The sequence below is a fragment of the Panthera uncia genome, chromosome D2, assembly GCF_023721935.1.
Source record: "Panthera uncia isolate 11264 chromosome D2, Puncia_PCG_1.0, whole genome shotgun sequence".
Lineage (NCBI taxonomy): Eukaryota > Metazoa > Chordata > Mammalia > Carnivora > Felidae > Panthera > Panthera uncia.
In genome coordinates, this window is record NC_064818.1 from 51939704 (window position 1) to 52011792 (window position 72089).

A 72089-nucleotide genomic window follows, 5' to 3' on the forward strand; every position below is an offset into this window, starting at 1 on the left:
TTTCAAGGGGAAATTAAACACATGATCCTGAGAATTCTTCGTACTTGCAGCCCACCAATAGATGCTCCGCATTAAATCATTTCCAAGAGAGAAAAAAGGTCACCCTCAACAGTATGGAATCAGGAAGCTGACTACTTTTCACATGGAGAAACCAAGACATTAACCCTTCAGTTCATGGATACCAAAGTATCCATTCCTTTCTTCCCATACTGATTACTAGTGCTCTGCTCTCCAGGGGGGAAACGTTAAAGCTGCTTTTGAAGTCCCTCTAACATAGCCAGACACCCTCAAAAGAGTGATTCTGAGAATGGAACAAGAACTTCCAGCTGCAAACAAGCAGCTCCTTGAGGGCAGGGACCTGCCAGGAGGACCCAGAGGTGGCAGGAGTACCCAGAGCTTAACAATCCCTCAGGGCACATTCATTCAATGAGTTCAGCACATCAGAGATGTGAGGAAGAAAATACGGTCTCAAATTAAAGGTGCTTTATTTCAGCAATGTATTGGTACTCTTGTTTCCTCTGCCTTTGGTTCAGAATGAGGCCACATTTGTGTTAGGGCTCAGACCATAACAATTCTGTAGCTCCGCATGGTGACGGATGGAACTAGTCTGACCATGGTATTCATTTCCCAATGTGCACAAATAGTGAATCGTTATATTGTGCACCTGAAACTAATACAATGCCATATGGCAATTATACTTTAATAAAAGAAAAACATAATGATTCCAAAGTTTTAGTCTTTTTTTTTTTTAATTTTTTTTTTCAACGTTTTTTATTTATTTTTGGGACAGAGAGAGACAGAGCATGAACGGGGGAGGGGCAGAGAGAGAGGGAGACACAGAATCGGAAACAGGCTCCAGGCTCCGGGCCATCAGCCCAGAGCCTGACGCGGGGCTCGAACTCACGGACCGCGAGATCGTGACCTGGCTGAAGTCGGACGCTTAACCGACTGCGCCACCCAGGCGCCCCACCAAAGTTTTAGTCTTGATCAAGGGTCCATCCTAGTCTTACTGGTGTGCTCATCCCACCACTAAGAGCAAGAGCTCCAGGAGTACATAGTCCAAAGTGGTCAACCTATTAATTGTTAATTAGCTAATATTGCCTCACTGAAGAAAAAAACAGAAAGTCTGGTCATTCTACTAAAGGGCTCTGCCATCTGCTGTTGGAACAGATTTACATTGGTGCAAAAGAAAGGAAGTTGTATAGAATGAGTCTTTTTTTTTTTTTTTAAAGATATAGTGGTCTTCACTACCAAGACAGACAGCCATTGACAATCCTGAGAGATTTTTAGGGACTGTGGGGAGATGGTGTCTCTCTCTCTCTGGGACAATGCCCACCCTTGGAACATCTGCACCAAACAAGTCAGTGATTGCAGTGTTATATCCCTTGCTGGTTTACACATACATACATACATACATACATACATACACACACACACATACACACACACACACAGCCAGTTTGTCCCTAAGGCATGTCTATGGTACCTGGGTGGCCAGATCAGCAGGTCCAGCTGTCTTGACTAGTCTTTCCCCTGCAGAACCTGGAAACCCTGAGTCTGAGTTCAAGAAGGTAACAGCTGAGCAGACCATCAAGGATAGAAAGGAAAAGAGGAGAAAGGCATACTAGGAAAGCAAACAGTATCTCCAAAGACAGAGTTGGTTTTTTTGTTTTTTGTTTTCCCTCAGGTTTCTAGCAAATTTAATGCACAGCTCTCAAAATGCAATCGCATTTTGCAAGGGCAAGGAGAATAAAATAAAAATGAAGTCAGGGAAGAGGGCCATGGGCACACACAGGGAGGGGCAAGAAGTACACAAGTTAGGAGCTGGAGCAGAGGGATGCCTTTTTGGGGGCAGTACACCTCATCCAGCCCATAGTCTTCCTCAGGGAAGTCCCCCACTGTCACAACTGATGGCTTGATGAAGGCACTGTACCTGGCCAGAATTCACAGTAGCACTTTCCATTCACACTGTCATCTCTTTCCTCTACGTGTTCATCATAGTGGGTGCCAGTTTGGTAGCTAGGTTTGAAATCTGTGAGTCCTATGTACATGATTGTGCCATGGCAGGGGGCTGCTTAGGCACCTGCACCTCACAGGGGCTGCCCACGGGGAGTCTGGGCCTTCTCCTTGGTGAGGAGCTGGGTGGTCTCGGCCTCAAGGAACCTTCATTTGTCTGGACACAGAATTCATACAAGGGTAGGGAGGTAGGAGATGTCATAGAAAGGAAGGGCCATTTTGGGGCTCTTCAGTTGCAAGGGTGGGTGGAATAGAGAAGTGTCAAGATTTAAAGAAGCATTCATTCTTTCCTTGGAATGCAAAGATACCTTAAAAGGTGCTATTTGTACCACATTTTAGACTTGGGGCAAAAACTAGAACCTACCGCCATCATTTCAGCATCCTGAAAATCAGTGGTGGTTCCAGGGAGGCCATAAAGAACTACAACAGCATATTGGGATTAGACAGTCTTCCCAACATTTGGGGTAACATTGCCCATGTCGGTCTATCGCATAACATGGACTAATTAGCTCTATGATAGAAATAGGTTAAAGGTGTTAAAGACCCTTGAGAAGATATCCAAGTCAGTCTAGGACAATCAGAGAAATAATCCTGGTCATGAGAGTGGACTCTTCAAAATCCTACCAATCTAGATTGGTAAGGAGTATATTCATTTGTTGATCTGGCCAAAGAGAGTGTGATTAGCCATGATTGGCTTAGACCAATCCTTTCATTGGTCCTCTTCCCTGGCTGTAAAGTAGAACTACCTAGGGAGTTTTAAAATAAATTCCCAATGTCTAGACCCCACACCAGTGATTCTAGACCCAACTGGGCTTACGGAGCAACGAGTGGAAAGGCCTGGAGAACAGGGTAAGTTTATGGGGATATTCACAGTTCTACATGCCTGGAACACCGAATAGGGAAATGAGGCATCAGGTGACATACTGGGGCCACCACTGTTCAGTGGACATGGAGGTAGTGGTGTAGAGTTTAATTCGCTGTCTCCAAGTCTAAAATATGGTAGATGTCCCTGTAGCCATATCACAGCAGAGGCTATTAAACAAGGGAGTCTTAAAGAATCTTTGAGAAAGGATACAATGGTTATTCTGGCAGACATTATGTATTCACCAAATCTTATCTCCCTTTTCTTCTGCTAAAGGAACATGTGATTGAATTCTGACCAATGGAATGTGGGCAGAAGGGCTACATGCCACATCCAGGCCTAGCCTTGAAGAAACCTTGCTTGAGAACCTCCCCATGTGCACTCTCTCCCTCTCCCTTCGTCTGCTGGTGGGAGGCAGAGTCCAGTGGAGGAGTCCAAGGTCCTGGGGAAGGTGGGATATGTATAAGCAGTCAACCTGCATATGTTAAGTCACTGAACTTCAGGGAATGTTTGTTATGGCTAGCTTACCCTGACTTATACAGCAGTCCTAGATCAAACAAGTTAACTTATTCACAAGCATAATGTCAAGCATAATGTCAAGAACATAGCAAATGTTTAGTAACAGCTATTTGTTATTATGTGATATTTACCCTACTTTAGGTACGTAGACTTTCCCTTCCCATTTTTCTAATGCTATTTCTTCCCTTTGAGCCAGTGACCAAGGCATATCTGGATGTCTATTTCTGCTCTGTCTTTAAGCCTGATCAAAATGTCAGTGCAATACTTCTTTCTGGACTTCGCTTTACTAATAGCATTTCCTTGCAAAAACTATGAGGATAGAGGAGATGCTTCTGTTGACATGATAATGGTTCTGAAATGAGTCAGAGGCATGAGGCAGTCCAATTGGCACCATTCATCACCGCTCCGTTCTGCTTTCCCTGCCTTTCCGTATGAAGGCTGCCGGGCTGAGAGTTCAATTAGTTTGAGGGCTAACCTGGAGAAGCAGCACAATCTGGTCCACTGGAGAAAACAGTCCATAAAAACTGTTCCTGCTGAGTTCTCACAAAACTTCCAGATTGTGATTAGAAACTGGAGAACCAGATGGGTGGCAAAAGGAATTCTGACAACTTCAAGGAATTCAGGGTACTAAGTCAATAGTTGTGTGACTAGGTGGCCACTTAGCATGATTTGAGGAGCTCCAGGGGTTCCTCCTGTGGCCCCCAGACATCTCCTCCATTGCGTCAGCAATGCCTGACCAGTGGTTCATAACAACCTTTCACAAACATGTTACTTTGCACGATCTCTTTAATGCTCCCAATTCTCCTGCAAGTTAGGGGTATAAGTATGGACCCCAAGGCTCCACAAAATCAAGAGATTTGCACAAGATCACACAGCTAGTAAAGGGCAGAAAGGGGACACTTCAAATGCTCAGTGGCTTCAGAGTTCTTTCGACCCCACCACAACTGCCTCTGACATTATTAAAGCTTCGCTTCTTTGGGTTCAGTGCATCTCCTAAGGAATTTCTCATTCAAATGAAATCTCACCCGAATCTTAGTGTATAAGTGGAGTGGTTCTGGTCAAAGTGTATTTATGAGAACGAGAGACAGGAAGAGGGAAAGCTCAGGGAAGTAGATGCAAAGCCCAAGAAGTACAGTCTAAAAGCCACTGGGTTAAAGCATCTGTCCCCTATTCTGATACAAATGGCCTTGGAGGAACCACTTAGTGTCACTCATACACTGTATCCCATCAGATAACTTCCTACTGGCTGACACAGTGAGATAAAACAGCAAACCCAGGATGAAGGGACCTGTCAGTGTATGGCAAGGAGAGAAGGAGAGAAGGCAACCAATAAAGGATGAAAACCAACTTCAGGTTTACTCTGCCTGTGGAGGGAATCGACTTCTGCTGCTGCTAGTAGATTATTGTGCTTCTTAAACACTGATGTTTAAAGCTAATGCTTTAAAGTACTATATTTATCGAGTGCTCTGAGAATCAGGATTTTAGGGGCCAGAGAGAGTGATGGAAACCAGCCACCAAGCTCTCCAAATTCCTGGGAGCAGGACAATGCAAGAGAAGAGGGTGTGGGCAGCTGGCCTGTGACTGGGATTGGTGAGAGAAGAGCCTGGGTGGGTCCTGATGCGTTGGGAGATACTAATTGAGGGGCTTCCCTCGTTCTCTTTCTCTCATCTCCATGTCTTCCCTCTGCTTTACTCAGTTCACGTTCATCGAGATCCTCCTTGGCCAGCACCACAAAGTGTTAGAGGATTTACAATTCCTGCCAAGGATCCATTTCTTGATTCTTTTTAAATGCCCCTTTTGAGGAACAATGGTGTTTCCCACATTCACTCCTGCAAAAATTTGTCTTTACTAAAAAAGGATCAATTAACTTTATCATTTTCCTGGACTCAAATCCTAGCTCTGCTGTTGGCTGGCTCTACAACCTATTTATTTCACCTCTCTAGCCTGTTTCCTTACTTGAAAAATGGGCATAACAACACCTACCTCAGAGAGTTGTAATGAGAAATAAATGATATAACAAAATATAAATAAACAGTTCTTAGCACAATGCTCTATACTCACACAGGGCCCAGTGAAAGGGATCAGAGTATGTCACCCAAAAAATGCCATTTTGAAATAAGGTTTGTTTTGAGCTGAAAGCATTTAGCCTTTGCCCTTTCACTTCTTGTCTAAAAGCAAAACACACATTTCACTTTGTAAATGTAATGTAAATTTTCATTTGGGAACATGCCTTTCTCTCCAGTACCAGGAAAAGAACTACTGAGACAATTCTTATCACCTGAGAGAAACTTATCTGCATAACAAACCTTACTAAACCAAGTCTTATTTACCATACATTTCCTAGACCCTTCTCATAATTTACCCACATTCCAGAAGCCCCAAGCCCCTCTTCCTTTGTCTCCCCTTTCTCCCCCAACAGTATCACCCTTTGTTAAGATGACACACAAGTCCCAAATTCTTACACCTCCTTAAGTCACATTTGTTTGTGAACTCTTGTGCACAAGTGTGTAATTAAATCCTGTTTTTAAAAATCTCTTGTCAGTCTGCCTTTCATCAGCTTAATTTGCAGGACTCAGGTACAGAACATAAGAAAGTAGAGGAGAAAGTTTTTCCTTCCCTACAGAGGCATAAAACCTTTTTCTTCTTGTACTTTTTTTTTTCTTGTTTCACATTATAGTCAATGTTCCCTGGTTTACCCTAGAAACCATTTCTCAGAAGCCTTCGCCATTTGGGGGAGGATTCAGAGGCAAAGGAGAGAAGACATTTCCCAGATCTTTGGGAGCAGAAGGACTACAGTGAGATACTCTCTACTACTGAGCCATCTGACATCCACAGGGAATCTGGGGACCTTGAGGAAGCTGCCAGCGTGGGCTGAAATAGAGATGGGGCCTTTCAGGTTTAGTTTAAATTTTCCTGACACTTTAGTCAGGACTCGGTGCTGCTATCGCTGCTCCGGCAACCTGATTGTCCCCTGACACAGCCTTCTCCCACACTGTGCTTCCTCTTGTTTAATTCTCGTGTCCTCCTCTAGACTACATGATGCTCAAAGGTAGCAGCTCTGTGGGGCTTGCCCTGTGCTGAATGTCCGGTGCTGTGCTGTGCCTCACATGGAAAACACACTTAGCACACATGTGTTGAATGAGTGAACTTAGACAACATGCTGAGTAAGAAATAAGATTCATTTGTTTAGAGTAAAAAAAAACAAAAACAAAAAACAATCCAGCAATCTAATCTGAGTGGCACGATTATAGTCAAATGTCAGCCAATGGGCACTCCACTTAAGCAAGGCTTGTGTCCGTCACAACTCACTTCGGTGTTGGGCCCGAAAAATGACAAAAGGGAAAGTGAGTGTTGTTTTCCTGGAAAAACCTTAACAATCATCTCAGGGTGCTGATGCTGTCATTTGAGAGCCCTTCTGAAATCTGGCTGCTCTTCAGGCTGAGGATGGAAGGAAATGCCACCTCTGGATTGTGTTTCTTCAAGGTTCTGTGATTTACCCTCAGACTAGAATGAAGGCACTGTAACAGAGGTCTGGGCTTGAGGGTATAGTCTGGGTTGGGAAGGCAGCCTTTCCACTCTGTTCTCCTCCCTGGGTCAGGCCTGGTTTCTCCCTTCAGTCATTCTGACAGGTTCAGGAGGGATGCTCTCATAAGGGTACCTGGGATAGTGGGAGACATCAGAATAATAATAGTTTGCTATGTGCTAAGCACCTTCTTACAGTATCTCATTTCCTCTTCATAGCAATCCTGTGACAGGAGTACTGGTATCTCCATTTTACAGGTGAGAAAAGGATAAGAAAGTTCCAAAATTTTCCCAAGGTTACTCAGCTGGTAAATGGCAGAGCCAGGGGTGAAGCCATAACCACCACACTAGACCACACTACTGGTTTGGGATGACCCAAGGCTTCCCCTACGTGTCCCCAAAGAGCCTCCCGCGCCAGCGCTGAATCATCCTCAGTCGTGTCCATGCCTCGAATGCCGTATACTCTACAGACATCTTACACAACACTTGCCTCACATAGACAAGGCCTCCAGAACTGCCCATAATTTCATATACATCAAAAATAAGGAATCACATGATAAACATTTTGGAAATAGACAGAAGTCAGTGTGAAGCCAAACTATGTGGCCCTGGACAGGTCATTTAGCCTCTGTGAGCTGTGCTTCCTCTTCTGCAGGGTGAGGATGACAATGCCTTGTATGCAGGGCAGGTAAGATGATCAGCTGGCCCAGCAAGTATTGGCTCTTCCATCTTCCTCAGTCCACCTCAGGAACAGTACAGACAGTGACGCACGTGTGGCCAGGAGAGGGGCTGGTGCAGGAGCCTGATGCTTTCCTGCTGCTGATGCTCCTCCCTGCCCCAGACCAGCGGGGCACTAATCCTATGGTCATAACCATTCCTTTGCCATTTTCTGGGGTTAAATTCCAAGCTTCTTGGATCATCATTCCTATGCAAACTTAATGGGTGTAACACAGGCCGTAAGTCACGGGCAGCAACGGAAAGCTCTTAATTCTTCCAGAATGAGAATTCAAAGCCAAACAAAACAGGACCTTTCTAAATGGATAAGGCAAAAGCAACAAGCTTGAAATCCAACATCACGAAGTTCAAGTTTCCAAAGCCCGAGCAGTCTGGTTGTATGTTTCTCCTTTAATTTCAGAATCTTAAACCAAAATCATCAGACAAAAAAGCACTTAGTGGCCTCCTTGAAAAGGTAGAGAAGTGTCTCTTTTAAGAAAAAAATGTCTAATAACTTTTGTGGCAGTGATTCAGGCATGAAGAAGAAGAAGAAGAAGAAGAAGAAGAAGAAGAAGAAGAAGGAGAAAAAGAAGAAGAAGGAGAAGAAGAGAGAATAATCATGTTTTCAACTTTATATTTCAATAAACAAGTCCTCCCTAGAGGCAGTGTTTTCCCTTAGTACCACCCCAAATCATATTTCTGGCTCAGTTACGTTCACTTTGCCCATGACTTAGAATCATGCTCATTATATTCACTAACAACCCTCTGTTTTTTCGCTATTCAAGTCTAGCTGGTAGCAAGGGCAGCCTACCATGATGCCCTTCCCCTGTTTTTGGTGTTTGGCTCTGAAAAATTCCAATATATTTATAGAGAAAATGCTAAATAGCTAAAATCCTAGTTTATCAAAAATATTCTTGATATTTTTGATAAAATATTCTGATAAAATATTTTGATAAAAATATTCCTTCCATATACTTTTATTTTAAATTGAGGTACAGTTGACCTATATTACATTAACTTCTGGTATTCAACATAATGATGAGATCTTTGTATGTAGTTTTGCAAAATGATCACCACAATAAATCTAGTTAACACCCATCACCATATAGAGCTACAAAAAATTTTTTGTTTCTTGTGACGAGAACAAGATCAAATATGCAATATGGCATTGTTAGCTACAGTCAATATAGTCCATAAAGAATGCTTTTGTATTTTGATTTAAACTTTGCCATGTGCATTTTGGTTAACTGAAGGATATGCATCTGCCAGACATGAAGTGAGGAAAACAAAGTCTTTTCAAGCCCCTGTTTTGACAAGGTATTTTTCCTGCCTGAGGAGAGAAATTTGGAAGTTATAGAATGTCAGTGCTAGAAAGATGGAGAAACTGAGGCCTGAGGAAATGAGGAAACGAAATGCCTGTCCAAGGCCACACAGCCTCTCCTCAGTTCTTGCCAGAGGGTATCTGTCAGTTTGTTTTGGATTCTGTATGTAGAGCATTCAGTGTCCCTGAGTTAATGGATTATTGATTAATGTTCAGAAAAATGCACAAAGAAGTTTTTTATGTTCCCACTATGAGAACTCCTTTTATTCCTTCTCAGTGGGAACGCTAGGAGCTTTGGGGCAGGACAATTCTTCGTTGTGTGTGGAGGTTCCAAGAGTTTCAGGATGTTGGCATCTCCCGTCCAACAGTTGCAGCCAGGGTGAAGCAAGAGGCAACTAGGCCAATGTTTTCACTCCTCAGGGCACCAAATAGCTAGGAGTAACTTACTACTGTCCATGCAAGAAGCTGCTCAATGCTCTCCCTGCCTTTCTGATAATCTTCCCTCCAGGAGGGTTTCTGACAGAGGCAGTTCACATGTACGGGATCCTTAGAGATCATCCAGACCAAGCACTTCCTTTGAAAACCAGAGCCGGGATGTCAAGAGCTATGCACAAGGTCATACAGCTCATCCCAGACAGAACCAGATCCTGGCCTCTTCTCTTTCTACCACGGCTTAGAGACAAACTTCCCAAATGCCACATCTTTGGCCAGGATCAGCCCCGGGTACACACCCAGAGGAGCACAGGGGCTGAATACCCATCACCTCACAGGGGTTCTGCACTCCCACAGTCCCTGCCTGCTCTTGTGAGTACAGTGAGACAACCCTTGTTCCAGGAAACCATGCTGAAGCAAGAAGTGCTTCACAGCTTCACAGCAACAGTGCTGTGGAGTGATCAAGAGTGTGGAATGTCTCAGTTTTAGGCCAGATGGATTTCTTATTGTATGTGGGTGAGCTGCCTAGCCTCTGTGCCCCAGTTTCCCCATTGGGCAATAGTTCCAAGGCACCTACAACAGCACCTGGCACATTATAAACAGGTGCCAGTGTTATTTGTCAGCAACATCACCACCACCATCATTTTCTTCTTCTTCATCAATTACATCAACTTTCCTCCCTGAAAATTTAACCAAGGAAAGAAAGCAGGGCCAGTTTCTGCCACCAGCATGAGTCAGGGGGTCTCTTTCTTTGGGGCTGCAAGCAATGGTCTCCAGTCCATGCCTAATTCAGTTTCTACTCAACTTTGAAGACAGTTATGAAAATGTATAAACTTGGCATACTTAACTGTGGTAATAAAAATTAAACAAAACTGAGTTCATTTTTTAAGAGGAAAAAGTAAGTACAAGCCCACACATCTAAACTACATTTTCTCCTTTACAAGCCCATTTTAGCGGTTTCTCCTAGGTAATGATCATTCAATCAAGGGAATAGAAAGATAAATAAAACTGAAGATCGCACCTTCAAGGAGGATTTTTTTAAGCAGTACAACTTGCTGCCTTTCATCCCATTCACCCGGGCTTCACTCTGTGACGGGTTTGGAATCTTGGTAAACTGAATAGGGCCAGGGCGAAAATCCTACTGGATTCACTGACCCTCCTACTCCCTTCCTTGCAGATCACCACTCCGAATAGCTTCCCCAGGCTTCCACAGTGTTCTCAGATCCCTTAGAGTTCAGTCAGTTGCTTCCTATTGAGGAGCCATTGGAAGGGTACAGTAAGTATGTCTTTTTATCTTCTGTATTCTGATGGTTTGACATCTGGGGACTTCCTGACCCTGGAGGGACTGCCCCTGCAAGGTTAACCAATTCCTAGAGGTAGTAAACGACACATCTGTAAGAATATCTTTCATCTGCAAACCAACTAATGCAGAATCCATCTCCCCAACCATCTCCTCTATTGGGCTCTCTTACTCTGAGCCACTATCCACCTGCCCTAATCATCCCAGAAACAGGTACCAGATAATCAGGGACAGCAACTATGTCCCAAAGCCCACTGAGATTATTCAGACTAGCACAATAAAGGCTCTTGTCTACATTTTCCTTCACTCCTTCTGCCTCCTGACTGACCCCAGTGCTTCCCCATGTAGCCTCCCTACATAGTGTGCCACACCTCCTACTTTACACTCCAAGGTTGGTACAGCAACTTCTGTGAGTACAGCAACTCTTTCCTTCATGGTAGTCATTTCCATGCTTGCCTGTTTTACCAGACCTGATTCAAACAAATCTTGGCTACCCTTACAATAAAGGGAAATAAAATGGAAAAAGATTCCGAGACAAGAGCCAGTTGGGGAGGAAGGGTAGTAAACATGACTAGAACAGCATAATGACCTCTCACACTTGTAAAAGACTAGAGTTGATGAAATGCTGTCATAGACACAATTTAATCCAGCCAGTGGCAAAAGCCTGTGAAGTCAACATTAATCTCATTTCACACAAAGATACTGAGACAGAGAGAGGTTGCATGACTTAACCGTGATCCCACAGCCAGTAGGTGGCAATGTCAGAATTTGAACTCAGATCTATCAGTTTCTACAATTCTATTGCTGCCTCTCAAAGAAGCAGAGAGAATAAGAATGGAGAATGAGCTTTCTACCATCTTACAGTCTGGGTAATCATTCCATTTGCTGAGAACAGAGACTTGTATGTCTTTGCATTCCCCAACACCTTGTGCATAATATTCAGAAGTATACATTGAACTAATAAATGAAGAGCAATTGAAAGGGGGCAGTAAACAGTTCCAAGCACCTTAGGAACCCACTGACCCTCCCTCTCTTATCCTTGGTTCTGACACACCAATGTAGCATTGGTATTGACAAAGGTGATTTTAAGATACTTCCTACAGAAGACACTGGAGCTTCTGTCAGAAGAATTTTAAAAGAAGTAGTTCAAAAAACAAGAACAACAACAACAACAAAAAACGACCCACTCTTTTTGTATAATTTTGGAGACTTAGAGGCCAAAGAAGCTGTTCTGGCATGGCTTGTATCTGGGCTTGTTTTTTCTTAAGCAACTGACTACTTAGGAAACTCACTTCCGGGACTAAAAAGTTTAGTTTAAGTTTCTCAAAATGCCTAAATTCTGACTACTCTTCATCACAGATTGCTGGCCCTAAGATTAACTACTGGTTTCCTTTGTTTTACCGAATAGATGTAACCTGTCAACTTTAGCTATAATATGAGATCTATTTTTCCATGGACTTCTATCCTAAAATGGGAGATGCATTCATGTGCTAACATAGCACATTTTATTTACAACCAATGGCAGATGGTTACTCTTCTTTGAGTACCCACGGGGTCACTATTCAGTTTTCCTGAATAGTTTGGCCCTACTGTGTGCCTAAAAACTTCAATTTCGGAATTAGACAAATATGGGTTGAGTTCCATTTAATAGTAGCTGCGTGACTTTGGGCAAATGACTTAACCCATTTGATCTTACATTTCCTTATCTGTAAGATGGGGTAATAATAGTATTAATGCAAATCTGTTGAGAAGAATTAATATATAATTCAAATATATATAATACAGTTATATAGAATATTATTATATAAGTTATATGTAACTTAAAATATGTAATATTTGTTGCTGGGCATTAATATTGGAGAGATGTTTTATCTATATGCCATAATAGATAAAAGCCAGGTGGGGAGGAAGGGTAGAATTCAACTTAGTAAACATGACTAGAGCAGCATAATAGACCCTCACACTTGTGAAAGACTAGAGTTGAAATGCTTTCATAGACACAATTTCATCCAGCCATTGGCAAAAGCCTGTGAAGCAACATTAATCTCATTTCACACAAAGATACTGAGACAGAGAGAGGTTGCGTGATTTAACCATGATCCCACAGCGAGTAGGTGGCATATATATATTATACTATATAATCAGTATTCAGTGTGGTAGCAAGAGTTAGCACCTTTTCTTTTTTAAGTTTATTTACTTATTTTGAGAGAGCGCATGCTAGCAGAGGAGGGACAGAGAGAGAGGGAGAGAGAGAGAATCTCAAGCAGGCTCTGTGTCCAGCGAGGAGCCTGACACAGAACTCTATCTCCCCACCATTAGATCATGACCTGAGCCATTATCAAGAGTTGGATGCTTAACTGACTGAGCCACTCAGGCTCCCGAGTACCTTTGATTCTTCCGCTCTTGGCTAGGCCCTGTGGGCCTTTGCTGTCTGGGCTGTGGATGCAGTGTTAATGACTTCTGCTCAGAATTCCCTCCTTAGCCATCCTTTTCACCAACTGGTAGTTATGTCCCTGCTTTCTATCTAACTCCTGTTTTTCCCCCTTGGACAAAAGCGAGAGGCTGTGTTCTAGCTCCATGTCCCTGTAGCACTTTCACTGTTAATTCAACAGGTATTTCTTAAGCATTGTTTCATTTTTCATGTTGCTGCATTAACAAACCACCCAAAACTGACTAGCTTAAAATCATTTGATTTGCTCACAGCTCTTTGATCTGGTGTAGGCTCAACTGGGAGTTTCTTCTGTTGGCCTTGCCAGCAGTCACTCTTGTGGTTGCATTCATCTGGCAGATCCGTTGGGAGCTGAACTCAGCCTAGATGCTGGAGTGGCTGGGTCTCCTTCTCTATGGAGACTCAGGGTTTCTAACTCTACGTGACCTCTTCACAAGGAGCCTGACTTACATGGCACCTCAGCACTCCTAAAAGTGCAAAAGCAGAAGCTGCCAGTTCTTAAGACTCTGGCCAGGAACTGGCATCGATTGTGTCACTTCTGCAGATTTTGTTGGACAGTCCTGCTCCCAGAAGAGAGGGCACAAGGGCATGAATACTGGGAGGCCTGGTTCATTGAGGGCCATTAATGCAACAGACTATGGAAACCACATTCTCTGTGCCTAACATTGTGTTAGGATCATTGGGAAAACGTCAGACCAGATTCCTGTCTCCACGGGCCTGCATCCTAGGGCAGTGGTTATCAAAACTTAAGAGTGAATCGGAATCACTTGGAAGCTTTGTGAAAACACAAATTTCTGGGCCCCACCCCAGAGTTTCTGTTTCCATTTGTCTGGGGTGGGGCCCGAGATTCTGTATCTCTAATAAGTTCTCAGGTGATACCAATGCTGCTGGTCTGGGAACACTTTAAGAACCACAGTCCTGGGAACCAGAATACATCCCCAGAGATTTTAATTCAGTTAGTCTGGGGTAAGGCCCAGGCACCTGTATTTTTTTTTAAACATTTCCCAGATGATCCTAATATGCAGCCAGGATTAAAAACCACTGCTTGAGAGCCTATTCTGTCTCCCTCTCTTTTATCTTACAAGTTTCCTTGAGCTAGTCACATGTTGATTTATCTTTATGACCCCACCTGAATATTTCACATCTTCAAAACCAAGGTTCTCAAATTTTGCTGCACTTTAGAATTTCATGTGACCTTTAAAAGTCTCAATGTCCAGGTCATACACCAGACCAATTAAATAAGAACCTCTAGGGATGTGACCCCAGCATTAAGTATTTTTAAGAATTCTCAAAGTGAATGGGGCACCTGGGTGGCTCAGTCGGTTGAGCGTCCAACTTCGGCTCAGGTCATGATCTCATGGTTTGTGAGTTTGAGCCCTGCGTCGGGCTCTGTGCTGACAGCTCAGAGCCTGGAGCCTGCTTCAGATTCTGTGTCTCCCTCTCTCTCTGCCCCTAACCCACTCTCATTCTGTCTTTGTCTCTCTCAAAAATAAATAAACATTAAAAAAAAAAAAAAAGAATTCTCAAAGTAGAGGTGCCTGTGTGGCTCATTTGGTTGAGCATCTGACTCTTGATTTCAACTCAGGTCATGATCTTGTGATCCGTGGGATCGAGCCCCGTGTTGGGCTCTGCACGGACCATGTGGAGTCTGCGTGGTATTCTCTTTCCTTCTCTCTCTGCCCCTCCCCTATTTACACTCTCTCTCTCTCTCTCTCTCTCTCTCTGAAAATAAATAAACATTAAAAAAAATTCTCCAAGTGATTGCAAAGTGCAACAAAGTTTGAGAATGGGTGCTTTAAAATACCCTTATTGATATTGTCACAGTACACATTTCTCAGTTAAAAAATGATCCTTCCCACAGTAATTTTCAGTGTCTTCCTTTGAACATTAAAAAAAAAAAAATGAAGAGTATATTTTAAACTAGAATTTTACCCTCTCCTCTGTCATTCCCACTTACATCTGCATTCATGCCTCAATTGCATAATTATCCTTTAGGGAGACCAGATTTTGCCACATTTGCCATTAATTTTTTTTTTTTTTTTTTTTACCGAAGACAGTGAGGAACTTTTGGTGAAGAAGGGGTTAATGTGATAGCCCGGTTGCATGCTGGGAACTGTAGTCCGGGAGAAGCACCTAGCCAATGAGGCACTATGGGCCTCCAAAGCAGCATCCAGTGTCTCACATCCCACTGATCCTTTGGGGACGCAGCAACATCGTGGGTATCAGAGTCAGATCCCAGTGCCACTCCTCACCAGCTGCAGGACCCGGGGCAAGCTACCTCACCTCCTGGCCCTAAGTTTCCTTATCTGTAAGTAGAGAGGAAATAACAACACTAATAAAGATCTAACCCATTGGATTGTTATGAGGATTAAATGAATTAATATACATAAAGGGCTTTGAACAGCAGATGGCACACAATATGCATTCTGTTAAGTGTCAGCTCTCATTATTCTTGCCTTCCATCTCCCCTTTTGGCCCAAGATGGACTGCAGGAATCGAAAATGCCCCAATTCCACAGTCAGGACACAAGAGTTTAGCTGTCTTTTGAGAAATTATCCCTGTTTGTCTGAATTGTCCTCTGGTCATTCTCTTAAAAATCATGAGTTCGGCTGGGGTGATAAGCTGGGGCCAAGGGAAATGATATTAGCAGACAGATACTGGCACACGTCCCATCCGTAGTGAGTATTCCTGGGTTTTGCCTACCCAGCAGCCATCCTCTCTGCTCCTGGTAGTAGTACCAAAGTTTCCTTTGGGGTGCCACCCCCCTGCCACTGTGTCCACTCTTGGTGGGGGTGGGACTGCTGCCAATGTGTCCTGTTTTCCTGTGGCAAGTGGGTAGGTACCTGACCCCAGATCAGCCCACCGGGCTCTCTCCTTCAGGGAGGAACATGGGGATAAGAACTGGTTAGAGTGCATGCACCTGAGGACCTTGTCCCTTACCTCCTTCTACCTAGACTCCGAAGCTCCCTCAAGTTTCTCCATTCTGAAGTCTGCTTGGACAGCCCTTCCTTGGATTCTGCCAGTCACTCTATCACCATGGCAATAAGGGCCTTTTATGCTAAGGTTGGCAGAGTCAATGTCTGACACTTTCTCCAAAGAGTCCTAAGTGACACACTCCTTCTAAGCAATCTTCAAAATCTGGTCCTCTGCTCACTGCCCTCGCCTACTTCTCATCTACTTTCTGGCAGAACTGTCAGTAGCTGAATGCCTTCTTTGTGACATGCCTTCCACGTGCATTGTCACTAATCTTAATATCAACAATGCAAAGATGGTATTCTTGCTACTTTATCAACGTAGAAAGTGAGGCAAAGAGAAGCTAAGCAACTTGCCCAAGGTCACACAGCTAGTGAATAACAGAAATGGCATTCTAACTGGTCTATTTACTGCCCTCAATCAGTAAGTGGAATTGATTGAAATTGAGATCAACATTTCACAGACTCCTGGGGCGGTGAAGATCTTACGCACTCTCTAATGAAGCATTTTCATTTTCTTTCTTTCTTTTTTTTTCTTTTTTCTTTTTGGTCATAGACTGTAAGAAACATTTTACATCACAACCGTGCGCACGCACGAACTGACACCATTTGCGTGTGTGAGTGTTTGTAAAAGGAGGCAGGGCCAAGCTGCATCTTTCAAGGCTCATAATAATGATTTGTTTACTTGCATAATGCGTGTTTCCTAGGCCACACCAGCCGGATGGGAGAGCTGGAATCAGAACCAGCACAGGCTGTTCCTCTCTCACTCTGCTTTCATCAGCTCTCCCAGAATCTCCAGCTCCCCCACAAAGCCCCTGTCCAGTTTCTGAGGATGCCCAGGGAACGTCGCACACATGCTCCCAAACACACACCAGATCCTCATTTCCCTTCTCCTGTGCTCTGGCTCCTGCTGGGATCATCCGCCAACTCCTCTGTGGGGCTGTCACTGCTGCTGGGTCACTAGTGTTGAGCTGCTCCTGGTGGAAAGCCCGGTGACTTTGGTGATATCTGAGTTACGCACTTGCATGGGGACGCTGTTGGTCTTGTATCTCCAGTGCCACAGCGCTGTGTGCAGTTCCTCACAGCACCCACCTGCAATGCCGCGATGCCCACTAAACTAGGGAGAACCCCCTCTGTGACAGGGATCCCAAGCAGATTCCTCTTACCCCTTCTAACTTACACACGTTCAAGGGCAGGAGGCTGAAAACAATCTTTGTCCCGTGTTTAGAAGCACCTTCTTTTTCTCCAGCTCTGGACCTTGTCCTTGGACTGAGTTTCGATGTCGTAGTCTCACCCAAATTGGTGAGTTCTTTCTTTCCCAGGAGGATCCTTGGTTGCTTTATGCAAATAGACTCTTGGCAAGGCCACAGTCTGTCATCCTGCCCAGAAGTGCCTGCTTCCTAGAGTGAATACAGACTTAAGATAAACCCATTTTTATTTGAGAGCTTTGCTTCCCAGGTATCAGGAGTCACATGTTCAGAGTTCAAGTCCTGTTGCAGCAACGATGATGATGATGACAAATCTTTCCCATGTATCCCATACTAAACACTTTGGATACATTACTGGATTTAATTCTGCCGACAATTCTGTGTGATGTATATTATTATTCTCATTTTACAGAGGAGAAAACTATAGCTTAGAAAGCTTAAATTGTAGCCTGTAGTCACATGGCTGGCAAAACGCAGAGCCAGCCCTGGACCCACTCAGCTACTCCTCCAGGCTGGGCCTGGCATCGAGCCTTCCTCAGCCTGGCCTCCCAGACCCCCTGGGCCTCCTTCCAGCTCTGCTTTCATCCTTTCTAGGCCAATCTCCCAGGGTCCCCACCACAATCCACAGGTGGCTTATCAAACCTTATCTAAAGGTGTCTGAGTTTGTGGAAACTCCTAAGCCTCCATCCTCTCGATTCCCACAACTCTCTGAGCCCAACCAGGGCTTCCTGGAGAAGGGGGAAGTGTCATCAGCAATAAGAGCCCCCTTGCCAGGCCCCTTAAGACTTTAACATGGTAAACTGCTCTCCCTAGCCCCCTCCTCAGATCCAATCCTTCAGTCAGGACTTTGTCTTTCCTAAAAGGCCATTAGCAATCTACATGACAGGGTTAACATTTTGCCTGATCTTAGTGGGTTAGTGGGTGTTTTCATTGAATAGGGAATTCAAGTCTGGGCTTTAAATGCCATAGAAAAAGAAAAAGTTACTGTCTTTTCAGAATGCCCATTGTAATTTGTCCTTAGAGTCCCCACTCCCCTCCCCATGGTCCTTTTTCCACTTGAGCTGACAAACTTAGCCACCAGATACATATAGCAGCAAAGTGAAGTTATGGATATGATTTCTTTCCCTCATCCATTTGCCCTTCTGGCTTACTCAAGTCAAAAATAAAAGACTGCTCACACTTTCTTTGACCATGTCTAAAGAGTACAAAGCCAAGGTCTGATCAAGCAATCTTGATAATTTGATACATTTGAAGGGGAAACACAGGGTGCGAATGATCCTGTTTAACCTCATTGATCACTTTAACCAGGTATCTGTGATGGTGTCACCCCACACAGAGTGGTGGCTCTGCTCCTAACCGTCCGAATGACCTCTCAGTAACTCAGTTTCCTCATCTATAACATTTTGGAGATCGAATCTGAGAACTCCAAGGTTCCTGAAAGTTCTCCGGGTCTTTATTTTATAATTACAAAATGCATCATTTACAAGTCAGATAAGTTAGGGGATGGGTGGTAAGAATAAAAACAATCCTCTATAAAATTTTTACCACATAATTATTTTTATGGAGCAAATTTCCACTGTGCACTTGAAGCAGGATGCAATTTACAAAAATCTGGCTTGCAGCCAACTTTTAAGTGACACTTTTACCATTTCAAGTAGGGCTTGCCCGTGGGTCACAGTCTAAAAACACTCTCATATACTCCCTCCCTCCCTCCCTCCCTCCCTACAGAGACTTTGACAGTGAAACATTAGTAGAATCTATTCTAAAATCATTACTTATCTTGGATTGAGGTGTTTTTTTTTTCCTTTTCTATAAAAATGCAACATATTTATATACCCTCAAAAACTGGCTGAATGATAATAATCTACTGGTCCTTTTGAAGCACAAACCAGATTAAATCACTCCTAAAACACTGGAGGGGTGTCCGTTGCTCCCTGGGGGGAGGCCAGGCCCTTGTGTCTGTTTGCCCCACCTAGAATGCTCCCACTCTCTCTTTCATTCCCCCTTACCTAGGAACTCAGTTTAATCATTACTTCTTCAGGGAACTGTCCCCAGACTCCCTTGATGAGATCAGATCCCTCTATTGTAACTCTGAGATGTGATGTGACATTTCTTTGGATGAGCATGTCCTGACCATGAATAGTTTCTCTGCTCCGTTGTCGCTCTAGAAGGCTTACTTTTTGCACACTGTGTGCACAACGCTGTCCAGGCACTGGGTTCACTGCAGGGTGCCTCCCTTCATGAAGCTTACAGTCTTCTGGGTAAACAGACAGAAATCAGCTACAAGAATGAACATGCCTTTGCTGCTCCGCCCCCCCCCACCCGCCTCCAGAGTTTATAGAGATTAAACAAGTGATAGGCATGAGCATGGGGCATGTGATGCGAGGGAAAGGGGGGATGGGTAAACTGACAATGCATCAAGCTCCCGTAGAGGTTGAGTTTATGTCATAATCACACCTTTGCTCAAATGTTCCTAAGAACATGTCTCCGCTAAGAAGCTGAGCAGGAGACAGGATTGCAGGCTGACATCCCCTGGCCAGCTGTGCCAGCTCTAGGGATGGCCGACTTCAGCATGGTAAGAGGACCCACAGTTTATTTTCCAACGTGTCCTCCAAGCTAAGGGTCTTCCCACCCTCTTGGACTATACCGCCCTATCCCAATGTCAAGGACTGTTGTGGGTTTTTTTTCTTCTTTAAATTAATTTCCTATTCCAAGGGTACATTCTCTTTTCCATCAAATGTGACAGTAACGTAGCCTACCGTTTTGATTTAATGTTCATAATATTTATGGAACACCTTGGCGACCATCCTCATTTCACAGGCAGGGGATCAGATGCAGGGATAACATCAGCTAGTTTGTGGCAGAACTGGGACCTCAACGCCAGGTCTCCGGCTCTTAGTCCAGTGCTTCCCCCACCCTGTCTGAGCCTCCTGGGCTAAACCAGGATCTTTTCAGGGCCCTGAGAAGCCAAAGTTGGCTGCCTCCTGCTGGCAGGGAGCTCTTTCAGGCTTCTGGTTCCACTACTAACGCAGGGGGAGTGAGAAATGAGGAAAGTGGATTATGCACAGAGGCAGTCCACACTGCCATCTCCACACCTCATTGGGGAAGGAGAGGATGGCTTACATATGGGGGGAGGGAGGTATTATGATAACCAATAATTCATAACTGTTGATAAGTGTCAGAAAAGTATTTACTCACATTCATTCCCTGAAAGTCACATTCTCCATGTGTTCTCATTTGTCTTTCAACGATGGCATCAGTCAGGTAGATTCAGCAAAAACTACCAAGGTTTTAGCCAAATGCTGCAGAGGGAGAGAGTTTCATTTAACTTCATTTTTCCAGCCAGGGCTGGCTCCAAAGCGAGTTTTTGGTTTGCTACATGCAAAGCAAATTCCCAGAGGTTTCTGAGACTGCCGAGATCTGATACAAGATGACTGCTCCCACCCACCCACCCACTAATAAGACAGAAAGCCATCCTATTTTTGGTAACAATTAAAGAGCCTCCCCGTGCAAGCGGAACGCTGTTTATTTTCTGTTACATCACTTCACTTTGCCTTTGAAGGCTGGTCTGTGCTCAGTGTTCTCGTGGTGATGCAAGTCGGCTCTCTCCTCCAGCCGTTGGGTCCCTCCCATCACACAGCACCTCACAGGTCTCTTCCCGGAGCAGCGCATTGCTGGAGCGAAGAGCAGCTCACGAATCAGCTGCAGGTCCCCGGTTTGAAAAGCAGAGATACAGAGAGGCAAAGGAAAAGGGTGGACTCCTGTGTGACCTGGTCTCAGAGCAAGACAATCACCAGCTGAATTCCAGAAGCCCTGTTCATGTTTGGGGATATTTTTTCGACTGCATGGAATCAGAGAGAAGCCAAAGGATGGGAAATGCCTGCATCCCCCTGAAAAGAATCGCTTATTTCCTATGTCTCTTATCTGCGCTTTTGCTGACTGAGGGGAAGAAACCAGCGAAGCCAAAATGCCCTGCCGTGTGTACTTGTACCAAAGATAATGCTTTATGTGAGAATGCCAGATCTATTCCACGCACCGTTCCTCCTGATGTTATCTCATTGTAAGGCCCGTAAGCATTTTGATATCTAATTTACGATTTAAAAATTCCAGCCGATGTATTTGGGGCTTTTTGTATGTATCGGTAGGAGGGCATGGAGAGAGAAATTCCTCTTGCGTGCTTGGCCATTTGACAATGCTAACATTTTGCTGCATTTAGAAATTTTGATTTTTATTAGCTGCTATGGAACCTGCTTAGAGACCCCCCAACCCCTGAACATTATTGTGGGAAACCTGTAGCCGATTCATCTCTCCTACTTCATCTGGGAAGGAACAGTATCGTACTTCATAAAATAGTGTCAAAATAGTGACTGTTTTGCTAAACCGGATTAACATAAGGTTTGTTCTGTGTGTGTGTGTGTGTGTCTCTTTGTGTCTGTCTGTCTGTTTGTTTTTTGTTTGTTTTCTTTCAGATCCTTTGTGAGATCTGGTTTTACTGAAATCTCAGAAGGGAGTTTTTTATTCACACCATCGCTGCAGCTCTTGTGAGAAATATTTATATCATGACTATTTTTAATATAGCATATATTTGGATAAGCCCTCTAGTAAAGCGATCTCAATATTAATTTTGTCAAATGTGACTGTGTTTCTGGAAAGAAAAAGAATATCAGTAAAGTAAGAGGTAGCTGGGTTTGTTTGTGACTTGACATGGGCAGTGCAGGTTGTTTCTTGCAAGGGTAAATTTGCTAACCTGTAATGCTGTCTACTTTCATGGCTATTTATGAAGTTGTTGGAATGTTTGCAACAATGATCCCAATTCCATGCCACTATTTTACTTTCATTTTTGACTTGGGAACTTTGCTTATTTCGCCCTGGAGTTTTTGAATTAGTCCATACAGAACCCTGCGTAACATATGCGCTCAAGATGTTGTCTCCCAGGGATCTGGGGCCGGCTGCTACCCTGTATGATTTACCATGTGGGGAAAAACAAATCCGGGTTCCTTCGAGGTAACTCCTTAATATATTAACTCTTGTGAGATTGTTTTCTAATCTCCTGTAATTTATAACTTACAAGGAGGGAAGGAAAATATTAATATAGGATAGTGCAAAGGATTAGTCTTTGCTGTATGTTTTGAGTTAGCCACGAGGGAACCACATATTCAGTCTATGTCTCAAAACAGTCAAAAAACAATATTCGACTAAGAAATCAGATTTCTCCACAGGCACAATGTCACATGTATAATTTGTTTGGACGTGTAATGTTGGGGCCATTGGAATGCTCGTCCTTAGAGCAGGACCACGTGAGGGTCAAGAGGTCCCCTGGTACTCAGGTATCAGGCAACAGACTAGGGTTGTAGTGACATGGGTCCAGGAGGAAATTTAGCCAATTGTCAATCAACTGAGTTTTGGCTATCTGAACTGCATGATTCAAGACCCAAATTTTTTGCTTGCTTGTTTTTTGTTTTCTTGCCTTAATTGGCCATCTTGGCTGTTTTAAGTTATATATAGAGAGACAAACAGCATGATTTGAAATTGGAGAGACCTGTGTAAATCTAACCCCACTATTCATTAGAAACTAGACATGGAATCTTGTGCAAATGACTAAATCTCTCTGAGCCTCAGTCTCCTCATCTGTAAAATGGAGGTGATAATGCATTGAAGGAGTGTTACCAGAGATAATCAAGATTTAAGTAGATAAAATGCTTGGCATCAGGTATGAAAAATTGTTTACACATTTTACAAAAGGTGGAGGTTTAATTTTTTACATAAAGCTATAAAGCTAAAAAAAAAAAAACCTCGGTTAAATCTGTTAATATATTGCTTTATCTATATGAAATCCCAAAACTGGTTTGTCTATGTCATTGATTCACAAACCCCATCAGGTGTTATGACATTATGTAACAATGTTGGCTAATGTCTTTCTACCAGCTAATGTCTTTGAGTGATACACAATTGAGTAGAATATTCTTAAGGGATTTACCTGATTGATGGCTAGTGGTGTGATTAGGGGAAGTGTTTACACATCAAACAGACCCAAAAAAGAGTCAGGCAAAGAGCACATGAAGAGGCAAAGTCTCCAGTGCTGGAATCCTTCCATAGCGTAAGAATTGGTTGTATCTGAAAACGCGATACATTGTGCTTCTGTTGTCCACTTGTTAAATAAATAAATGGCTCATTTAAAAAGCATCCTTTTGATGAGCTGAGGCACCTCCTTCCCCCCAGGATAGTTAAATAGATCAGTCCTTAAAACTCAAGAAGGGTCAGTCAACACATACTAATATTCCAACACTAAATAGACATTAGCTGTGACACAGAAAACCTGGATAGAGCAACCCCATCAGTCAGAACACCCCTACTTTGTTTTTGCTGGAGGACCAGCCTCACAGGCACAGATGCCGGACAGTGTTATAGGAATAGTTACCGGCTGCTGCGGGGTAATGTGATTCCACGTATTTAGAATCACAGAGGGAAGCCAAGGAACTGGTTTTTAAATAGCCCACACCGAGTGTGTGCCATGCCCCTGTGTCCCATGCTCTGAGTTCCTATGGAACATTCCAGCCCTTATTTCTAAAAGCAGTTCAGGTTTCAGAAATAACAAAAGGGCGAGTGATTCTTGCCCGGTATGTCCTTACTTAACTCACATTGGGTAACCTCAACATGGCAGACTTGTGCCAGGGCAGAGCTTATGCAAAAATGTCAGGTGTCAAAGTTTGTCTCTGATCTCAGGACCCTGTTTCCTAAAGATTTTGCTCCCTATTCTTCCTGCCCAATGTTCTCTGCTTCCTGCTCCTCAGGAAAGGGTCTAATAAGCTGATTTTCACTGAGCAGGAAATAAATTCTAAGGCTCCAAATACGAATTGTGCCATAATCATAACATTGATGGGACTAGATGGTTCACAGACAGGAAGAGTTCTCCTATGGGGTAGGGCCATCCAGTGCCCTGAAAAACCCATGTGGGCTGCCAACTCCCCGTGGAACATGAAGACAAAGGGGCCTGAATTTGCCTTTGCATGACTTTTGCCATCAAACGAGGCCGGATCACACCAGCCATTGCTTGTGTTTTGCAATGAATTCTAAAGCATTTGTGACTGTGGACTAACCTGTCATATCCTGTGAAGATGCAAACTTCAGACTCAGTTCTGCTTGATTGACACACAAACACAGTTGGTTTCTTGCTCTGTTTTTGAAAAGGGAAAAGAAATGACCCATTCCCATCATCCACGCTAACAATCTGATAATTTTGTTATGGGTTTTTCAGACCTTCTGCAGAAGCATGATGAGAAGTACTTTTTGAAATGTCAGCTCCAGGTAGTGAGGGAAACGGACGCAGTGCCTCCTTAAGTTGCATACCGTGTTTTGGGGGAAAAGATCCTGGTAGGCCATGGCTGGCAATGTGCATTGGAGAGCAAGAACAGCAAAAGCCCAGACTCTGTAGAGAGGAGAGAAAGAATAGAATTATCACCAAAAAAAAAAAAAAAAGAAAGAAAATCATCAAATTAGTTGTACAAAACATTTTTAAAATGTCTTATTTACGGTTTTTAAGCAGCAACAATAACAAAACTTTGCCTAAGAAAATGCAATTTCATTCATGTTTTCCATAGGGCCAGTCATGAAGCATAACCAAGGAGAATGATTATTCACTTGGGTTTGATTTTAGCGGTGGAGAACAGTGCTTGGAGTGAATGCAATCTACAGAAATGTGTTTTCACACATTAAAGCCCTGTTCTTCTCAATTACAGACTGAAATCCCCAATGATAAAGGCTCATTCCAGAAGTAAAATTCTAACTGAAGAGTATAAAATGTGGCCACATTTCCATTCATTTATAAAATGTTTAATAAACTAAATCCCTCCAATTCTTATGAGAGTGCTATATGCAGGGAATAAATTACAGGGTTGATTTTAGTATCCTGCTATATATATAAGAATTCAGTGTGGTCAGAAAAAAATTCTACTTATTCCAATGAGATTTGATCTTGTTTGAAGCAATAGAATTGATCCTTGTGGGGGAGAAGATATCAAAAAAATCACTATTTCTTTTCTTAATCCACAATCGGCACACAAGTACATAGTCCATAAGAAGTAAAAAAACTAAATAAGGAAAAAGCAAATACCATGAACAAGGTAAATAATAAATCCATCCTTATTAAGTTTTTATTGTTTAGTCCTTCAAAATATTCTTTGTCTGGGAAAATATATCCATGGCCTATCTCTTCTTTGCAGTGATCAGCCCCCTTTCATCCTTAGGTTACAAGATTAAGAAAAATGTAGCACTCTTTTTTTTAATTTTTTTTAATGATTATTTGTTTTTGAGAAAGAGAGGGAGAGAGAGAGAGAGCACAAGCAGGGGAGGGGCAGAGAGAGAGGGAGACACAGAATCCGAAGCAGGCACCAGGCTCTGAGCTGTCAGCACAGAGCCTGACACTGGGCTGAAACTCACCAGCCATGAGATCGTGACCTGGCTGGGCGCTTAATGACTGAGCCACCCGGGCACCCCATATGTAGCACTCTTTGATGAGTACTCAAGCCAGACCTAAAAGCTAAGAGGGCTTCTAGAGGAATTATTTGCTGGCTGTGAATGAGCCTGTTTTGGTTTATGCCCAGCTGATGCCCCTCCCCCCAACAATAGACCAAGAAGTAAAAATTTCAGCCAGCTAACTAGGTTGTTCTGTCTACAACTTGCCTAAGGACCATAGATCTGATTTTGAGCTTTTTAATTAATTAATTGTCGTGACTGCAAGCTGACACTGTACAACCAATGTTTTCTCTGAAAGTGTATTTCATCCTTTCAATTATTCAAGCAAGAAACTTAGGAGTTACCTGCCCCTTATCCCTCACTATCCACTTCCAACCAGACAAGTCCTCTCTCAAACAGGATGAGAACCTGCCACCTCTTCTTCACCTCAGGGCCATGGCCCTGAATGAGGCTGCAATTCACCCCTCAGGCCACTGTGGGAGTTTGTGCACTGGGTGCCTGTTTAACCCTCCTCCATTAGTGTTACTTTCCTGAAACACAGATCTCATCAAGTCACATTTGTGCTTGGAAATGTTTAATGTTTCCCTAGAAACAGAGAAAGACTGAACATCTGAATTGGTATTAATAGAATTTGGCTATTGGTCCAGGGTCATCTCTCATAATATTGACACCACACATACACACACACACACACACACAAACACACACACACACACACACACACACACACACACATTCTCTCTCCCTTGGCTCCATTTATACCAGACTGAAGTACCTCATTCCCTGACCTCTATTTTCTCAAGCTCTATAGATTTTACAGATGTCTCTCGTTCTTCCTGTCACTTACTAGAGTTCTTTGTGCTTGTATCTGCCCCATGTCTCTGGACATCATGGAGGGTTATCAATAGCCAAGGTCCTACAAAAGAGCCCAGATGTTGTAAGTCTGGACTAAGCATGTTATTTGTTGGATTCAATCCATATTTCCACAGATTTTATGCTTAATACTCTTGCTTTCCTATCAGTAGATAGTCACATCCTTTTTCATGTTCGGTGTACCCTATCAGATTTCACATGAGCTAATTGTGTGGAGAGCTAGAAAGTGAACTGAACCAAAAAAGAAAAAAAAGTGAAGAGATTTTCTTCAGCCTCAGAATAAAGGTGTTGTTCACCGACTCAGTTCCCTCCTTTTTTAAAAAAAATTTTTTTAATGTTTATTTATTTTTGAGAGAGACAGAGACAGAGCACGAGCGGGGGAGGAGCAGAGAGAGAGGGAGACACAGAATCTGAAACAGGCTCCAGGCTCTGAGCTGTCAGCACAGAGCCCAACGCGGAGCTTGAACTCACAAACTGCGAGATCATAACCTGAGCTGAGGCCAAAGCTCAACCAACTGAGCCACCCAGGTACCCTCTCAGTTCCCTCCTGCATACTGGCACCTTAAGTTGGGAATCGTCCCCCTTCCCTAGGAACCAAGGACTATTCCTACAAAGAGAGTAATGGTTGGGTGATATTCTCTCAAGCCAAAGAGAAGCTCCCCAATCTGTCCTAGGGACCCAGGTTGACCTAGAAAGTGTGGGATAGAACACAATGTGGGGAGCCCCTGGCTCTGAGGTTCAGGTTACTGGAGGACTTCTACCCTCCTCCCTCCTGAAGACCTAGATATAGACTAAATTTGAGTGGGTCAGGCAGAGAGTCTAGTCAAGAAACTACCTTGCTTTTGGGACCAGAACAAAATAGTGGAAGGCAGACTGCGAGGCACGGCCACATCCTCTTCCCCAGGAGAGGCCAGGGCCAGTAGAAGTTTACCTGGAGACCCCGTCCTCCCTGTTCCCTGCCTCTTCACTTTCTTTATGCTTCCCCCCCCCCCCCCCCCCAGCCCGTCTCTTCACACCTACTCCTGGGCTGTCCCAATCCTCTCTTCTGTGTCAGGTGTGTTATTTGTACATAAAAATTATACTTTAAAAAAAAAAAAGAAAGGAAAAAAGCATGGTGTTATGATGTTAAACTTCACCAGAGATTTCCAGTATACCAGAACGTAAAAGGCAAAGCTTTCAAAGCCTTTCCTGAGATGCACTGCCTGAGTCTCTTCTGTCCCACTTGGACTTCTACTAGGCCTTTGACATGTAAGAAATCAAATATTTCTCCCAGGTTCTCTATTGATTCTGGAGGTCAACTAGCTTCTCTCTTATGAAGGGTAAAATTCCCCCATTATCCTGTCCAACAAGACATCCAAAGGGAAATGTTGCTTAAGCTTAAAGAGTATGAAGATGAAAAAAAAAATTCATTAACATAGGGTAATTTCCTTTTTGACTTATTTATATTTGCTTAGCTAAAAGTATTTATTCATTGCATCGTGGCAAGCAGTAACAAAATGAAAGCAAAAAGCTTCCCATTTCATAAACACATTTTTGGATTCTGCTATGCAACAGGCATAGCATTGGACTTTGTTAGGGACACAGAGATGAGTGTCACCTCCCTCCCTGACCTGATATGGCAGCTCTCAGTTAACAGAGATCCCTAATAAGGTAAATTATAATTGCCTGATTTTGAATGTATCATAATGTAGTCTCTTTTTTAAACAATTTTATCGTAAACTAGTCTTTAAAAAAATTTTTTTAATGTTTATTTATTTTTGAGAGAGAGAGAGAGAGAGAGACAGTACATGAGCAGGGGAGGGGCAGAGAGAGAGGGAGACACAGAATCGGAAGCAGGCTCCAGGCTCCGAGCTGTCAGCACAGAGCCTGATGCAGGACATGAACTCACGAACCATGAGATGACCTGACCCATGAGATCAGGACCTGAGCCAAAGTTGGATGCTCAACTGACTGAGCCACCCGGGTGCCCCTATTGTAAGCCAGTCTTGATTGGCTTTCTCATTTTGTTCAAAATGATATCCAGTTGATTGGTGATGATGGTGACTTGTGCCAACTGTTGAGATATAGGCTACAGAATGATTGAAGGGGCTTTGTGGTGACAGCTGTGATATCCAAATGGCTAACCCTGGAGAGCTGGCAATGTGGCAAGTAGCAAAGAACACAGGTTTTATGGTGAAATAAACATGGGTTCGGTTTCCACTCTGTTGCTTAGTAGTTCTATGAGTTGGAGCAAGTTTTATCAAGCCTCATTATCTGCATCTGCAAAATGGGGACTAATCATAGATTGCACAGGATTACAGTAAAGATTAAATGAAGCAATAAAGCAAAAAAATTTTCATTCAAAAATGAAAAATAAAGTACTTGGCACTGTGCCTGTAAGTCAATATTAAATGTTAGCTTTTATTATAGTTTTTGAAAATCACTTTAGTATATATGGGGCTGAAGCGAGCACTGAAAATCACTTTAATTTGACTGACCACAACATTAGATTAGCATCCGATTGTATGGGCTGGGTTTGCTTAGGATCCTAGATTCAAAATTGTGTTGTTCTACGCGTAGGTCTCCATCAGAACCTGCTAAGAAATCTTTCCTTCAAATACTTCTGACAGAAAACATGAACTATTTACCTTTCTTGGGGTCAGGGACAGAGAGGAAGCAGAATGCTGTCACTTCCTCCTCATGAAAAAAATGCACCACATTTTGTAAAACATGATTTTGTTCAAAATAATGAACACTGACCAGTATTCAGATGAGTGGTTCTGTGACAGGATAGAAAGAAGTCTGCGCTAGAAGACATTTGTTTCAATCCAGTTCAGCCATTAATGAGCTTTCTGAACTTGGGTTGGTCACAAAATGTCCATGGGCCTCAGATTTTATATGTAGAGAATACCAGAGATAGACCAATTATGGTTCTCAAACTCAACTGCCAGCGGGGGTTGGGTGGTAGCATAAATAAAGGAATCAGCTGGGTATAAGACCTTAGGGCCTGGTAGTGACTGGGGTAAACCAGAGAAGACATGCCTTGCCTAAAAATGACATCCTCTGCTCCAACTGATTATTGCTGATGAGAATATGGTACATGAACATGGGGTCATATTTTCCTTATTTTCAGGAAAAGGCAAAAATCTGGAAGCAGATTTTTTTTTAATTTTTTTTAATGTTTATTTATTTTTGAGACAGAGAGAGACAGAGCATGAATGGGGGAGGGGCAGAGAGAGAGGGAGACACAGAATCAGAAGCAGGCTCCAGGCTTTGAGCCATCAGCCCAGAGCCTGACGCGGGGCTCAAACTCACGAACCGTGAGATCGTGACCTGAGCTGAAGTAGGACGCTCAACCGACTGAGCCGCCCAGGCGCCCCTGGAAGCAGATTTTTTTAAAGGATAAACACCAAATAAAATGTAAGTTGACATTTTGAAACCTTTACATTCAATTAACTAAGGCGTCTTCCTGGCTTAAAACAATTCTATTGTATTCTGTTCTATTCTACAAATAGAGTTACTTTAAATTATAATATAGAAAGTGGTCTTGTTAAAGAAATGGACAAAATTTATTGTATCAGTTCTAACAAACCAGTAAATTGGATTGTTAAATGAAAGAGCCTCATAATATGGAATTGACTATTATAGAATCATTATTAAAATAATAATGTAGTTCTCAATTTCTCATGGTGGCTGATGATAAAACAATATTTCACTATCCCTCCCATGGGCAGGGACTAGAAAGGAATTGTGCCTGTTTGCATGGCGAGATGGCAAGTGTTTGCCTGTGTCAGGTGTGATTAAAAAGCAACGAACCTTTAAAAAAAATAAACAGACAAGAATTTGTATGTACAAATAACTCTGGAGTTGCAGCGAATTCCTGTGGAAGGTCATAGATTCCTCCCTTCTATGCTTCCATGGCAAAGCATTTCTAGGTCCTTCTCTGAGAATTGTCTTTGCTGCCACTTTACAAGCCATGCAGTAAAACCAGGCAGTCTTTTTAGGGGGTTTTTGTCATTTTTGAATCGCCTGATGCTAAGCACTTTATAGATCTCTCTCTCTCTCTCTCTCTCTCTCTCTCTCTCTCTCTCTCTTTCTCTCTTTTCTTTAACTTCATCATCACAATAACCCTATGAGGGCGTATGATTACCTCCATTCCACAGAGGAAGCACTGAGTCCTAGAAGGGTTTTAGGTAACCTCCTCAATGTCTCACCCTTCCTAAGTGGCACATCTGGGGTTTAAACCCATGTCCTCACTTTTAATTACTTTCGTCTACTTCCTCTTGAACATGAATCACCGGGCTTGACTTTGCACAGTTCTGTTCCCAAAATCCAACCCCCTCTCAAAGGGTCAACCTTTGCCATTAATGAGGGTATTCAGGGGAATGTGTCCTGATTCCTGGACACAATTAATGAGAAGGAGTTTCAAAAGCCCTTTGAAAGAGTGGCAGCATTACTGGCAAGAACATCTCGTTTCCCTAGGATTCAACTCTCATTTGTATGTGTAAGCTCTGGTCTCCTTACTTGAAAAAAAGAGAGAGAGGAAAAAAATAGTAAATGAAAAAGGACTTATATACTTTAAAGTTATGCCTTAGACCAGCATTTTCTAAACCTGTGTCCTGTGGAACAACTGTCCTGAAAGAAATGCGTCTGTGCTCAAATAAATTTGGGAAACTGCACTTTTTACCCCCACCTTGACTATTCACAGGCACTTGGGCTTAGAAAAGCCTCTGGAATTATTTCATGTCATTTCACTTTTCTTAACATCTCACAGGATATTGGGAATCTATGCCTTTGGTATGCATATTATTTATTAGATTAATTATTTGTACCCCACCTTCTTTTAGAAAGCCTTGCTAGCAGTGCTTAGGCAGATACAAAGAATTCCATCTTGGAGGATACATGAAACCATTTGTCTCCATATAAGGCCTAACTCAGACCATCTTGTTAGTGTGGATTCATCGGGTGTGAGATCTGGGAGGACGCCTCCCTGCCACACTGTCCACCTGGTCAAGCAGCTTGGCACACACAGCTTCTCTGGCACCTCCCAGTGGGTGCTCCATCTTCCTGAAGAAGTAGATTACCACTTGCAGCATGTTAAAGGAAAAATGCCCCTGAACTTAAATCTACACTCTCACCGTTTTTGTCTGGAGCAGGTTCCATCACAGCTATTTCCCAAATGGCTAATCCAACATTTCTGTGGGTATGTTCCGTGGAATATTCGTTTTACATAAAGCTCAGTGATAAAAGGGTCCCATGATCAATAAAATTGGGAAATTGCATATTTCATTCCCTTTTGAAGAGTCTCTGTTTAAGGATAGAAAGATCCGTGTAATTAAGATTATCTTCAATTATCTTCACTTACTCACTTTTCCCAGACTTATTTGGATTTTTGTTGTTGTTGTTGTTCACGTACAATCTCTCAACCCTATAAAGCCTCATATTTCAGGGAATATACTCAGGGAACAACTGGGCAAGGCTGTTCCAGATTCGTAGCAGATAAGTGGGCAGATCTGATGGGATTAAAAAGAGGAAGCATGGCCTTGCCTACGACCATTACCAGTCTAAGCACAGAATCCCAGCTCTGCCAGTTACAGGCTTCAAATTACTTTACCTCTCTCACTTTGGTTTTTCTTTATATTTTAAGAGGAGAATATAAAACCTAAATTAAGTGTTCATTTTAAGATTAAAATGAGTTAATAGATGGCAAGCTGCTGAAGATGAGGCTTGTCACAGAATAGGCTTAAAATTTAAGTCCCTTCTCCTTGGTGCTTCAAGACCAGGGCAATACACGCTGAATTTACACACAACATCAGGAGGATGGGCTGTTGACTAGTAATGCCAACTCCTAGAAAGGAAAAGTTTGACTATCCTGGGATGAGAGGTAATAGACTATAAAAGCAATGAGGTAGATCCATGCTCTAATCTTTGCTAGTATGCATGCCAAGAATATTCCCAAGGGAATCCCTGCAACTCTAACACCTACATTCTAACCCTGGCCCTGCCACTGATAAAAGATGTATGTGACCTTAGGTAAATCACTTAACTTATGGAGACCTGTTTTCTCACCTTAAAAAAGAGGAATTGGGGGCACCTGGGTGGCTCAGTTGGTTAAGTATCCAACTTCTGCTCAGGTCATGATCTCACAGTTCGTGAGTTCAAGCCCTGCATCGGACTTTCTGCTGTCAACACAGTGCCCACTTTGGATCCTCTGTCTCCCTCTCTGTGCCTCTCCCCCCTCTCAAAAATAAATAAACATTAAAAAAAAAAAGGAGGACGTAAACTACATATCTCTCTGGAGTGCCCCTCACCTCCCGCCAGATTTACATGAAGCTAAAGTAGGGTTGTTTCCTATCAATCCAGATGAAGAGGTGGTGGTCTACTTAAGTGTCAGCTGAATTGCACTGAAAATGTTTTGCAGGGATGAGAGACCAAAAAAAACCCCAAAACCAAAAAACCGTGACATAATGTGCTCATGTGTGATGCTTCCCATTTTAATGCTTTCCTGTCTTAAAAACATATTTTTAAATATTCAAGTGTAAATTATTCACATGGCACATGCACTTAGAATATGTGCATTTAACTAAGGTGAATCATCAGCCTATCATTAATTATCATTCAACCAGCCCTATTCTTTTAGATAAAGGAGAATATTAGTAACTGAAGGGGCTGAATCATTTAAGCACAGTGAGCTCTAAACAAGTTGGCAAGCTTTCCAGCTATGCCCTTAAATCTTCTAGCAGCTTATAGCCTGTGTGGCTTGATCTCTCATTTACCTATATATGCATATATAACACATGTTGCATATGTGCCTGGAATTGTGCATTTTTGTGTCACACACACTACCCATGGCTGGTTAATTCCTTGGACGATGCCCATAACAGTTCTCTTGGACAGGTGACAATCTCACTAGACCTCAGTTTCCCTAGCAGTAAAACTAAGGTTCTTCACTATATCTAACGGCTCTTCCAGATCTGATGTTTTATGTCTATGCTCTTTGATTATTCTCTGGCAGAAGCATTGGAGACATGCTCACGTACATTCTCTCAGGTAATTCTTAGAATCTTCCGGGAAGTCTTTTGGTTATCATAATTCTGATCTTGACAGATGATGAAACAGATTCACCTACTTTATGTATCGTGTACATCATAAGTGACAATTACAAGCTTCGAAACCAGATTCTCTAGTCTATATCTGATTAATGCCATCTCCAAGTGAAAGTACTGGCTGATCACTCTTTTCTTCTTCATGCAGAGTAGTCCTTACTGAGGGGAGATTATATGGGAGAGCCCTCCTAAATCATCTCCATCGTCCTCCCCCCCCGCCCCCGCCCCAAATAGCCAGAAGAATCTGCTCTGGCCTAGAAGACACAACGCAGGCCACTCGTGTGTGAATGACAATTCTAATGGTAATCGAGATATCACAAGTGACTAGAGGGAATTTGAAGTAGTAGGTATCATTAGAGTCAGGGGATGCTGGCACATGGCCAGATCAGCAGTCTGGTTGGAGACTAGGGGAGATTTTCTCAGCAGGATTACTCCTCCTATTCAGCTATCTGCAGCTCCCCATGCAGAGCCCAGTCCTACTCTTCCATGAATGAAGCCCACAATGCTACAAGCATAGATTCATATATATTTGAAGCTGGAAACAACCTAAAATACCTTGTCTTGCCCCCTCATTTGACAACACAGCCAGGAGAAGTCTCAAGGCCACACGGAGTATTTATGGTTAATTCTGGGAATTAAGAGCCAGTCTTCCTGATTCCCTCTTCACTGTGCTCCTCCTGCGGTCCCTGGAGAGGTGAGGAACCAGGGCAGGAAACCACTTCAGCGGCGCATTAGTCTTGGCATCAACACATGTGCCCGCCCAGTCCTTTTGCTCTTGTGGACTTCCATCTCCAGCCTCTTGGCTGGACGTTGGGCAGCCTGAAACTTGACCTTCTTCCAGGGTAGCTAGATCCTAATTCTCTGATCTTCTGCTCATTTCTTTACTTCTCTGTTGTTACCTCGGTTTCCCTCAGGACTCTGAGCTCCGCGCTGACCCTGTCACCCACCTTTTTGTTCCTTTGAATTAAATGCTCTGGTCCTAGCTTTTGAATTCAACCAGGAACCCCCTAACAATTTTATGGCCTTGGTGTTAATTTATTGCTTGCGAAGACATGCGACCCCCACACACACCCCCTCCTGCCATCTAAGCAGTTGGATGTAGGCACCAGAGGGAGGAACTGGAGCTTGAGGCTAGCAGATACTTTTCAGATACCATCCTCTGTTCCCACTGCGATATTAACAATAAAATCATGAAAGCTTTTTTAAAAAACCTATCATTGATAGGGAATTTTAAGAATATTATTCTAAATGCTTGAGGCAATCAAATATGCAATTTGAAAAGATTATTACTGGGGGGTGGGAGGCAGGGGAGGGTGGGTGATGGGTATTGAGGAGGGCACCTTTTGGGATGAGCACTGGGTGTTGTATGGAAACCAACTTGACAATAAAGTTCATATATTGAAAAAATAAATAAATAAAGTGCTCTTCTCCAAGGTCAGAGCATTCTTGATGGTGATGTGATATGTGTTATCAATAAAAAGTATATATTTCATTTTAAAAAAAAGATTATTACCTATCAAAACTTACTGGATGCTTTACTCAGAAGTAAAGTCATATTTCTAAATAGTTTCATTTTAAATCAGAAAGAATAAACATATATGAATTGAACACTAAGCTAAATATCCTAAGGAAAACAAGAGAAAATAAATAATAATTAGACAAAATAATAAACTAGAAAGCAATTGGAATAATAAATAAATCCAACATTTGATTCTTGGGAAATCAATAACATAGCAGACCTTTGAAGGAAGCAACACTCACAAATGGAGAGAGCATTAATTATTCAATAAAAGGTTTTGAGTAAGTTTGGGTAAGTATTTAGGAAAGAATCAAGGCAGTATCTCACCTCATATTATACATAAAAGTAAGTCCCAAATGGATCAAGGAGTCAAATGTTTAAAAAAAAATTTTTTAAGGGAGTAGATGTAGGTAATAGTTCATTGATCTTTATGTAGGAAAGAACATTTTAAGAATAAAAGCAAAGAAAGAATATGTACCATATGTATGCATATCAATATCTTTGGGTAGTATGATTATGTAATCTTTAGTTTTTCCTTTAAGCATTTCTGTGTTTTGCAGAATTTCTACAATGAGCATATAGTGTTCATAAGCAGAATACACCAAACTGCATTCAAAAGTTTTAAAGTCTTTACTTGAAAAAAAAATACAAGTTTAAAAGGTTTTAATATCACTTTGAGACTACTCACATTAATTAGTTCCTTAAAAAGGGGATTATTGTTTCATTGTATTTCTTAAATCCTTATGAGCCGAACAGTGTTGTTACGGTTGTCTGCCAGAATGTAGCTATTAAGTCATTATGTGACCCTATACTGACAGGCTACCAGGTGTGTCAATACCAGGGCACTGGACAAGGAGTCTTGGGCCTCATGACCTTAAGCAAAGCTTTTCACAGCCCTCTGATCCTCAGTTTCCTCTTGTCAAACAGATATTAATATCTCCTCTACCACTTTCACAGAGTTTTTCCAAAGACCAAATAAGATAATCCAGCAAGAATCTATGAAATATAGGCTATTATGAAGGCAACAACCATCATTTAAAGAATGAGCTATTGCCTGCCTGGAATTAACAGTTGGTATGTACAGTCTTGCTAAATCTCCTTCTTGTAAGGAAACATACACTCCCTTGGTTGCAGAGAGGAAATAAAGTCCTCCTCATTCCTCCTACAGTCCCCTTTCTTACTGAATTCATGAGGGTGATGACTAAGAGATATAAGTGCATTACCTTTGGGGGCAAGGTCAGATCGGTCAACACACATCCCTGTGTGCACCTCTACCAAAACTCTAGGGGGAAATGCCTGATGTTTTCCTTCCCTAAGAATAGAGGAAGTGGCAGAGACCTCACAGGTTCCCATAGGACCAGAGGTGAAGAGCAAATTCTAGACTATCTCCACACCAACCCACAGGATGGCTGCTTGGCAAGCCTATGGGGTCTAGATCTCTGATTTGTGCCTCAGAGTATCAAGTTCATTCAGATGGTACATTGGTCCCCACCAACCCTTCTATGATGCTGCTTTTGTGAGCATGGTTGTCAAATCTGAGTCATATTATTGCAGAGTCTTACTACATGTAGTTATGGGGACAGGACCATCCACAGCACCTCTATGTCCCAGAGCCATTGCTCCAACTAGACTTGCTACAAGGAGCGAACTGCTCTCTCAGCCACCACAGGTAAAGAGGGGGTAGTGTAAGTGACCTGGAAGGGAAGCGTACCATATGCAGCCCAGGCTGCATATGTAAGAGTCACCTAAGGAGCTTTTAAACATCCTCACGACCAGGCCACACCCCAAGTGTAGAATTTAACTAGAACCCCTCAGGGTAAGAACCAGTTACCACCATATTTTTAAAGCTTCTCAGGTCTTTCCAAGTGCAACCAAGATTAAGAAGCTGTGGCTTAGGATCTAACACAGACCTAGGCATCTCCCCTGCTTCAACATTCACACAACCTTCCCTTTGCAAGGCCTCCTCCACATTCTGCTCTCTCGTAAGTGTGCCTGGCTCATACTTTGCCTGCCAGGGAGCTAACTCAACCCTGAGGCATCCTTTCTCCTTCAGCTCCTCTGCTGGCTGGCTCCATCTCTGTTTGCTGATTCCAAATACCCAGGAAGGGACTTATCTTTAGCCTAATTTGCCTTTTGAACCAGGGTATTTGGCCCTTGGGAGGCTGACTGACCCCAGGATCAGCTATTCTGGATAAAGACATGAGTCCTAGCCCTAGTAATCTGTGGAAAGGGACAGAGTTTGTGCTCTATAAAACATGCCGCCTTGATCTGCTCTAGGTCTGTCATGTGTGAAGATGGTATGGAGTAGCACAGTTTCCTTTTAACAGGGACTGTGGGATTCTTTAACAACTGGCCCAATGGCAAATCATAATATTGAAATCAAACATATTTCAAGAAATTCATAAAAATTAAGGATCAGAGTTTCACCCTCTTTATAGAACATGATTTTTAGTCTTTTAAGTATACATAGAATAATAAAATGGATAGCCTATTCAACTATATTTATAATGTATGTATAATTTTATACATCTTTGTCTACAGAATCCTTGTCCATAGAAAACCACAATTGAATTTAGAATTGAAAGACTAAGATACTCATTATTATCTTAACCAGAGTGATTATTTTTTAGTTTTTATTAAGAAACTTTTTTTATTGAAATGTAATATACATAATGAAAAGGGTACATATACTAAGTGTTTATCTCGATGACTTTTTAAGAATGTTTTTCAGAGAAGTTTTAGGTTCACGGCAAAATTCAAGAGAAGGCACAGAGATTTCCCATATACCACCTACCCTCAGACATGCATACCCTCCCCCATTACCAATATCCCCCGCCACAGTGGGACATTTGTTACAATTGATAAACCTACATTAATACCCAGGGTCCCTAGTTTACATAATGGCTCACTTCTGATGTTGTAGATTCTAGGGTTTTGACAAATGTATGATAATATGTACCCATCATTCTGGTACCATACAGAGTATTTTCACAGCCCTAAAATTCCTCTGTGCTCTACCTGTTCATTCCTGCTTCCACAACACTGTGGTTTTTTATAAAGTGAATATCTTTGTAATCAGCATCCAGGTCAAGAAACTAAGCACTATCATTACCCCCAAAGACGCCCCTTGAGCTCCCTTCCAGTTACCACCCATCTCCAATGGTAACCACTATCTCGATTTCTGGCAGTATAGCGAGTTTTGATGGGGTTTGTGGGTTGTTTTTGTTTTTGTTTTGTTTTGGTTTTGTTTTGGTTTTGGTTTTGGTTTTTTTGTTTTTTGTTTTTTTTTTATTATGTTCTGGCTTCTTTCTCTCAACTTAGGTTGGTGAGATTCATTCATATTTTTACATGTAGCTTCCGTTTTAGCCAGAGATTTTAATCCTTGAAATATCTAGTTCAACAAGCATTATTTAACCAGGAACTGTGCTCAGGGCTGGGGACACAAAAGTAAATAAGGGTAAGCCCCTGCTCTAAGGAACATTCAATCTAGTAATGTAGTAATGACAAGAATTTAATGTAAATTGAATTCTTTTGTTTAACAAATATTTATTCAGTGTCCACTATGGGATGGGCAGTATTACAGGTGCTAGGGATAAGCAATGGACACGCAGATACAAATTCTACTGGGAATCCTCTGTTTTATTTCCCTGACATGCGTGGGCAAGTTCTGCCCACTAATATCTATTTCCTGCTCTGTTTTGCATCTAATTTCAACATAAGGGGAACTAGTGCTGAAAGCTCTTTCTTCTGGTGACTTAGAGTGTACAGTTTTGAAGTGGCTGCCCCAACCATGGGGCAGTTTGTAAAGCAGTGAGCATGGGAGGTATTTCTCAGTATCTATTTTTGCCTTATTCTATTCTGTCCATCACTGATACTGCCTATTCAGAATGAAACAAAGCTCTGGAACATAAGGAAGGCTTTGGATGTTACTTGGAGCAAAGCTGAGCAATCTTGTTTTTCACAACTGTGAAGTAAGAAGAGACAAGTGCCAGAGTTATGACTGGAATCATAAACCTTTGAATTTGTTGTAATAACTACAAGCATCTAATAAGTATCATTATTCATTAGTGTTGACTTTTCAGAGCCTAGTCAATGACTTAAGTATAAAGCTATGATGTTGGAAGAGGAGAGAAAGAGAATCCAACATCACTCCAGGATTGATAGCTTAAGATGAAATGGAACAGAGCATCTAGTTTTATTTATTTGGTTCATGTTTCCTCCCCTTTTTATGGAAAATGTCAAGCACATATAAAAGTAGAGATAATAGTAAACTTCATTTCCATGTATCTATGTTTTACCTTCAAAGATTCTCAGTCATGATCAATTCATCTCCAACTCACTGCTTTCCCCTCCCCTGATTATTCTGAAGCAATCCCAGATGTCAAATAAAATTTTCAAAAATGTTCAGGAAGTAAGATCTCTTAGTATTAATCTCCTTAGAGGTGAAATCACCAAGCTGGTTAGTGCCAATTATTTTTAATCCTTAGACTTCAAAAGTAAGTCAAAAAGATTCCTAACAGAGAATATTGGACTTTACATAGTGCAGTTAAATGGGATGTATGAGATTTGAATTATCAAATTATGTCAAACACCTGGTCTAGTCCATGACCTAGATCACATTTTGGATAATAGTTACAAGTGGAATAAGAGGTTCCCCCGCACAAGAGCCTTAATGTGTAGATGGAACATCACTTGAACCCATTATAAATTTGTCACCAGTACATTTAAAACTTTATTTTTAGCTTGTATCTACACTTTATCTAATGAATTCCATAAATTAATACTCACTCAAAAAAAAAACACCTCATCTTTGTATTATTTGGCCTATAATCACCTCTTTTAAGTCTGTCATTCAGAAGCTGGCAACTTTTCCAAATTGTTCAACAGGATGCTGGGACTGCTGGTTGATGTTCCTTTTCATCAGTAATTTCAAAACCAAATTCTTGTGGATCTTGACATTGCAAATAAATGTGCCCAAGTGAAACTGTTTTTTTCCCCAACTATTTAGTAATAAATGGGTCTAAACCTTTTCCTAAGCCTCACTGTTTCCCATCTTCAGCCTGTTCTATTATCTAAGAAGGATGTTAGTTGATGTTCATTGAGCCAGTGTTGATGGCCTATCTACTGTGAGATATCAAAGCAAAACTAGGCTTTGATGGAGCTACTTTTCCAGGGCTTCCAGGCTTAACACCCTGAGGCACCATTGTGTGAGCTGATCAGAATGTTCCAGAAGTTTATAGAGCAAGAGGGAAAGAATCTGTTAGTGTCTTTGTCATAAAAATGTGCAAAATGTTGCTTTGGCTGCTTTGACTGTCATACTTGTCCAGTTATATCTCAAAAATGTTACTCAGGGCATGTGACATCCATCACTGTGAGAAGTGGGACATGAAGACTCTATGAGTATCTGATGAAGAGAGAATTGGGGGTAAAAAAAAAAGCTTCAAAGATTACCTAAATAAACAACACTGTGGAAGACAGACACCTAGACACTTTTCCATACACAACTCCCATTCATTTCTTTAAGACATAATAGCAGCAAAGATTGACAATCTGTCAGGTTAACTGTTTTCATTGTGTACTTTTTCCTGGGCAGATTATTCACATCGAACTCCTTTGATGTGATCAGTGATGATGCTTTTATTGGTCTTCCACATCTAGAGTATTTGTAAGTAAAAAAAACTTTTCTTTGACATAATGATTCAGGACAAGTCCTCTTGGGTTCCTACAGCTGTCTGACAACAAATATTATAACTTATTGCAGATTCATAGAAAACAACAACATCAAGTCCATTTCAAGACATACTTTCCGGGGACTAAAGTCTTTAATTCACCTGTAAGTATGAATGTTGCTGTTACTTTTTAAGCTTACTAACAGACAATGCAGTTTGATAATCTGTGGCTAAAGCGCCCACTTAATGGGTAGTCCATGAAAATTTAAGAAACCCAAATGATTTCTCTCCATGCATACTTGCCATATCTCCCTGTCATCAGCCAGTGTGTGTCCAAGAAATTGATTACTATTAATAGGATTAGCCTAATCCAACCATAATTAGGAAAATAATCTAATGCAGGGAAGTTGTGTGACTGAAATAACTTTTTAATTATCTACTTCATTACTCACTTCATGGATAATTATGGATTGACTATATAGCTTAATTTGATATGTGCTGTTTTTCTTTTTCTGTGTAAATCCTGACTTTATATACATTTAAATATATGCTATACCCACCAGCAATGTCTACACAGTACCTGAACAACTTGTTTATAAATTAAATGTTTAATTATTCAATGGATGGCTAGAGGTACAACTGTTGTTCTTAACAGGAGACAATTTTGCCTCCTAGGGAACATTCATCAATATCTAGAGACAGGTTTGATTGTCACAACTGGGGGCTGTCCTGTGTATTGTAGGGTGTTTAAGAGCATTGCTTCCCTCTACCCACTAGATGTCAGTTACAGCCCCCACAACAAAGAAATATCCAGCCTAAAATGGCATAGTGCTGAGCTTGGGAAGCTTGAAAAACATGAACAAAATAACTTATTTGTCCTAGCCTCCCCCACCGCCTACACACACACACACACACACACACACACACACACACACACAAATGTATTTTTAAGAAAGCTAGAGGGCATGGGAAGAAAAAGCACTAACATTTATTAAGTCCCCACTATTATGTTGGTCAATTTGCTTTACATGGACTTTCATTTAATCCTGTTAACAATCCTGCCAGATAAGTAAAATAATCCCCATTTTAGAAATGAGAAAACAGAGACCTAGAGGTGATATGTGACTAGTGAACTGAATAGCTATGGGATTATAGCATCAGTAGTCGAACTGCAATGATTATTCATCCATTCAAGGCTATTTTTCAAGTGCCTAATATGTGTCTCATTAATGTTGAGACAAAAGTCCAGGAGATCCAAATGTCATTCCATCAACTTTAACCTGTTCCCGCACAATACCTCACTATCAGCTCTGTTCTAAGCCCCAGGATCTATAGCAGGGAACAAGGCAGACAAAAATACTTGCCTTTTGAGCCACATTCTAGTGTGTCCACATGGTCCTAATGCTTCTTCTCACCAAGCCTTGTTTCAACTCCTGTTTGGATTTGCAACAAGGAAGGGGGAACTGATGGCCAGATGTATTATGCACAAATCATTATACCTTTCAAGTCTCCTGTAAAAAGTAATTACAATAAAAAATGTTTGCTAGGCTGCTCTGCATATCAATGATATAATGTGATGCAAAAATAATCGTGCATGGTATATATGTTATGCCATTTTATCACAGAGCCAAACACCACCAAACCTCATTATTTAGAAAATGATAAATAACAGAAACAAATATATGGAAGAAGAAATGAAAGTCTTGATCTCAACTTGAGAGCTTCTTAATTCACATAAATCCCATTCAACATAGCTTCTGTGTGATGCTTAGCATCATGAAGGGCTAAAGGAAGGATGCAAGATCCAGGTATCCTTTCTGGGAACTTGCAGTATAAGTCTTGCCATTCCCCTTGGTTCACTCAAGTGTATCTTCTCTTCAGTCTAAAGGACTGCCTGACCTGGAAAGAAAGGAGGAAGGAAGGAAGGAAGGAAGGAAGGAAGGAAGGAAGGAAGGAAGGAATGGTTAATGAAGGGAGAGAGGGAGAGAAAGGAAGGAAAGAAGGGGAAGAAAAAATGGAAGGAAAGAGGCTAGAGATGAGGAGCAAAGGGAAAAAGAAAAAAAAAATCTATACAACACCCTAATGAAGAACATCTATTTTGTTTGACTACAGACTGTTGGGTCCATCAAATGAAATGGGAATTGAAATTTGGGTCATAATGAGGCCCTTTATAAGAAGGGAACACTGGTATAGCGTGTGCTTAACATCTAGACATTTTCAAGCTCAAGGGAACACTAAAGTCAGTATTCAAAGGGGCATGAATCTTAAGGGTCAGACGGTGAAAGGAAAGATGAACCTCTCTGACCAGGTGCTAGAGGTGGGAAGGTGTTATGAGGGAACAGGTTAAAGTTGACTAAATGAATATGACCCTTAGGTCTCTTGTATCTTTATCTAATACTCAGATTGACTCATATGGCATTGCCAATATTAGACTGTTTTTTATCTACAAAAATGCAATGCCATATGGTTCATCCTAAATAGTCTTTAAGAAAGTGTCACACAAAGATGAATAAGATCCAATTCCAACCTGGAGAAGCTCAGCCTGGAAAGAGGAATTAGACAAACAAATATTTTCTCACTGAGTGCCTTTGTCCCCAAGTTATATTCTCCTTTCCAGTTATGCCATTCTTTGAGCTGTACTCCTTTCTCCCTTCCTTCCTTCCTTCGTTCCTTCCTTCCTTCCTTCCTTCCTCCCTCCTTTCTTCCTTTCTCTCCTTCCTCCCTTCCTCCCTTACTTCCTTTCTTCTTTTTTTCTTTTCTCCTTTCCTTTTTTTCCTTTCAAGGAGAGATGGGTAGGGAAGAGTTGAAGCCTAAATGTCCCTCTGACTGCTCAGCACGTCAAGTTAATTTTCCATTATTTACCACCTATAAATAAATCTGGCATCTGTTGGAGCCATTAGTGTCCTTTTTAAGATTTTAGGCTTCAAAGTGCAATTTCCTCCACCTCGGACCAAGTCTTCCAATCAAAGGCAAGCACTGAACCAGTGAGGAATGATCACCTGACCCTCTAAATTGCACATACTGGAGGAAGAGTTTGCCAAGTTTTTTCAGGTCTTGACCTCATTATAGTCTCCTGGTGACCTTACAAAAGAGACAGGACAGTGGCACTACCCACGGTGACATGACAACATGGAAGTGCACCTGCATTTAAGCTGCTCCCCAGCTAGTAGTAAAAGCAGAAGTTTCCTGGGGTCTTTAATAAGACGTCTTGTGCCCTCCCATTATGTCAGGACCAGAAAGCTTTGATTGCGCTGCCTGGATCCTCCCACAGGACATGGTCTGAGGAACAAATATGACTAGGAAAGAAGGAAAAGATCCTGAAGACAGGAGCCCTAGCCTTGCTCTTCATCTCCAAATGCAAATAGTTGGGATGAGACATATACTTTTAGGTCCAGCTGGCTTCCACTCTGCCCCACCTGAGCATATACACATTCAGTCAGTTTCTAAGGAAGCAGCACACTTACATTACCTTCTTATACATCTATCTCAGGAGACTTAACTTCTAAAGAGAGATTTATAGACAACTTAAAAGTTACTATATATACACACTCCCCCTCAAGCTAGCTTTCAGAGAAGGGTGAATACGTTTCAGTCCTTATAAGGCCAGTCAAATCCTGGGACACTATCTATTAGTTTATTTTGAGTGACTGTCCCAATGTTATACATGTTTAACTTGAATGTTTGAATAGTTTATATATTTCAACAAGGTTTGAATTTTTCTAATGACTGTGTATTACTCTTGAAATCAGGGGGAAAATGCATTAAAAATATTTTATGGCCAACGATGATGAAATCTCTAAACATTGTGTATTTCTGTTAATACCCATGAGCCTTTTTCATAATTATTTCCTTGGGTATCACATATGTGTTTGTAATTAAGGCCCAATAGAGGCAGGTCTGTTTGCATGTATATATAAAAATATTCGGGGAAAATTGTCATCGATCTGTATGTGTTGTGGGGCACCTGCTGGTTGCTCAGCACTGTAGGGGTGCAAAAGGTATATACAGCAGTCCTCAAACTCAGGGTGCCTATGTATCCCCAATCAGTCAGGCAGGATGCCTTCACAATGACATACATGCAAGGAGGCAGTGCGATGCAGTGGCTGAGGGTGATCTCTGCCACCAGACTGCCTGGGTTCAAAGCCTGAACAACTGTGGGATATCAGGAGGTCACTTAACTCCACTGTGCCTCAGATTTCTTATATGTAAAATGGGAGTGATAATAATCTGTAAAAATATCGACAGGAAACAATAAGATACTTAGGAGTACCTAACTCCTAAGGTTATCATGAGATCAAGTGAGTTAATCTATGCAAAGTGCTTAGCACAGAGTCTGATATGCAGTCAGCACCATTATGTAGGGATAAATTAAACTCACTGCCTAACTTCTATTCATCCTGGATCAAGATTCCAAATGCCGCAATGTATTTACCCCTTTAAATGTTTTGTATGAAATGAAAATAACTGCTCTTGAAGCACTACAAGTTCAGTCAGACAGCAACTCAAGATGAGAATCTGTACTGCAGGGAGGCTGGGAGCACCCCAGATAGCTGTGGGTGATGTTTCTTAGCAGCAGAGCCCAATGGCACTGAAACAAACGTGCTGTCTGAGACAGTCTGGTCTGCCTTAAGAGACAAGACTTTCCAGTAGGTTCCATAGTCATAATCACAGGTTTTCTCAGGTAAACCAGGAAGACACCAAAGTGGAGGGAATGGTCATCCCCTCTGTTGGGAAAGAAAGACTGTCTGCCATTGGGAATGCTTGACCCTACTCAGCTAGTTTCAAGATAACTAGACATTCAGTTGGGTAATTTCCTGGTGTCTTAAAGACTATGTCTAAGGCAGACTCTGAACCAAGACTAGAGAATGGTGCTTAGTTGAAGGCACACTTTAAAGAGCCTCCACCTTGCTTTGGAATGAGTGAGGCTAAGTGAGGGTGAGGCTAAGAGGAGGGAGGGCTCTTTGTGAGCAGTGGATCTATGTGATGTGGGGGTGCATGACAATGGCAGTTCACAGGGCTTTGTACTTTCTCCCTAACTCAGTGTCTTGGTATAAGGGGGCTAGGAGAAGCATCTTCTACTCTTTTCTTTGTCTAGATTGATGGCCTTCTACTCCTCCACTCCAGCCTGCCTCATTCATATCTAAGTATCTACTGAGGGCTTACTTTGTACCAGGTACTAGGAATACAGTGATAAGAAAAGCATCCTTCCAGTACTAACTACAGAATCAACCTAGAACAAATTAACATTGATGAAATATATCCTCAAACCTTTCCTTGCCTTGTCTTCACTCCTCTCCTGATCAGTGCTATCCCCAACATGCTCTTCCCCACCTCAGACATTCCGGTACACCCCTACTCCCTATAAAAACCTGTGACCAAACTCATTGACTCTTAACAATGTGGCTTAAAGTATTGCCCCTCCTCATATCATTTCATAATTATTAAAGATGAAGCCATAGCCTTTCACAGGTGAAAAGTATAAAAATGTGATTTAAGAGCTAGAAAAGAACTTGCAGATTATTCTGACCAAGTGATCGTTCTCTTTGCAGAAAAGAAAACAGTCAGAGCTCAAACCCAGTATGCCATTCCTGGCTTATGTCATTTCCACCCCACTCTGCTGCCCAATCCAGGGAGCCCTGAAGAGGGCAGGCAGGCAAAGTGTCGGCTTGGTCAGTTGCCCGGATTTCCTTCAGTCATGCAATGCAGAACGTCTTTTCCTGACAATTCTAGGGCCACCTCTGACTCCTTTCCTCTCTCTCCATCAGCCTTGTAATTTGTTTTCCTCTTATTCCTAATAATACTCATATTTAGTTTTAAAATCTAGCAATGATTTGACCCTTACCCACCTAACATATTTTTGAAGAGGAAGGAGGCCCCCCACATTAGTTCAAGCTCACACACTTTCATGCCATCTCACACTGGACCAGAAAGAAGGAGACAGAAGGTCTCTAGACCTTTAGGAACAGTAACATGTGTCTCTGAAATCACTTGCTTTCCACGTGAATATCACCATGAGATGAACGCTGTATTAATGACTAAAAGAAAATATGACAAAATCGTTCTTTAAATGTTTTTATTTATTTTTGAGAAAGAGAAAGAGACAGAGGACGAGCGGAAGAGGGGCAGAGAGAGAAGGAGACACAGAATCTGAAACAGGCTCCAGGCTCTGAACTATCAGCACAGAGCCTGATGCAGGGCTCAAACTCGTGAACTGTGAGATCATGACCTGAGCCGAAGTCATACGCTTAACCGACTGAGCCACCTAGGCACCCCAAAATATGACAAAAATCTTAACAGTAATTGGCAGGATGGTTATTGTTTTACACTTGAAAAATAGAATTTTTATACTTTCCAAATTTTCTTGAAGAAATAATAATAAGTATTATTACATATGTATGTATACATATATATGCATATGCATATATGTGTGTATATGTATATCAGGAAAAAATATATGCCAGTGACATATCTATCACTAATAAATGTGTATGCTTTATATACATCAGTAAAAGATGAGACACTTAAAAATACCAAGGCATAAAGTTCTGTCTACTCAAAGAGGCAAAGAAAATAGATGATCTCAACCTCCTGAATTGAGCATTTAAAAGTGCTTAGATATTGGGGTACCTGGGTGGCTCAGTTGATTTAGTGTCTGACTCTTGATTTTGGCTCAGGTCATAATCTCACAGTTTGTGAGATCAAGCCCCATGTCAGGCTGTGTGCTGACAGTACGGAGCCTGCTTAGGATTCTCTCTGTGTCTCTCTCCCTCTCTCTCTGCCCCTCCCTGCCTCTCTCTCTCTCTCAAAATAAATAAATAAACTTAAATTTTTTAAAAATAATAAAAGTGCTTAGGTATTAAGTATCACTGGCATTGACAACAACCAAGAAACAGATTAGTTTTGTGCCTTGATTATCTGACATAAGGCTTAAAAATTCACATGCAGATGCAGAAATTTTCCCTGGAATCTATTTCAAAAGTGTGTTTATAAAAATATTAGTAGTTTTTTGTGTTAATTTTCACAATAAATGAAATTGGTATTCTTTACTCAGTTTTGCAGTTGTAGAGACAGAAACCGAGAGAGGTTAAATTAAGTTGGTAAAAGGCACACTCCTGACAGTGAGGATGCTCAAATGGAAGCCCTCGTCCACTTGAGACAAAGCCAGCACCCAAACTACTACACTGATGTGGGTATGAAAGTGACAGCCAGTTTTACAAGAGACAGAGATCATATTTCAACCAGAGCAGCTATTAGGGAAAAGGGAATGATAATATGAAGCTGTTACTCGTGAAGCAGGGGGAAGATGGAGGGAAAGGAGAAACTGAGAACATTTAATGGATTGGATTTTCCATTTTGCTCTCCAGTAGCAAGACTCAATGTAGAGATGGAATCTGAAGAATCAAATGATCCTAACATCAAGTCTAAAAACTCTAACCCTAACCCTATCTCAATATCTCTAACTGTTTCAGTAACCTAATAGGCATGAAATCTTCACCCTTTCTGCCTAAGGACCAAATGCTGAGCAGGCTTCCCGGAGCATCAGGGACTTGCTACTTTTTCTTCCTAGCAGCCCTGGCCCAGACCCCTCAGGAGCTCCCCACCCCACCCGCCCACCTCCCAAGTCTCTCAGAGAATTGCCCATAAGCCCCAGACACCCATGATGGTTTTGGAAGCTCCAGGCCCTCCTCAAAGCTGAGTTTCAGCTGGTGCAAGGAACCCAGAGGTGTAGCTCCAAATCTGGACTGACTGCAGTCCTAAATTTCCTCAGAGGATGAGGGCCTGAAGCCATGTGGGAATCTTGTGAGAAAAATGGGAGCTCCATCCTGAAACCGATCTCATGAAATAGTTGACATCATCTGACCATGACAGTTATTCACACTCCAGCCCAGTAACTTCAGAACTTTACAGATGAAGTAAAATAATTGGTTTAGAATGATTAAATCCTCACTGGACAGAACCATTACATACACATATACTAAGCAATGGGGTCTTTTTAAAACCTCAACTTTATCCTTTGTTTCTTCTGAATTTAGAATTTAGAATAACAATACATGCTCGATGATAAAAACTCTTACAATCCAGATGTTTACATAGCAAAAGTAAAAGATTCTAAGTGTAAACGATTATATCTTTTTCCAGACCTTTATGGATTGTTAGACACATATCCTCCCTCCCCAAGTGGGATTATCTTCTACGTACTATTCTCCAATTTCCCTGCTTTTTGTTTTCCTTTAGGCATAATCTCATGTCAAATAATAGAGATCTACCTCATGTTTTAAAATCTCCTGCAAAATATTCCATGTTAACTGCACACAATCCTTACTGACGGACATGCAGGTTGTTTCCAATTCTTTTCTACTCTAGATAATTCTAGATTAACTATCTTTCCCCAGTTGGGCAGTGGGTCTCAACATAATTCCAATTCTATTTACTTGGCAAATTGGAAAATACTCTTAACTGGCCAGCTAAGAAATGTGTGGAGGCATTTCGTATTTCTTTTCTTCACTTTGCAGACTCTTCTGATCTCCTATGTGCCCTGTGCATCCTTCACCATGTGCCCATCAGCCTGCAATGGCTGCTTTACATCAGGGCCCAGTTACATTTGTTTTGCAGAATAATTCCCAGGCTTTGTCAGCATTGCTTTCCTAAGACATTCTCTGCTCCATTCCCTCTTGCAGCTTTCTTCTTATGCAAATGTGAACCCTGTCACTGAGGCCTCCCAAAGGCTTCAGGGAAGCTGTCTGAACTCCAATTCCTGGGCCTCTGGCATCTGGAAGCCTTCCTCTCATTTCTGAGTCTTCCACTTATTTCTGCCTCTTTTAGGATTCCAGGCAGACTTCTCATGCCTCCCTGTCACCAAACCTAGGCATGAAGCTCCATCCTATCTCCTTCAGAAACGGTCCACTGTGAGTCAGTATTTCACTGAATTTTGGCAGTGGAACAGGGAAAGAGTCACATTGAGTGCAGTAAATCCATCCATCACTTCTGCCTTTGGCACCTCTTATGCTGTCCCACCCTCTGGTCCCCAGAGTGAGAGTCTTTCTGTCACAAGAAGTCCTCAAGAGGCACAAAGCCTTATTCTACAGCCCATCAGGTCAACCTGCCTTCATCGGTCCCATCCAACAACTCTGTTGAATTAAAAGTCCTCCATCTTGTCATGGAAAAATGATGTGTCTCTACCCCAGAAGCCTGTAGCTCCAAGTCTGTGTCTTACCGGCTGCTTCTGTGGTTGCCTTCACCTTGGGTATGTGAGGCCTAGAGCTCTATGCATCCTTTGGGCAGGAAGTGGAACTCCCAGATTTGTTCACTGTTTAGAAGAACTGCCTTGGAAATGAAATGGAATGGAATGGAATGGAATCAAATGGAATGAAATGAAATGAATTGAATTGAAATAAAATAAAATAATAAAATAAAATAAAATAAAATAAAATAAAATAAATAAATAAATAAAATAATTGCTTTGGGCAGTAATGCAAACAGGGTATCTCTTCCTGGGCAACCCTAGTGGCAGTAGCAATTCAGGACTTGTCTGTTTCTTCATTTCACATCCACTGTCTTATGATCCAGCCTCCTCCAACCTTGTGCCCTGCAGCCAGGTGTAGTTTGTGCTGGTTTCACCCATGTAGGAGTTAGCATGAGAACTTAAAGACACATCGTGCCAGAAAATAAATTGAGACACATAACTCGGGAATGACTCTGGACTTGTCCAAGACACTAGGAAATCTCTTCATTCAAGAGAATTCAGAAAAGTGAATTATGGAGACATTCTCTTGAAAAGTCTTCTTTAACAACATTTTATTAATACTAAATAGGTGGACAGTCATGGTAGTTTTTTCGTGTGGTCAGTTTTCTAAATGTTGTTTCCTGAGCAGTGTACACACAGAAGCCCTTCTCCTTTGTTTCTTCTCCCCACCTCCCTGCTGCCCTTTGTTGAGAGTAGACCAGATGCCAGGTGCCTTCCTGAGTTATCCCATTTACTTTTTCTAACAATCTTATGACATGAGGTATTATTAACTTCCCCCTAAAAATGAAAAAACTGAGTCTTGAGGAAGATTTATAAAGTCGCACAGCCAGGAAAAAGTGGAGTCAAGATTCAAACCAAGCTCAGAATGACTCCAAAGCTGTGCCCTTCTTTATATAATGGACTGTCACTGAGACCGGAACATTCTGATTCAGTTCCCATTCTTACGTTCCAAGGTCCATTGAAAAGAGTTTTCCAATCTAGTAGTAATTTCTAAAACTCAGGAAAACAACATAATTAACTTAAAAATAGGTTTTAAAAGTCTTGAATGTTTGCACTTGAGAAATCTCATAATAATTAGAGCAGGTGGAAGACAAGAAGAGTTTTGAGTGTGTTTTAAATGGAATTTGAGTGAATTTTCAAGGACTTTGGAGGCCAAACACATAAGCTCTTTTTATTTCATTTAATTTAAAAAAAAATTTTTAATTGTTTTTAATAGTTTTGTGGAATAAAAACAATCATAAGAAAAGTATATAACATGTATATATACAATGCTGGTTAAAAATAAAAAATTACCAGTACGTACATTCCTTCCTATCATGCAAGGCCCACTCCTTGTTATGCCCACACTTCTGTAATATGGACACATTTCTCTTTTCTTGATAGTATCAGGACTATTTTCTACTCATTAGCTTTGATTAGAATCATTCTAGTGATTCATGAAAGAACAAATAGAGAAAAACAATTCCTGTGACAATAAGACAAGAACTGGAAGAAAAGGAAAGAGGAGATGATTAAAAAGGATGGATGGATGGATGGATATTTGTGAGAAAGCTATTTTCTGAGGTCGAATGAATGTATGTAAAAAGGGAGTATATACTTTGGAAAGAAGAAAGGATATGCTGGCAGGGAGGTAAGTTAGACAGAGTCCTCAAACTCTAGAGCTATTGGCACTATCAGTTGTGGATTCAGCTGCTGTCTGGAGAACGTGAGGAAGAGAGAGGGAGGAGGAGGGGCAGCCTGAGTGTGAGGGGAAAAGGGCACTGTCAACCATTTAGTTAGTCATCATTTGGGACACATCCCCTAGACTGAATGTCCAAGAGTATGAATCTCATATTCTATTCTACATAGAAGGATCAATGCCCAGTATCATTTTATTGCTGGCATTGTGGGGGTTGTTTGTTAGTTTCTTTTTTTACCATGACACATAAAGTGCCATAAACACTGAGCAAGTGTTGAAGCAATGAGACCAAGAATTGAAAATACGATAGTAGGAATCTGAGTAGTATCTTAGAAGAAGGAGAAGAAAAGGTCCTGCAAGTAATTTAGTGTAGTCGGGAAAGAATAAAAGGGACTTATAATTAAGTTTTATCATAAAATGCATTTATTTAGTTTATGACTATAGTTTACATCACTCTTTTTTTTCTTTTTTTCTTCCAGGAGCCTTGCAAACAACAATCTCCAGACACTCCCAAAAGATATTTTCAAAGGCCTGGATTCTTTAACGAATGTGTAAGAGGACCTAAGAAATCACTGATTAATTAATTCGCAGTTGTTAACAAAGAAGCCTGTTATTGAGGATTAGAATTCGTAACTGGCTTTAAAATTAAGTTAGAATTTTAAAATTTAAATTTTAAATTGGCTTAAATTTTAAATTTACTTGAACTAATGTTGGAGCCTTCTATGGTATTTCCCACTGGAAATTCTGAATAGATGGTGCCCAGGCATTCCTTTGACAAAGTGTTTGTCCTCTGGGAGGTAGTGCTGATAAGGGACTTTGAGGGTGTGGGAAGAGGAGGCCCAGAGTGAAGTTTCAAGATGCCTTTTTTCACATGAGTTCCAGGAAATGGGGCTACAAAGGAAAAACATAAAGGAGTCTGGGAAACTGACCGAGTACAGATGAAAGGTTACACCCATGGGTTGGTCAATCAACAGAGAAATGGAACAGGAAGTGGGGGAAGGGAGGCAAGTTTGCCTTTTCTCTAGTTAGACTGAACAACAACTCTAGGCTTAATCCCCAGGAATTTGGCTTAAGCCCCAGGAAGGGAATGAACTTAATTATTTTTGACCCTTTTTCAAACAAAAGAGCTTTCAAACTTTGACTTTTAAGCTTCAGAGTGAAAGATCTTTGTAAGGAATTTGTATATTTTGCTGTAAGCAAAGCAAGTAATATATGCCTAACCCTCTCAAAAGCAATTTAGCTTCATTAAGTGTTTTCCAGACATTAGAAGGGTATTTAAATGTCATAAGATAGATAGATACAGGAACAAATGAAAGAATATATGAAACCAAAAGATTTCTTCTTATCAATTCAGGTACTTTGCTATAGAATATACATTCAAAACAAATTTTCTCCAATGACAAAAGATCTAAGTCAAGTATTTTCTCCTAAACCTAGTATTTAACTTCAAATCAGTAAGCTAATGAAAAACTTTCTTTGTTCCTTGTGGTATTTCCCCAGCCCCTCCTCAATGCCTATTACCCCAATTCCTGAATGATGGTTTATTTCCAAGAGAGTGCCAGAATCAGGACACTTCCAAGAGAGTCTCGGACAGACCACAGTTATCCGTCTGGTTTACAATCACCCAGAAAAACTGATACTCATTATTCTGGGTCAGAGTATTCTTGGGAGATGAAGTCAGTCTTGGGAATGTCTTAGAGGTTAGATGATATGCTATGACAGACTTGGGGATACAGCTTATTTGGGCACCATCCTCTGGCCCATCCTGGTGTCAGCCAATACTGCACACTAGAAACAAAACAAAACAAAACAAAAACCCAAAAAACAAACAACAACAAGAAAACCCACTTGAAATTGGCTCAACCTCTATGGAAATCCCATAATGGATTTGGCCTCTTGGGCCTACTCTGAGATGCCCAAATCAAGAATTATCTAAGAAGTACAAGGATCCTTGCCAAGTTGTCTTTTAGTGGATTTCTTGGTTTTCTTGAATGTATCCCTCCAAAAGCATTTTTAAATGCTTCAACATTTAAAAATTACTCATGTGCTGTGTGAACACTAGGCAATACCTATCTTAGGAATTCCGTGTGACCAAGAAGGGTTTTAGGAAGGACCTGGAATGTCCGAACAAAAGCAATGCAAATAAACAGAAAACTTGGTGAGTTGGGATCATATGTGGAAATTTGAACTACCCATGCTGTATAGTTTATTACAGACATGAGTTGTTGTATGTCTGAGTTAACTCTGCTGTGTCAAAGTCATTTCCTATTAAAATTCAATTTGTAGACCATGGAGTAGGATCAGAATGAATTACATCTGTGAGGAAGAAGAAAAGCAAATAGCTCCCTTGATTTAATTAAATATGATATAATAAGCACTGTATTCTATCTTCTAGACCTGCATTGTCCAATATGGTAGCCACACATGTGGTCACCAAACAGCATTCATAGTGTAACTGAGGAACAAAACTTTAAATTTTACTTAATTAAAAAAAATTTTTTTAATGTTTATTTATTTTTGAAGGAGAAAGACACACAGTGTGAGTGGGGTAGGGGCAGAGAGAGAGGGAGACACAGAATCTGAAGCAGGGTCCAGGCTCTGAGCTGTCAGCATAGAGCCTGAAGCAGGGCTAGAACGCACGAACCGCGAAATCATGATCTGAGCTGAAGCCGGATGCTTAACCAACAGCCACCCAGGCGCCCCTAAATTTTATTTAATTTTTTAAAAATTAAGCCAAAAACTAAATTTAAATGAGTTCAATTATGGGAAAATGTAATTATGTTTGGAACAACTTGGATGTGTGAAACTATTGTTTCCAGCTAGAAATTTTATGAAATCTAAATCCATATCACACACTTCTGATGAAAATTTAGCATCCAAATTGAGATATACTCTAAGTGTAAAACACACTAGACTCCAAAGACTTACTATTTTTTAAAAATGTAAACTATCTCATTAATAATGTTTGTATTGACTACACATCTAAATAATAATATTTTGTGTGAAATACTAAGCAAAATATCATTTTAAAATAAATAAAATATATTGTTAAAATTAATTTCACCTATTTCCTGTTACCTTTTTAATGTGTTTATAGAAAATTTTAAATTATGTATAGAGTCCACACTATACTTCTATGGACACACAGCTCTAGACAGAGCTGCCTTTGATCCAAGAGGGAATAACTTCTGAGGTTCCATTGACTGGGTAGCAATGAAGGGTGCACTGTGGGAACTCTCTGAACTCAAAGTGAATTGTCGATCAGGTTTAAGGTAGATTATGGGGCACGATGTAAAGCCAGGTAAAGGCATTTTGCATGTGTTAATTGCTGAAGTAAAGTCATGCCTTTGGAGGTAGGACCCTCATACAGCAAAATCAGCTGAAATTTGTCTTTCAGGGACCTGAGAGGGAATTCATTTAATTGTGACTGTAAACTGAAGTGGCTGGTGGAATGGCTAGGCCACACCAATGCAACTGTTGAAGACATCTACTGCGAAGGCCCCCCAGAATACAAGAAACGCAAAATCAATAGTCTCTCCCCAAAGGATTTTGATTGCATCATTACAGGTAATGGATTCCAAATGATTCCACCTCATAAAGTTAAAATAAGGGCTACATTTTATGTGTGTGCAGGAATTGATATTTTTTATATCTTTAAAAACCAACTGACCGATTTAATTTTTAAAATACTATAAAGCTTTAAAACTTTGTGTGTTTAAAAGCAAAGTAAAATTATCATTTTACTATTTCTCTTAAATAAATGTATTTCTTATGGACATTTGAGATCTAGCCAAGGAGCAAGGCATTAGCACAGTTATTCATCATCATTTCCTGTTTTTGCAGAATTTGCAAAGTCTCAAGACCTGCCTTATCAATCACTGTCCATAGATACTTTTTCTTATATGAACGATGAGTATGTGGTCATTGCTCAGCCTTTTACTGGAAAGTGCATTTTCCTTGAATGGGACCATGTAGAAAAGACCTTCCGGAATTATGACAACATTACAGGTATGAAAAGCCTGATTGTATTTTGAATAGAAAGTTAAGCACATTGAACCAAGGGGAACAGAAAAAGACAAGTGGTATAGGGGGATGCTTTGGGCAGGCTTAGAGTCATTTAAACCCCAACTGTACCATTTACTAAGTGACTTGGGGTTGTTCCCTAAACCTTAATTTCCTGACTTGGAAATGGGAATAATAATACCCAACTCACAGGGTTGTTGTTAAGATAATGCAATCATAAGATAATGTGATCACATATTCAAGGAACTTAGCACAGAACCTAGCCTAGTAAACACACAATAAAAGGTGGATTATTTTTCCAGGAAAAATATTGGACTAGGAATCATGAGGTTTAATCCAGGTTCTGCCACAAACTAGCTGGGTGAACCACTCACCCTCACTGGGCCCTCCCTTTTTCTTAACTATAAAATAAGGATGTTATTTTAGATCATTGAATCTCAAGCTTTGTTGCACAAACATGACTCCTACAAAAGGTTAATGTACTCCTAGTGACAGAAAGGGTTTTTGGTCCAATATATCTGTGAGCTATATCTCCCTGTTAGAGATTCATAATACACAGTAAAGACCCTGAGAAGTCTGGCAGTAAGGCAGGCTCTTTAAAGTGTTTTATGCATTTAATTTGACGTCGGAAACCACCTTTTTTCCCTGAAAACTTTTACTTAGGTGCCCTCTTAAGTTTTTTCAACAACTTTACAATTTTTAAATAAGTGAGAATATGGGCCCCTTCTGAAATATTTCCGTTAGCTTTAGCTTCTAACGTATTTAAATCTTAAACTTTTCCATAAACTTCTCCCACCTTTTTGGGTGGGAAGGGTCATAATTAGATTTTGTGGGTGGCCACAAGCCCCATTTCTCATAGGATCAAGACAGGTCTGGGGCTGGCTTGAGACTGAGGTGCCCAGATGAAGGAATCTTCTTCAAACTGAAGTTGTCCCAGAAACCTCCTTCTTTCTCAAGGTGGAAGGTCATGCTTCCCTTTCTCCCCCAAACCCCTCAGTTTTCCCATGGGCTATTGCGCAGTTTTGTGCAGTTTAGTTCAGGTTCTTCTTACCTGGAATAATTCATCATTATTCCAGATGAATCTTAAGATGAACACTTGAAAGAGAAATGAATCACACATTTGCAGACTTTCAGAGGCCATCATCTCATCTAGAATGACAAATATATGCCAAATATGCAGTTACTATGACTTCCCTTACCCCAGACAGATATCGCTAATCAATCATGGTGCTCTTGCTTACAGAGTGCAGACAGGGCAACAGAATCCTTCTCAAGATAATTTTCCAGGAAGTTTTCCAATCAATCAGTTGATACGGTACGTGGTTGAAATCTAGTGGACATCCCTGATCTTGTCCAAACTCTCATTGTATAGAAGAGAAACTGAATTTTAGAGAAGTAAAGTGATTTTCCTGAAGTCATACAATCAGTTGAGCCCTTGAAAGGTCACAAATAGAATAATTTCACCTATTAGTACAGAGTTGATGCAGAATTTATTGCCTCAGAGCCTTTAAAGTTGCAGTTAGAAAAGGCGTGGGCCCAGATTTGCCCCGCTCTCTTTGGATTTCTTAGAGCCAAGCTCCTTCTAGTCAACCAGAATTTACTGATCAAACTCTCATCAAACTCTTACCAAAAGGATACTGAGCTGGTCCACTGATCCCATATTGTTTTCTGAGATTTCCCAAAATAACTGTTAGGAGTATCACCCATGACTGTACCCCTTTTCCATTTTTCTCAAAGATTCCTCTTTCTTCTCTTCTCTCCTGCCACCAAAACTTCAGAAAAATTACAAGTGTCATCTTTATCCTTTTTTAGGGGAAAATTATGTTACTTTTAGAGCAAGATTCAATTCACAATTAGAACAAACCAATTACAGTTAGAACCATGGGCTACCCAGATCACTGCTCAAGACTTTGTAGGATGATCTAGAAACTTGTGGGATCCTAGCCCAAGTTGGAAGCCCTGGAATAGCTCACCTCCTCCCAGCTTGGGTTAAAAGCATAGAGACTCTGGTAGACCTGGGTTTGAATCCCAACTTTGCCTTCTCTTAGCAGCACTGAACCCCTCTGAGCTTCAATCTGCTCATCTGCAAAAGGGAGAATAATAATATTTATCTCTTAAGATTGTTGGGAATTTTTAATGAGATGATTTGGCAAAGCACATAGTTGGTGCTCAATAAATGGCAGTTTTCACTAGAATTACTATAACTCATAATATGTCAGGGAAAGCAATGCTTTCTTTCTGTAAGAAGTGAGAGGAGGAAACTCAGGCTGTAGCCATATGTCCTGAATGTCTAGTGCAGGTTGGATGTGACATGACAACTCAGGTGTTGGTAACAAGGCCTCATGAGGCACAAAGGCACAGAACGTCAGGATCCTGCTGCCATTGGGTCTTAGAGATTGGCCTTGCCTGTTCAACCAAGGAAATCTCTTATTTCAGGCTGATTTTGGTGGAAGTTGTATGGCCTCAGCCTGCATGTTTACATGCTGCAAAAGAGGATGGCCATCCAACTAATCTCTCATTTGTCTTTTCCCAGGCACGTCCACTGTAGTGTGCAAGCCTATAGTCATTGAAACTCAGCTCTATGTTATTGTGGCCCAGCTGTTTGGCGGCTCTCACATCTATAAGCGAGACAGTTTTGCAAATAAATTTATAAAAATCCAGGATATTGAAATTCTCAAAATCCGAAAACCCAATGACATTGAAACATTCAAGATTGAAAACAACTGGTACTTTGTTGTTGCTGACAGTTCAAAAGCTGGTTTTACTACCATTTATAAATGGAATGGAAATGGATTCTACTCCCATCAATCCTTACATGCGTGGTACAGGGACACTGATGTGGAATATCTAGAAATAGCCAGAACACCTCAGACACTCAGAACGCCTCATTTAATCCTGTCTAGTAGTTCCCAGCGTCCTGTAATTTATCAGTGGAACAAAGCAACACAATTATTCACTAACCAAACTGACATCCCTAACATGGAGGATGTATATGCTGTTAAGCACTTCTCAGTGAAAGGTGACGTGTACATTTGCTTGACAAGATTCATTGGTGATTCCAAAGTAATGAAATGGGGAGGATCCTCATTTCAGGATATTCAGAGGATGCCATCACGAGGATCCATGGTGTTCCAGCCTCTTCAGATAAATAACTATCAATATGCAATTCTTGGAAGTGATTATTCCTTTACTCAAGTGTATAACTGGGATGCAGAAAAAGCCAAATTTGTGAAATTTCAGGAATTAAATGTTCAGGCACCGAGATCATTCACGCATGTGTCCATTAATAAGCGTAATTTTCTTTTTGCTTCCAGTTTTAAGGGAAATACACAGATTTACAAACATGTCATAGTTGACTTAAGCGCATGACACACCAAATTCTGTGGCTGCCATCAGAAACTTTCTACAGTACATGATCCGGACGAACTCAATGCATGATGACTCTTCTTATCACACTTGCAAATGAATGCCTTTCAAACATTGAGACTGCTAGAACCAAGCACTACCAGTATCTCCATCCTTAACTGCCCAGTCCAGTGGTGTGGGAAGTTACCTTTTATAAGACAAAATTGAATTGTGTAACTGTTCTTTGCAGTGAAGATGTGTAAATAAGTGTTTAATGGTATCTGTTACTCCAAAAAGAAATATTAATATGTACTTTTCCATTTATTTATTCATGTGTTCCAAAACAACTGCCAAATAAAATGTTTACATTTTCTTTCATATCTCAAAGGTAATTATTTACAATTATTTTATTCTTGGTGATGGATGCTGAGGAAATAGCTTTATACAATAGGGTTATATTTACATCAAGAACTTAGGGTGTGAATAGTAAGTGATGATGAAGCACTGATATTGATTACCCAAGATATATGAACAGGTTTATCAGCTGATTTGGAACATTCAAAGGTGTTTTCAAAGGTCACAGCATTTAAGAACATTTTGTGGCGAAACGGCGATGAATTAAAAGCAGGGTAGAGAAATTTGCTTATTACAAGAAGACTGATTTAAAATAAAGAATCGTAAGACCCATCCTTTCCTATCTGATAGCTCTAGCTAAAAAAAAATTATTCAAAGAAACTATAGAAGAAACCAAACTCAAGAATCTGAATTTTAAAAACCCTATTTAGGGACTTTCTAAATGTCTGACTCTAGAATTATCTGAGAGCTGATATAGATTTGTAAACCTTATAGTACTTGCCTCAAATTTACCCAATATGATGGCCTCTTAATCTGATCAAGGATGCTTCACTTCTAGACATCAGTTTGGATGTTACTGACATGCCACAGAGTGTCCAGGAGGCTCATATTTGATTTTCTAAATTCTTGCTCCTGGATCACATGGTTTGTTAGCACCTAGCACAGTGCCTGTTATAGGGTAGGCTCTCAAAAACTGCTTTCGAAGATGCATGTGTGTCCTCCTGTTATAATACAATAATAAACTTCGTAAGTCCCTTTGATCTATTCGGTCCTATTTATTGACTACCTATTAAGAACGGGGTGTTGTTCCTGTGGTGCTGGGGAGGAGAATTGAGGAGGAATAGGGCATGGTCCTTGCCCTTTGGGGCCTTAGACTAATCAGAGGGTTAGGACACAGAAACCTACAGAGTAAGCCCTGAGTGCCAATCATCATCTGAATATTCTGATTATAAAGATCATGGGAGTATCAAAGATGAGTTCCTAGAGGAAGTGGTCCTTGTTTGAAGTTAAAGGGGAGATATGGTTTCAAAAGGGGATCACGGCAGAGGAGCTGTTTCTGAAATGATTCCGTGTGAAAGAGCTTCCCCCAACTTATTGCTCCCCACACTCTTTTTCCAAATGAATGGGGAGCAGAGAGGGGTAGACATCAACCCCACTGCCAGCACATATCTGGCAAACTTAATGGACCTAAGGTACACACAGTAGTTACACATTTTCCAGGAAGCGACACCTTGGGGCGTTATGCACAGGAACCAGATTCCTTTGCCACATGGGGAAGATATTAACTGACATTAGAATTATGGGGGGACAAGAAGTCTTACCCACTCCCGATCTGTACACAGGGAGACAGGCCTTTGAATGTCTTATTTTTTTTCAGTTCCCTTTTTCTTTTTTTAAATTTTTTTTTTTCAACGTTTTTTATTTATTTTTTGGGACAGAGAGAGACAGAGCATGAACGGGGGAGGGGCAGAGAGAGAGGGAGACACAGAATCGGAAACAGGCTCCAGGCTCCGAGCCATCAGCCCAGAGCCTGACGCGGGGCTCGAACTCACGGACCGCGAGATCGTGACCTGGCTGAAGTCGGACACTTAACCGACTGCGCCACCCAGGCGCCCTCAGTTCCCTTTTTCTATAAGTAGCATATATACTGTTGAAGAACACCTACTTTGTACAGACTGCGTTTAAGTCCTGCCTTGCCATGTGCTGGCTTTGTCCACAGGCAAGTTACTTAAGTTCTCTGAGCTTCAGTTTCTTCATCTGTAAAGGGATAATAATGCTTACTGCAAGGACAGTGGAAGGATGAAATGAGATAATGTGCACTTGGTGGACTGAATTTTCCAAATATGGCGACAAAATTTCCCATCCTACATGTTCTGTGAGAACCTTGCCCTCACCCCATCAAGAGGTGGTACCTAATTCCCTTATCATTAAATCTGGGCAGGCTTGTAATCAATAGAATGTGGTGGAAATGATGCAGTTTGAATTTTGGGCCTAGATCACAAAAACAAGGAAGCTTCTGTCTTGTGAACTGGGACAATCGTTTCTGGAGCCCTGAGCTGCCACCTGCAGGATCCTACTAGGCTGAGGCCACCATTCTGAGGAAGTCAAGGCTTTGATCAACAGGTCTGGCTGAGGTCCCTCCTAACAGCCACATCAACCACCATCCTGTGAGCGAGGATGCCTCTGGGTGATTCAAGCCCCAAGCTGTTAAGTCAACACCAGCCATCCAGTCTTCCCAGCTGAGGCCCCAGACAAGCAGCTAAGACAAGGGACAAACCATCCGCATGGTACTGGATCCAAATTCCTCACCCACAGAATCTATGAGCATAATAAAATTGTTTATTTGAACATCTAAGTTTTGGGGTGATTTTTTTATACTGCAGCAGTGATCAGAACAGCACACCAGGTACTTAACACAGACCCAGCACAAGTCAGCACTTACCAAGTGCTAGTTAATGGGCTCCACACCCGAATGTTGCGTGCTTCGGGGTCATGCTCTACCTTATTACCTTAATGTAACCCACGGTCATTTCGTTTTTAAAGTCTGTCTCCTGTTTTCAATACATTGCCAGTGTTCTAACTGTGCCAGGCCCTCTGCTGAGTTCAGGGATACAGAGATGAAAGACCTCGATTCTTCTCTGTTTAATAGAAGCATTATTAGCAAACCGACTCTCTGATTTACCTGAAACCTGAGACCTGGAGCTGTGAAGCAAGCCGAGTGAGGCAGGCTACAATCCCGGCCTCTGGACACTCAATTCAGATCTTTCTTCATCACATGGTGCTACCTTTCAACACCTCACCCTCCAGTCTGAACCTGGGATTGCAGACAGGGATGAGGTGAGGAGTGAGAAGGCTGGCAGAAATTCAAGAAAGACTGAGGAGGAGGACACATGGTAGGGTCCACTTTCACTACAATTGGCCAGTCCTTTCTCAGAGTTGCTCTTTTCACCTGTACCCTTCATCTACCTTACACGGTACAACTCTGCCCCCTCTCCAGCCATAGATGATTGGACCTGAAGTGAACTCCTCATCCAGGGTTCAACCCGGATGCTGGGCTGGGCTCAGCCTGAACTGATCTAGTTCTCTCTCCTGGATATTTGGAATTAGGACAGCAGAAGCTGGGTCAATTAGCCACAGGCACTGGAATTGTAAAATGATCTTAAATCAGGTCCCCTCAAAGCAGAGGGATTTATTGGGGGAGTGCTGTCATGCTATACCTGTAAGGGAGTGAGACTAGGGCAGGGGAAGATGCCACACAAAGATGTCCTTTCAGGAGAAGTTAGCTTCAGCCTGACTCCACCACGGGGAACTCCAGAGTGTGAACTGTAGCACACAGTGTGTCCTGCCTTGAGGCAAGGAGGACAGACGTTCATACCCCACCCCCCACCTGATAGTCTTTGACCAAAAAGTATGGGGCATAACGTCTCAGACATCTCCAGCAATGAAAGTCCCTATTGGCTAAGGACAATTCTCAGAAAAGTATGCAAATGTAAGCTGATATAAACTGACACCCATGGCTGCTGCAGGATGGGTGCTTCAACCTAGTAAAGAGCAGTTGGGTGGGAACCAGTGAAAGATGCTACAGGGACAGTCACTGAGGTACTAAAGACACCATTTTGGAGCAGCCATAAGGGCAGCAAAAGAGCAGAGGAAGCTGGTCTGAAAAGTGAGGAGAGAATGACTTAGAAGGTCAGAGAGAAGAAGGGGTGAGAAACTACCTATCTGAGGGGGAGAGGGAGGAAGAGCTAGGAGAGAGAGAAAGGAGAGGGAGAAAAGGTAAGAAAAAGAAGAGAGAGGGAGGTCTGGTGTCCCAAGTCAGGTCGCCTGAGAACCAGACTCTGAGAAGCTAATGTACACACATTTATCAGGTAGTACCCTTGAGATGACACCCGACAGAGAAAAGAAAGGAGAATTCGGCAGAGAGCAGCTGTGCTGTGGTGCAGTTCCAATAAAAGTAGCACTGTAGGGAGCCAAGACGCTCCCTCTCAGGTGTCCCAAGTTGGACCGAGGGGCCCCACCAGGTCTTTACACCTCCATGTTGATTAGTTTTTGGATGTGGGCTGAAAGAAAGAAAGGCTGTGTTTTAACCACAGCAATCCCCAAAGAGGGGAGGAAGCAGAAGCTGTCTCTGGGAGTCCTTCCAGCAGCTGGAAAAGTAAGTCTTTTATTTCTGAATAAGGATCTGAGCAGCACAACACAGCATCCACCACAAGGGGAAAGAGGGGGAGAGAGAGAGGGTGCGAGAAGGAAGCAGCCCAATTCCTAGGGATTGTCCATTTCCCGCAAATACCTCATTACATCCAATGGCACTCCCTGCCGCTGAATTCCTTGACGTACTTCAGTAGCCTTCTAATAACAACCCCACCTCCACCATCACCACACACACACATTTGGCTTTGTTCCAGATTAGTTTGACTGGGTTTCTGTACTTGCCACACAATTATCTTCACCTAAGTCAGAATGTTTAGGCACAATTACTGAAATGTAAATACAATGCGGAGTACTAGATATTCCCTTCTCTTTTTCCTGTGCTATTCAAACTGTGTGATTTCTATTCATCTATCTTCAAGTCCACTTACTCCTCTGTCATCTCCGACCTCAAATTTCTTTAAAAGGTAATATTACTTCAGCTAGATCAGAGCTGCTCAACTTTTAAAAAATATTTTAATGTTTAAAAAATTTGAACCATGGAAATTTTTAAAATCTCCAGTGTATTTTAGGCCAATGTCTTTCCATTGTGTTGCAGACCAACATTTTTGGAAATTAGAATAAAAATGAATTACCAGAAAAATGATCAAATGCTTTGTTATTGTGGTCACACTGCTATAAGAGATTCTCAACATTTCCTTTCTTTTTTATTAAAAAAAATTTTTTTAACATTTATTCATTTTTGAGAGACAGAAAGAGACAGAGCATGAGCAGGGAAGGGGCAGAGAGAAGGAGACACATAATCCAAAGCAGGCTCCAGGCTCTGAGCCATCAGCACAGAGCCTGATGCAGGGCTTGAACTCATGAACTGCAAGATCATGACCTGAGCCAAAGTCAGAGGCTCAACTGACTCAGCCACCCAGGTTCCCCCTCAACATTTCCTTTCAAGTCCTGTACTCAATCCATCCCAATTTAATTCCAAACTCTTCCCAGCCTGGCACTAGATGTGGTTCTAGGACCACATCTGTAGGTATCTGAACTAGTCAATGAGAGCTAAACTCTCTCAACTCAGTTCTTTGTCGATTTTAGTGTGGGATATAGAGGCATTTATTTTTATCTTTTTATTTTTTATTTTTTGAGAGAGAGTATGCCCTCAAGAGTTGGGGAGGGGCAGAGGGAGAGAGAGAGAGAGAGAGAGAGAGAGAGAGAGAGAGAGAGAATCTTAAGCAGGCTCTAGGCCCAGCTCAGAGCCCAATGCAGGGCTGATCTCATCACCGTGAGAACTTGACCTGAGCCAAAATCAAGAGTCAGAAGCTTAACTGTCTGAGCTACCCAAGTGCCTTGGATATAGAAGCATTTTAACATGGTTGCTCTCATGGGTATAGTGCACCCAGGACCACCGCAGGCCTAGGAAGACCTACAGTGGTTCCTATAAAGTCCTAAAGGTGGAGTTCAAAATCTGGCCAGCTTCTCCTCCTACTCCTGCACCTCTGTTTCACCCACACTCCCTTTATGCTCACAATTTGCCACTCCCTGTTTATCTGAGCACATAGTTGCTTCTGTGCCCATGCTACCCCAACTACCAACAATGGCATTTCCCAACTCTTCTACATTTTGATATCTTAGTCCTCATCCAACCAGTTAGATGTGGATTCTCCTTTCTCAGCCCATGTCTTTTACCATGAGCAAGGCTCATAATTCATACTGCCTTACATTATGGTTGGTTGTTGATCTATCCATCTCTCCACAGGTTACACAGCCCTGCAGATCAGGACTATGTCTTAGGCATCTGTGATTCTTCTATGCCATCCTGTCCTCTATCCCCTGGAATAGTCCTGCTTTGTAGAAACTCCATAAAGCTGGTAGAAATGAAATGGCTTTAAGCCTACCAGCTTCAGCCTCCCTGTTTTGCATATCTGAGAAGTGGCCTCATCCCCTACAGCAAATTCCCAGTCTCACAAAGAATCCTGGCCATGGAAAACATAAGAGACTCTTCAATATAGAGAGCAAACTGAGGGTTGCTGGACAGGTTGTGGGGGATGGAGGGAATGGGCTAAATGGGCAAGGGGCATTAAAGAAGACACCTGCTGGGATGAGCACTGGGTGTTATAGTAGGGGATGAATCACTGGATTCTATTCCTGAAATCATTATTGCACTATATGCTAATTAACTTAGATGTAAATTTAAGCAAACAAACAAACAAACAAATAAATAAGTAATCCTGGCCATGGATTACCCCAAAAGAACACACCTGTACAGGCCCACCTGCTTCCTAGGGGTAACTGGCGTGGTCTGGAAGGTAAAAGAAACACAATTTATTTCCTGAGTAAATCCTTATTCAAACAATTTATTTCCTGAGTAAATCCTTAGGCAAATCTACCTAAAACCTGATCCACAAAAATGAAGGACTGGAACTAATTTAATTAATCCATAGAGACCCAAAGAACACGAGGCTTGATATTAACACTTTCAGAAAGTCTATGCCCTTTGAAATTTTTATCCCCAAGAGGGATCCATATCCATGGTCAGCACTACTCAGAGATGCCTCAAAGGGAGTATCTTCCCCAGCTGAAGCTTTTAACAATAATTCTCAGCAAAACTGTGTCCCAGAAATTAGTCCTTCCAACAGTGCCAGATCCCAGGACAACTGTCCTTTGTCCTTCATTCCCTTAACGCTGTCCACCCACACATATTTAACAGTTCTTAAAAAAACTTTAGGAATTTTAACACTTTAATTCAGTATTATGATTTATATTTTAACATTTTAATTTCATTATAATAATAGGTGGCACTTATTGAGTACTTACGATGAGCCAGGCACTATATTTAAAAAAAATTTTTTTAACGTTTATTCATTTTCTGAGAGACAGAGAGAGACAGAGAATGAGTGGGGGAGGGGCAGAAAGAGAGGGAGACACAGAATCTGAAGCAGGCTCCAGGATCTGAACTGACAGCACAGAGCCTGACGCACGGCTTGAACTCATGAACCATGAGATCATGACCTGAGCCGAAGTCGGACGCTTAACCGACTGAGCCACCCAGGTACCCCTGAGCCAGGCACTATATTAAATGCTTTATCTGTACTGTCATTCCATCTTCTAGGATTCTGTAATAATAGCATTGTTTTACAAATGAGAGAGCTTAGTCTTAGAAAAGCTAAGTAACTTGCCCATATAGCCAGTTAAGAAGGAAAGTCAAGATTCATTTTGGATAGTATCCATCAATGACATCATGGCATGCTATGAAGTGCTTAAAGACAAAATACATATTAAAAATTGAAAATTCAGGACTGTGTAAACTACAGAAGACACCCCAATCAAGAACCTTGAATGTTCCAAGTAACCTAGGACTACTGATTGGTATTTATACCCATGGACACAACAAGCTCAATTTGATAGAAAACATTTATTGAACAGCTACTATATGCAAAGTGCTATGAAAAATGATATGAAGGAAACAAAATGAGCAAGAAGTTCTCCCTCCTTTTAAACAATGTACATGCCTCTGGAGTTTATTTCTAAAAGGCAGCATGTAAAAACAATAAAAGAGGCATCAGTAAGTTCTACAGTATCTAAAGGAGAAGTGAAACATGACCCACGTTTTCTGGACTTTTGCCTGTAAATCTATCCTATTTCGTGACCAGAATATTCCTCTCTTTAGAGCCGCAGACATAGTGATTAACAACATGTGTTTTAGACTCAGGCAGATCCGCGTTTGCATCTCACTGTGGCTACTTACTAGTTCTATGACCTTAGACAAATTAATTAATCATTGTTTCACCACCCAGGCTCCGATCCCTGAGGGGAAATAATGGTCAGGATTCTTTTGGTTATAAATTGCTGAAATCCAACTAAACTAGTTTAAATATGAAAATACATATAGCTTCAGAAACATTACCAGTTACTCAGGTGATACTTTCATAAATGTTTTCCTCTGACTCTATTGTTGACTTCTTTCTAAGCCAGTCTCTCCTTTCATGGAGGAGAGATACCCATCAGCAGCTCCAACATGACATCTTGCCAGTAGCCATGCCCAGTTGAAAGACAGTGTTCCTTTTCCAGTAGTTGTAGCAAAAGTTTGGGGCTGAGGCTCATTGGCCCAGTGCCCATCCCTGAAGCAATTGTTTTGGCTAAGGATAGAAGGCTCTGATTGGCCAAGCTTGGGTCATATGCCCACTGTTGGAACCTGTGGGTGAGAACCATGTGCAATGACAGTGAGGTAAGGGTGATTCCCAAAAGTAAAACTGTAATGCTATTAAAAAGAAAGAAAAGATGCTGAACAGACAAAACAACAAAAGTCATCAGCAGGAGGTGTGGTCTCTATCAAGAATCTGAGTTTAGAGAGCCAGAGTTCCCAGGGAAGAAGCTACACCCTTTGATGTTTCTAGAATCCCTTCACTAAAAGGTTTCAAAGAGTCCTTCCAGCTCTTATTTTGCAAAACTTGACAAAATATAATCTCCCATCTTTGTCTATTATTCATGATGATTCACTGTAACAATTTCTATATACATTTTTAAATGGTGTTCTCGCAAACATTCTGTTTTAAAATATTTAAACTGATATCCTCTGTTTCAGAATGATGTTTTCCCAAGTGAAGTCAGGCTGCCAATTCTGATTTAGTGGCCACCCATCCCTGGAAGATGAGATCAAGCATTCCTAGATCACTTTTTTTTCCCCTGGATGTGCTTCCGTTTCAGATCAATCTTCACCTGGCAAGGGCAGCTCTCTCCTTACTCTAATCACCTTGAGGTTGGCTTGAAGATTAACACCTTAGAGGCTCCCTACTGCTCAGGACTTTTCCTGACTTAGTTTTTCCACCGGTAACTAGGCATTAGCTGGAAATTATCATAGATCAATCTCTGCAGAGAAGAGAATGACATAAAACACTGACTTTTGTTAATAACGGTTCCCTGACCTGGTTTTCCCCCAGAATCACCCAGAAAGCAAACTAACTACACAGGTTCCTGGGACCCCACCTCAGAGCCACTGAAAGTGAATCTTCAAAGAACAGGACTTAGGAATTTTTATTTTTAAACATTCCTTAGGTGATTGTGATGTTGCTAATCCATCACCAGTCTACTAACTGGGCCCCTGCTCTAAATAACCACATTGAACTGACCGTGGCATGTCAGGAACACCAAGCCTGTGGTTACAAAAGTTGGCCAAAAGCTGTAGAATGTACTAGCTTTAAATATTTCCCGAAACCAAGACACCGAGTCTCCTTTGGCCTCAGTTTTTTCTATAAGATATTGGAACTGAGTCAGGTCAAACTAAAGGTCTTTCAGCTCTGAAAAATCTGTAACTTTCTGTTATAATGGGGGGTAGGGAATAGCTTGTAAGTTTGGAGATCTTGGCCCAATACAACCACCTTTATAGTTTTGTGACCTTGAGAAGTCACTTTCACTCCCTGGGTCACAATTTCTTTTCTTTAAAAGTTGGTTGGAGTACATGAGTTATAATTCTAAGATAGCTGTAAGATAACAATTAAGCCTTAGATAATTCTCCAAAATAATCTGTTAATATGTATAGTATGAACAAGCTGAGGTTGATCACAATTTCCTGTTGACTTGGGTTTGCTGGCTTAAGAGTCTATAAGCAGCATTTGGTATGTTGGTGTTTAATGGATATGACATTTCATTGCACCAAATGGGAATGGAATATTTTTAGCACAGAATTCGCTAAGTTTTAGTAAAGAGGGCTTGTTCTGTGAATGGAGTGTGAACAAGAAAAGATACTATTTTAAAAGACCAAATATAACCCCCCTCCCCATCACAAAATAGTCATATGTGTACATATTTTCACCACAGAGCTTGAAGAACTTACCCCTTTTTGTATTTTCTAAAAGGCAGTATTCCATCTACTTTAATAACTATGCTGGCTCACACACATTCCTCCTGTCTTTGCATGGCCTGCATACTTATGATTAGTAGGCTAGAAGGTGCCTGGGTGGCTTAGTCAGTTAAATGTTAGACTCTTGATTTCAGCTCAGGTCATGATCTCATGGCTGGTGGGGTCAAGCCTGATGCTGGGCTCTGCCCACTAAACACATGGAGCCTGCTTTGGATTCTCTCCCTCTCTCTCTCTGTCCCTGCCCCTACTCACATGCGCATGTGCATGTGCTCTCTCTCTCTCAAAATAAATAAATAAACCTTAAAAAAAATAGGCTATCACACTCTGCACTGACAATGCAGAGTCAGCTTGGGATTCTCTCTCTCTCTCTCTCTCTCTCTCTCTCTCTCTCACACACACACACACACACACACACACACACACACATGTTCTGAGTCTCTCTCTTTCAAAACAAATAAACTTTAAAAAAATTGGGCTAAAAATATTGTTAATGATTGAAGGCAATAATGATAATAGCTACCATTTATTGAACACTTACTATGTGCAGAACATATGCTATTTCATATGTATTTAGCCATTCAACCTTGCACCAATGTTATTATTCTCAGCATTTTCTTAAGAAAAAAATGGAAGTTCAGAGAGGTACAGAAGCCTGCCCAAGGCATGTAGCTAACAGACAGCAGAACCAGGGTTCAAACCAGGTCTCTCTGCAATCAGAACCCTAGTGATTGACTTACATTGATGTACTTATACTGATTGTTATCAGTCAGGATAAGGTGGGTTATTTGGTCATACTTTGGTGGCACTCAAATACTACTGGCTTAAAACAATAAAGACTTATTTCTTGTTCACATTACTGACAGCACAGTTCCAAGTCATCACAATCTGCATACACGGATGCATGCATTGATGAGATAGCCACCAAACGGGGCATTACTACATCAGAGGGGAAAAGAGCCATGGCAAAGTATGCATGACTGCTACAACTGGTTTTGGAATTCTTTATCTGATTTTTAAAAACTATTTTCATTTTCCCCCCACCCTTTTTTTTAAATTTTACAACCGTGCCTGGCTGGCTTGTTTTATTGGAGAAGGGCATGTGGAGTTAACAATGTGAAGATAGTTGGGACCTGAGGTCCGGAAGAACACCCTCCCCTCCCCATACATACGAACTGTCCCAAATAAAAAATAACCAACTATGGGAGAGCAGCTAAGACAGCGACTGAGGGTAGGGAAGGGAACATGGAACCCAAGGGCCACAGGAGAGACCATGCATGGGCTGGGAGGGCCCAGAGGCAGCCTCAATATGAGGAACGTGAGTGAGAGTCTCTCTACCTTCCACATAGGTCTATATAAATAGAAGTTGTTCACCTTCCCCTATTCTCCCCTCTGTTCTGTGCTGCTCACTGTGGCCCCAGCTCCTCTGTTCACAGGTGGGCAAAGGAAAGGGATGATGGGCAAATCATCACTGAATTGTGATCAGACCCACACATTCACCAGCTCTCGGATCTTTTGTGCGTTACAGGATTCTTTATGTGCTGAGTACCTGGGGGTCCTTCTGCATCTGTTCCAGGATGAGCTGCATGGCGGGGTCACTCATTACCTGCTGCACCTCTGGTATGTGGTGTCAGTTGTGCTGGGCCATCATATGGTGTTGGTAACTGTCTGCAGCCTCCTTACAGTTGGCATCCAGTTCTAAGGCTTTCTGGTAGACATCCACGGTTTTCCTGTAGTTCTTCATCTCTTCTAGGGCAGATGCTTTCCCTGTGAAACACTTGATGGAGGTTGGCTCTAGCTGGACACATTCCTTACAGTCCCTGAGCACTAGCTGAGACTCCAGGAGTTTGGTGTAGCAGGCAGCTTGATTGCTGTACAATTTGGAATCCCTTGGGTTCCGTTTGATGGCTTCTGTATAATGCTTCACAGTCTGGGGATCCTCCCTTTCTGAAAACATTCATTGCCTTTGTTCTTCTCCTCTATAGGTCAGTCACCTTTGCTCCTTTCTCTGCTTGTTGGCATTTCTTTTTTTTTTTTTAATGTTTATTTATTTTTGAGGGAGAGAGAGAGAGAGACAGAGTACGAGCAAGGGAGGGGCAGAGAGAGAGGGAGACACAGGATCAGAAGCAGGCTCCAGGCTCTGAGCTGTCAGCACAGAGCACAACACAGGGCTTGAACTCACAAACCGTGAGATCATGACCTGAGCCCAAGTCAGATGCTTAACTGACTGAGCCACCCCAGTACTCCCGCCTGTTGGCATTTCTTGAGCACATCTGGGGTTCAGTGCCCTGCCAAAGACTTGTTATAGAAATGGGTGGCATCCTTGTACTTTTCTTCTTTGAAGTAGGCGTTGCCAACTCGAGCATAAGCTTTGGCAATCTGTCGATATTCTTCTTGATTTTCTCACTCCACTTTGATGGCCTTCTCACAAAGCTCTAGGCATTTACTGTAGTCGCCCTTCTCGAAGTACACAGATGCTTGATTGGTCATGTAAGTCCTGTTGGTGGGGTCCAGG

The 72089-nt window shown here is 41.6% G+C and overlaps 1 protein-coding gene and 1 pseudogene across 1 annotated transcript; one reads left to right on the plus strand and one right to left on the minus strand.

Moving 5' to 3' along the window:
• The first annotated feature begins 20907 nt into the window (after window positions 1-20907).
• LGI1 (leucine rich glioma inactivated 1) lies at window positions 20908-59603 on the plus strand. Its single transcript, XM_049646440.1, has 8 exons — window positions 20908-21375; window positions 21785-21856; window positions 40858-40929; window positions 41026-41097; window positions 52335-52406; window positions 55253-55422; window positions 55699-55863; window positions 58412-59603. The coding sequence occupies exons 1-8, from the start codon at window positions 21161-21163 to the stop codon at window positions 59245-59247; spliced, it is 1674 nt and encodes a 557-aa protein (XP_049502397.1). The 5' UTR covers window positions 20908-21160; the 3' UTR covers window positions 59248-59603.
• Window positions 59604-71108: 11505 nt separating this feature from the next.
• Window positions 71109-72089, minus strand: part of LOC125933142 (stress-induced-phosphoprotein 1-like) — a 1723-nt pseudogene continuing 742 nt past the window's right edge.

Coding starts and splice junctions, on each gene's coding strand:
- LGI1 (XM_049646440.1), top strand. CDS start 21,161: ATGGAATCAGAGAGAAGCCAAAGGATGGGAAATGCCTGCATCCCCCTG. Junction 21,376..21,784: donor CCTCCTGATGTTATCTCATT/GTAAGGCCCGTA, acceptor GTTTTCTTTCAG/ATCCTTTGTGAGATCTGGTT. Junction 21,857..40,857: donor ACACCATCGCTGCAGCTCTT/GTGAGAAATATT, acceptor TTTCCTGGGCAG/ATTATTCACATCGAACTCCT.